Here is a 72,089-nt window from a genome sequence, read left to right on the forward strand (position 1 = left end):
AACCAACAAAAAAACCAGCAGAGGTCTTTATTTGTTAGTAAAGGAATACACAAGTGCAAAAGAAACATCTCTAAAAGCAGAGGGTGGATTTTAAAAGATTGCAGATGTCTGTTGTCAGAACTGTGAAAACACAGAGATGCTTTTTTCCTTGTGCAATTGCTACTATTGTGTAAGTGGTTCCCAGCATGGTATACAGCAAAGGTGAGAGGGTGAGATAGATAGCATGGAGAAACATGTATTTATTTGTCAGTGCCATTTTGGCGACTGTAGCTACAAATAGATTTGATGTTGTACATGCAGTGTTGGATATCATTAACATTTATGAGCAAATCCAATAGCGTGTAGAACCATCAGTCCTTTTATCAAAGACAATTTTAATAAACTGTATTTGACTAAACATTGTCCGTGTAACATTCAATTTTACTGGAAAGAGCACTGGTTTTGGCAGGGCTAGAGTTAACTTTCTTCTGGGCATGGGGCTATGTTTGTAATTGTGCTGGAAACAGTTTTGATAACGGGTGTTTTTGTTGCTGCTGAGCAGCACTTACATAGAGCAAAGTCCTTTTCGTCTCCTCACCCCACCCCAGCCATGAGTGGTCTGGGGGTGCACAAGGAGTTGGAAGACGTCACAGCCAGGACAGCTGACCCCACCTTTGGTCAGGTTCCATACCATGTGACATCATGCTCTGTATATAGAGCTGAGGGAAGATGAATAAAAGGGGGAATGTTCAGAGTTACGGTGTTTGTCTTCCCAAGGAGCTGTTGCACAGCCCTGCTTTCCTGCGGATGGCTGAGCACCTGCCTGCCAATGGATGAAGCAGTGAATGAATTCCTTGTTCTGTTTTGCTTGTGTGTGCAGCTTTTGCTTTACCTATTAAACCATCTTTATTGCAACTGATGAGTTTTCTCATTTTTCCCAGTGAGGGGGAGTAAGCAAGGGACTAGACAGAGTACAAGACAGGTAAATGATGTTAAAATCAAAGTAGGGAAAAGAAACTGACCCCATTCGAGGACACAATTTAAAAGACTTGGTAGTCTGCTTCTAATGTAATTTGGAAAGCTGCTGATTTTGGAGTTTCTTTTCAGATGTCCCTTGGATCTTCCCTACTGTAAAAATATTAAATGGTGTTTGCTGATTCAATATTAAAACCTGAAACTCCTACTAGATGTTTTCTCTTTTCCAAATTACAGAATAATTGGATTTGACCTGAATTCTAACTCATCAGCTTAATTCTGCTGAATGTTGCTCTCAATTCTTCTGAATTGTTTACCGGATAGGTTTGGCATCTTTCCACTGCTGTGTTGAATACTCTTGCAGAAGTACTCTGCAATCATTAGCCTGAGATCCATTCATTGCAAAACAATCAGACTGGTTAATGGCTCACATTTGCCTTCTTATCTTTGCAGTCTTGTTTCCTAAGAAATTTTGTGTGTGTAAGTTCATGTGCATCTTTCCTGTCTGCCTCCTTGGATATTTTTCAGCTATTGGCCAGTTTTAACACTACCTAACACATGACTATGAGTCCCAAGGACACCACAGGTTCAATGGAAATGGCAAAATGAGGAATAAGAGAACCTTCGGGTTTGTTACTAAAAGACAACATCTAGTGTTGCAACACCCACTAGACAGGAGAGAATCCAGACAAGATATATCTATAGCTAACAGTGCTGCTATGGGAATTTCTGAGGCACAGCCCATATGGGATTTGGGAACTGTGCCAGAAGATCCAAATTTTCAGGTAACGAGGATTTCTTGGTCTCATTGATCCTTCTGACTTCCCTCTTTTCAAGAAATTCAGAGCTGTAACAAATGAAGATGGGGGATTCATCTGACTTCAGAGAGGTATAATGCCTAAAAATGTATAAAACCAGAGTCCCAAGGATGCATTTTTTTCAGAGAAAACACTGAATGTGTATGGGCTGGTATAGAATTGCAACAGGTTGAATCTAGAAAATTTGCAATTTTAGAAGTAAAGTAAAATTTTTTTTTAATGCATGTCATACCTAGATTTAATTCTGCTCAAGAATTTAAATCAAAATGATCCTAAAACTTCAAGTTTCCCCAGACTCACAGTTTTATCTTATGTGATGAGCTTCACAGATTACATACAGTGAGACAGATCTGATCTTCTGTGAAGAGTAAGTCAGGGGTTCCCAGAGTTGTGCAAAGTGAGTTAAAAACGATAGTAATTCCTTTATTGTTTGCCAGCTGATGATAAAGAAAAGATCAGGAGAATCAATGCTTTTAATTTTGACCTGTTTTCCACCAGATGGTGCTCCTTCCCTTGTCCTGAGGTTTTTCCTATCAAGTAATACCTGACTGTATCTCTATACCCAGCCCTCTGCCTCTCTTTTACTGTCTCTACCCACACTGTACACCTGGATGCTTTGCACTGGGTCACAGCCTCTGGCCAGCGCTGCTTTTGCAGGTCTGACCTGTGGTTATGTGTGGCTGCTTTATAGGATGTTTGGAGTCTGTTTGATTCTTCAAAACCTTATGTGTTACGAAACTGTGATATTGCAGCTGAGTCCAATCACAATGTGTCAGTACAGCCCAGCGCTTTGTTACCATTACACATATCCACCTTTATGGCACCGTCTGAGACAGGCAAATCAAGAAATTAGTTATCCTCTGTGCAATTCCACACACCAGCATGACTCTTAGAGGCCATGATGTATCCATCAAGCGTGGGATTATGACCCATGATGGAATGTGTTAGCTCTTTGGAAATCACATATTGGTTTCTCCAGACTAGGTCTGTGTCACTGTAAACAAGTGGATGACATATCAAATTAAAAACAAAGGGTGAGTCAAAGCAGGAAACAACACTGCTTTTACACTGTCTACATCTCATGTTTTCAAGAGCACTTGCTGCACTTACCTTGACACTGGGTCGTTCGTTCCCCACTGTGGGCCGATCTTGCATCAGGCAGAGAGCCAAGGCAGTTTGGGTCACCCAGGGCAGGCCACCAAAGAGCTCTTTTTACTTCCACTTTATCTAGTAGCAGGAAGACAGCAGGAAAGGATATTGTAAAGGCATCTTTATCTCTTCTAAAAGCTCTGAAAAGTATAAAAAGTTAACACAGTGTCCCACGACTTTGTCATTTTAGATGTATGGAGTGATACTGCACAGAATAGTAAAGGCCCTGACCCACAAATAATGTTACTGGGACCTTAAAAGCATCCAGCCACTGGATACTTAGTGGACACCACAGATTCAGCTTCAGTCCTATCCTTCAGCCATCAGAATTCTCCACCTGCTCACAGCCCTCCACAGCCCTCACCTCTGCCTTTTTCATGGATCTCCTATTAAAAACTCCTGAATAATTGAGCGTATATTTTGCTGTAAGGTTTTCCTTTTATTTCTTTTTCCCTCTCCATATATTTAGCTTGCTGTCAGTCCCCACCCTACCTCCCACTCCACAGTGATGGTGCATTATTGGTCTTGTAGATGAGATACACTTACTAGATATCTCAATAATTAAATCAGTGTCGGGAAGAGATGGGTGGGGGTTCCAACACCTGATATAAATACATGGTGAGTAGTAGGAGTTGTTTTTCTGCAGGACTTTTGTGCTTTGCTGTTACTATGGGCTAGGAAGGAGGCAGGTAAGGGACTGTAGTGGCAGAGCTATGTCGTTTTCATAGGAAGTTCTTGAAGGGTTTTACGAGACTGAGAACTGTCACTCCCCCATTCACCTCTTCACAAAATAAGACAGACACTTGCTCAAGCTGCACAGTGAGTCACTGCTGAATAGGTATGCCTGGGCTTTATCTTGCAACTCTATAATGCATTTTGCAGACTCTGTAACAACAGAAGATTCAAAAGTGAATTAAAAAGACTAAAGAAAACCCTGGTGAGACTATAACAAACCTAAGAGTTGTAACTGTTGAGTTCTATTCTCTCCTGTTGAAGGTTGCTAATTCATGTACCTCCTTCCATTCACAGATCAAGAATCATCTTAAAAACAGTTAGGACTTCTGCTAAAAAGGTGAATTAAAATTCCTTTCTGCTTGCTTCCCTTTTTCCTCACCTTTTCATGGAAGAATAAAATTTTGAACTGTGAATAATTTTAATTTCCTTTTTTTTTTTAATTACATGCTTTTCCATTACCTGTGTGCCTTATTTATGTGCAAGTGAAGATATTTAATTTTAATATCAAAAAACATTATATTTTGCTCACTGTCAAGCACCTCAATCCTAGAAATAGCTTCTTCACAGACTGTCCATGTGCAGGAATGGTGACCAATTGCACAGACTCATCCTGAGCTTAATTTTCCTTGATGTTTCAGTGATGCATTGGATCATGTGATCTGTTGTAAGGTCTATGTGCCCTGTTTTTTCAAATGCCTAAATGCTATAACCTTCACAGACAGATCCACTCTTAAAGCGAAAAGGGGCAAAAATATACTCCCACGGTTGTGATTATAGTGGTAGAGCCATTGCATGTGTTTGTGCCAAATACTTCAAGGATTAATTACAGTAAATGTTATGGTTCGAGATATGTTTGTTAGTATGGATTGGAAAGCCTACTTTAGTTTGGTCTTTTTCTACCTAGAAGTTTGCCCTCATTTTAGAAACAATTCATAGGATTCTTTGTCTCATCTTCACTCTCCAGCTACCATAATAGTAGGATGCATTTACAGGAGAAGGAAAATTATTAGAAGAATTTAAGCTCTCATCTGATCCACTACCCAAAAGAAAAAAACTTCATAATATTTGTGGCTTAATGTATTTCTTCTTCTCCATCTAAAGCTGCTTGATTCACATGTCTCTGGGAATGATTTTTGTCAGAGGACAAGCTGATATTGACTGGTCATTGTGAACATTGATTTAGAAACAGTCACAATTCTGATGGGACAATAGGGCTGCAGGAAATAGTTGTTTGTGATAAAAGAATGCAAATCACACAGTATGCATGCAGAAGAGTTGATCCAACAAAAAGTGTTTTTATCTCAAGACAGGTATGCAGTTTAAGAATATGCTGCCCTTCCTTAGACATTTTAATTACAGCTTGAGAGAGATAAGCTAGCACTCAAAGTGACAGCTAGCTTTGTATTGAGACCAAAGGAATGAATATCATTCTCATTACCAGTCTCAGGCACGGGCAGGCAGAAGAAAAGGTAATGTTAAGATTTTGGACAGGTCTAGAGATCCTGCCTCCTCCCTACACGAGCCAACTGGGGGCAGTGGAAGCATAGCTCCATTACTGGGCTGGAGTAATTTGGACTCATGATGTTCAGCAGTAGCACTAGTGATTTAACTAGTAGCACTAGTTAAAGGGCTAAAAGTTAAGGAGAGAAACTGCTTTTGGTGTTTCATAGACTCATATAATATAGTGAAGGTAGTCTTGCACTGACACAGAGAGTGGTAGATTAATCTAACATTTTAGTTCTGTCTCAGTTCTGAAATTAGCAGGCTACAAAAGCTGGAGTGAGGAAGGAGAGGACTCTGCCTCCCAAAGTTTACCAAGGAAATGATGATTCAGAATTTATCAGAGCTGAAGTGACAAAAGAAGAATGTGCTTTCCAGAAAGCCTGCAGCTATGCAGGTCAGATGGGCACTGCTCCTGGCATGGAGCCGTGGGTGGTATCGATTGCTGGGCTAGCACTATCTGGTGTCCTTGAAGCTGATGGCACAAGTCTTCTGACTTTGCCCCCTGCATTTAGATTTGGATGTTCGGTGTCAGAAGGCTCCTTTTTCGCTCCCCCTTTTCTTTTTTCCTTCATAGATACTATAGTAAACACTGTTTGTTTACCAAAAAGAGCTCAATGTCTAGACCAAGGTCTCATTCACCTCTAAAATCCTCTTGAAAGACTTTTAGAGACAGAGTATGAGGCGCTCTGCAGCACTGGTACTGGCAATGGCAGTGCCCCTCGGCACTCACTGCAACATTTAGCTCCTATGGCTGACGTATCCTTTTCAGAGGCTGTGAGCATTTCCTGGGGAAGCACATCTAGTTGAAGGTCTCTTGGCCACATCCCTTTTTCTCTCTAGGACATAAGAAGAGCCAGCAAAACCATACTGTATAGATCCCACATATTAGCGAAGCAATGATGAGTTTCTCCGTGTCTTTCTCAAGGAAACTTTGAAGTCATTCAAAGAGCTTTGGGAATGTATATTTTAATAACAACCTGGGACTGTACTTGCTGGTCTTTGCATTTGGCTTGCCATTTTGTTTACTATAGTGTTTGTGAAATAGGGACAAACCATAAACAACTATATAGCTGCACCTCTGCAATGACATGCTCTGACATGCACAAGGATTTTCAGTGGAAGTGTTCCTGCAGCCTTCTTAGTTCTTTGTGGGTTCTCAAGTCATCCAGTTAGGGAGAAAAACAACCATAACACGTTACTGAGGTCACAGGATGAATAAGACATTATGAATAGTCATACTGGAAACAAAAGCTTTGGTGAATACTTGGTGAGAACTGTGGGGGTTGACAAAAGTTTGCAGAGTAATTCAAATTAATGAAGCACATGGAAAAATGTTACCTTGTGGATAATTTCCAGGCAAAAAGAGCTTTTGAATAAACTGTTCGATGTTGGGATTTCACTCACCCTTATTTTCATCTGAGTTGTGAATCATCGAGACATCATCTTGAAGGTAAATCATTAAGTAAAAAAATTTAGGGGGTGGGAGGGGGGGATGGATGGCAATCAATGTGTCAGGTTTACCCTATGTCCCAGAGCAGTGAATAATTGCTTTCTGTTGCTGTAGCAACTGGATGGCTTAGTGCCTAAGCTTAAACTTCTCCCCAGCAGTGTCAGATCTTAGTGGGTCATAAATAAAAGTGAATATATCTTTTTTGCATGAGAAAATTTGCCAACAGATAAAATACCTTTCTTTCTTATGCCATTTTAAAAGAGCATATACTAACATGCCCACATAATAACTTGTCCATTTGTGACAAGGCTTTTCTCTATATCATGTTTTACTGCCAACAGTAACAGTCAACAACTTCCTTCATGAACTGCTGTGATTTTATCTGGAAGTTTCAATCAGATGTGTATTTGTAAGTTTCTCTGACTATAGACTGTGAAGCTTTATACATTTATTCTTCCAGCAGCTGTGTAAAGTGATACAATGCTTTATAGCTCTGGACCTGAAAGATAAATATCATATAACCTGCCTATGGTGTTGCAGAAAGTCTACAGTAGTAAGAGAAATACACTCCAGATTTCTTAAGATCAACCCCTAAATACATAATCGTCCAAGCTAAACATCAACTCTGCGATCATGGATCCAGGCATATCTGTCCCTAATATGATAAATGACAGAAACACATTGGCACAAAAAAGATGGTGGGAGGTTGAGTGCTAGAATATTTATTTTTCTCAATCTTACGTAATCTTAGCATGTTGGTCTGTTTTTCCTACCTGTGAGGTAGATTTTTCAGATTTTTCTTAAGTGATGGAACATACTTCAAGTCCGCTTTGGTCATTCGGTCACTTTTTTCCCCTCTCTTCCACAAAATAAGAAAAGGTTTGCCACCTGTCAGTAAATTTCCAGTGGAAGGATAGAATTGGTAGCAGCAATCAGCTGAAAGTAAGAATGTGCTTATTACATGAAAGTGCATGCTTAGCAATTAAAATTTTCTAAAATAACATTGTAGTTGTTTTTGTGCTTTATATACAGTATTAAAAATAAAATAGTCTACCACATGTAATTTATGAAAGCAGCAAATAATGAGTTCATTATTGCATAGCAAGACAATGTTGCAGTCGTGGTTATACGCCTAGCCAAAGTCTTTGATCTTCTGGTTCATTAATGTATAAATGAAAAGACTTTAGCTAATTATCCCCGTAACTGGTCTCACTCAGGTCTCAGTCAGTTCTTATTCAAGGGCTTACCCTTTCATTTTCCATCCTCTATGCAGGGAGTGAGTCACCTGAGCCATTGTCCTTTCGTATAAGATATTTGTTATTTTCATAGCTCTCTGCAAGGGAGTCATCTGTCTATAAAATTTGCAATTGAAACAATTTGAAAAATGCCTGGTGATGTAGCTATTTGCACTGACACCATTGGATATTAGTTCAGAGGAGCTGACTTTAAATAGGCAAATGAAACCCTTAAAAGTTCAGCTGCCGCAGGGCTGAACCGAGTATCATCAGAGCATTACTTTACTCTTTGGGCTTTTTCCTCTGCTCCCAGTCCATCAGGCTGTGAAACCCATGACTGTGAGTGAGAGTCGATGGCAACAGGGCATTTAAAAAATCCAGTGAAGGTGAATTCTTGAATCTGCTTGTCTGGCTGTTAGAGTGCGCTCTTTCAGAAGTGAACAGCAAATATTTCCCACTAGAAAAACCTGGTATAACTTTAAAGCCTCCTATCAGCTCTATGCTCTCTACTCAAGAACGTGGTATAATTTATAGCTTTCATTCACCTCCAAATATTGAAAATGGCCCCTTCTATTCTGACAAATATCAGTCAAAATTATATATATAATATTAATTCTCAATTCTAAGTGAAGGAAATCTGATCTGGATGGTGATTTTAAAACATGGTCTTTATTTTATACACAGATCACAAGGTTTTCACCTTGCATCTCAAACCATATTAATAGTTACCAAAGTGTGCTTAGTAAATCATTACCAGTCTCTCTTCCCTTACCTCATTTTTTCATTATTTTAATAATAACAAATAACAGTGCATAGGAAGACTATGTTCCTGACTTAAAACTTGCACATGAAAATATTTTAGGATAGGATACTAACACACATATCCTGTGTTTCTTTACTGTAAACAAAACACATTTTTTTAAGAATTATGTCAGTAGAAATTCACATGAAGTTCACATGTTACAGTGTTAGTATGATGAATGTTTGGAATGGTAAGACTGCTGATATGTCTGCAAGTTCTAGTATAATTTCTTTCTCGTTGTACCTTGCAACGAGTGATGAATCTATGTAAAAATGTATTATGGCTTACCTGCCTTGACTACTATTGATTTTCCAGAGATTAGACCTGATGCTGGGAATGGAGTTTGTTTTATGCAACTGTGCTATGCAGAGAAAAATGCTGAAGGTAATATTTAACAATTGTTGGACTCACATATAATTAACCATCATTTTCAGGGGAATTTGCTTCTGTTATTTTTTTTACTACACACAATCGTACATAAGCAGGTGGCTGCTTTCTTTTTACTTGTACCCTTATGGACAATGCATTTCATGGTGCCTCAGTGCCCCTACATACAGCATTATTGGAGATGTGGAAATGAGATATGATGTACAGTTTAGAAGATGAAGTGACACGGTGAGAGGAATATGACAGTGGATTATAACTGGAGTATATGGCTGAACATGAGCAGGGTAAAACTGAGCCAGATGACTAGGATAAGCTTCTTGCCGGAACGTCATGTATCACTGAATAGTCTTGTGAAGGAAGAGGTACAAGTACCATTCTGAGTAACACTTAAAACTAGTCTAGATGATAGACCAGTTATAATGGTAGTTATAATAGTTTCAATTCACCTGATTGATCAAGGAACTGATTTGGAGGGACCAAAAAGCCCTAAAGCCTGTAGCAACCTGGTCTGATCACTTACCTGGCTGTGGTTCTAACAGGAGGTTGAACTAGACACCTGGTGAGGTCTCTTCTACCCTGAACTGTCCTATGAAATTACAAAATGGTTAAGGTCTGAAAGGACCACTGGAGGTCATAGATGAATATAAAAATCAGATAAATACATCCAAGTGTATGGTGAAGAAAAAAAATACAGAAAGTGACTTTACCATTTCCTATACAGTCCAGAAATTGAAACTCCTCTATCCCCTTGCTTTTCCTTTGCCTCCCCCTTTCCTTTTCTTCTCCTCTCCTTTTCTTATTTTGTAAGTTCTGGCCATATTAACACACTTTCCTGTGCATCTGTCTTGGAGTCCAAGACCATGCTTTTGTTCACTTTCTGTCCATCCACAAGAATGATCAGATCTACACATCTCGTGCCTGTCACCATTTAGATTAGATTGTCAAGACCTGTAACTAAACTGTGTAACTGGCAGTAATGACAGAATATCCAATTCGCTTTGGTAGCAGTGGTGCAATCTCCTAGTACAGACATTGACTTAAAGGCTGTGTCCATTCTTTCCTCCAGATTTGGCAGCTCCGTAGATGTTTCTTTCAGGTATGCACTTGAGGGACATTTCTGCAATGTGCATACGTGTGTGGAGGTGCATGGTAAAGCCATCTGTCTTCTTAATCAGTGGTTTACCTAACTATTTGGGGGGCTCATTCCCACCAGAAGGATGATTGCAAGAGGCATTGCTGCCTGTTGATATGTCTGCATGTAATAGAAAAGATTTCCTGCAGGCCATGAGACCAGTGGTGAAGTTTCCTGAAGATCACTACTCCAGCTCCAAGGCTTTCGCTGTGTTAGGGAGCGGTTCAAGGAGAGACTCACTCCTTTGAAATTCAGGGCTGTGTTGCTGTGGGTCACTGAGCCCAGTTTGCAAGCCACAGAATAAATCCTAGTAAAGTCACTACAATTCTTCTCATTCTTTCCTCCCACAGATGCACCATGCCAGTTTCCTAAAAGCCATTTCAAAAAGCACATGGGAGAAACTTGGGAGAAGGTTTTTCTTTCTAAATAAATCAAGTAATTAATTCTGACTAATGCAATGTTGCATAGTAACCCTGTACAGGGGTGATGAAGTGCCAGCTTCATGCCAGTGTGCCTCACTGCATTGCCTGTGATGTTCATATGGTGCCTTTCCACGATTTTGCAGCCTGTTTTGTAAGAGGCAGATGCAACTCCTCTGCACAAACGGCTACAGAGCTGAATTAAATTGTCCCCTTGTCCTGGCAAAAATGATGTATACATAATTTAATCTGGGAACAACATGCCAGATAAAAGGATTAGAAAAATGAAACCTCTGCAGAGTGAAAGGTATCTGGATAATATTGTGGCTATCAGATGGGACAGCCCCTCTCAAAGACTAATGCAGCAGAGCTCTAAGGACAAAGACTGAATTTCTGTTCCCCTCAAACTCAGTTAGCATCGTAAGCATTGTAAGTGTTAGTACAATAGTCTGGTATATCCAAGACCTTCCTTTATGAGGTCCCTAGTTAACTCTGTAGAGTCCTCATATCTAGACATATCCATTGAAACTTGAAATGTCTCACAAACAGGAATGCATTCATCTTTGTAGTGTTATATGTTTCAAGAAGAGCAGCCTCATTAGCATCATAGACTAGAAAGACCTCGAGAGGCAAATTGCTGAAAGAATGTGACAGAACCCAGAGGAATAACCCAGGCCACTGTCTTATTTCTGTCCTGCTTAGCAAAAGTCTCTGCTCCATGGTGCAAGATCTGTAGTGGGAACCAGCTGGCTTTCTCTGAGGTCAGTGTTAAATACTTGTTGAGTCTATCCCCTATCTCCTTTAGAACAATATTTCCCCTGGTCATGCATGCATGGAATATGCATATTCCCTGGCAGATGGTGTACTGGTATGTCCCAATAAGGGATGTGAGAAAACTCTTGGGACATATAAGGATATGGGACATACATCTACTGAAAGATTTCCTTTTAACTGCTAGCAAAGTGAAAGTATAGTAAGGAAAGGGTGCATTGTTTCAATTTCATTATACAAACAAATAAAAGTGTTTGCAGTTCCATGGAATTTTAACACAGTTAATCATAAACTTGATATTTGCATCTCACAGGCACTGAACATTGTGTAGTTACTGGATCTGGGATAAACTGGTTTGGAAAGATTTGCCTGCTATAGCTATGTTCAAGGGTTAACCCTCACTCCCCTACTCAGATGTTGGCAAAGGAAATCCTCTCATAATCACAAAGATTGGAAGTTAGCCTATGAATTGTTCACACCTCATGCTATCTTGCAGGTAGCTGCTTGCTTCGAGATGCCCTTAAAAAAATCAGTTCTGGTATGATTCCTAAGGCTAACTCAAACCATCAAGGGTTGGGTTTTTATTGTCCTTTGTACCTATGCAGTTCTTAGACCTCCCTTCCTTCATTTTTGTGAAGCTATTCCAACTCTTCCTTATGGCAGATGTCTCCATTCCTTGACTCTAAATGCTGAAATCTTGGAGTCTTCTTTAATAACCTTTGCCAAATACATGAATATACTCTTTTGAATGCACTTGGCTCACATTTATGCAGCAAGACATATGTATGCATAAGAAGTTTCTCAGTTTATCCCCTCTCCAGTCATTCAGTCCTGCAATAGTTACCCACATGCACACAGACATGCATGAAACTGCACTCATACAGAATTTTACTACTCTTCAATGTTGTGGAGGGCGAGAAGCTCACACTGAAGATCTTGGTCACCCACATATCTGTGCTGCCCTGTGTTTCTGTTGGGTGTATTCTTACTTGAGCAATCCAGGGCAGTAGCACTGCTACCATAGATTCCTCATAACTAATCAAATCCATAATCTCTCAGTCAGACACTCTGCACCTTAACTTGTCTGTCTCTGTATTCTCAGTTAGGACGTATGTTGTGCCATCCTGCCCTTCAACTGCTTTTGATCTGAATCTGGACATGGGTATTTGTGTCCAAGGTTGCCCTTGACTCCTCATGTCTATTTCATTTTCCCATCCTGTATAGATTACAAGGGTGACTGCCTTGAAAGTAGCTGATTACAGTGTGTGGGATTTCCATTTTTTCACATAACTGGCCCTGCCATTCCTTTTCATTCCAATTTTATTGGCTCCTCGATCTCTTCTTTTAGCATCCTGTTGTCCTTACTTTTTAATTTTCTGCTTTCCCAGCAGATAACAGAAACTATGCATGCTCCTTGTAAGTCTCTTCTGAAGATTAGTTCAATCCAAATTCTCTTCTTTGAACGGCCTTTAAATTTGGGAATTTAAAAACCATTTCAAACCATTTAGATTTACAAAGACCCCAGAGGGCTCTTTGAGAATCCAACACCCTTAAACTGGAAAAAGTTTAATTTGGTAAGACACATTGCTTCATAAAAATCAGCATTCAGCACCTGGGAGCCATTTACACATATGTAGGTTTCCTAAAATGTTTCATATGTGCTGTATACCAAATGCAATAGGGAAATACAGTCACTAGTAAGGACCTAAGTGCAGGAATGAATTTGAACTCTTGTCCAACCAATCTGTAGTGCTTATCCCCACTTTTCTTATGTTTGTAGTACAAGATTAAGATATTCACATGACACAAGACCTCTTCTAGGTCCTATAGCTGTGCTCCAGTTCCTGTCTCTGTGGTCCTAGCACAAACCTATTTCTATATTCATCAAATCTGGGGAGTGGGAAGTGCAACACTCAGCAATGGTTGTGCCTCTCTTGGCTCTTTTGGTTTTATCATGTCCTGGTTTATGAATGTAACAGGAAAAGTATTTGAGCCCCACTAAAATTTTATCTCACCATATCTGTGCTCCTCTTTTTCATTTTTGCGCATTACTTTGTGTTTGCATTCATTATGTTTTCATGATTTTGCTTTGGTTCTGGCAGGATCAAAGTGCTAAGAGATTCAAACCACAACAGATAGAAAAGACCCATTAGGTCATTTTGCCCTGTTTGCTGTTTAACACCCATTATTGCATAGTTGTGAAGCTTTTCCTCTGACAGATCATTGCACAGTCAGTACAGTCTCATAATAAATTAAACTTTATGGAGTCCTGAAAAGACAATATACACAAATATATTAAAAAGTGCTACTAGATAAACATTATCAAAACCTCACAGAAATCCATGGAACTCAGTTCATATGCACAAAAAATAGTCTTATAAATAGTTTCTTGCCCACTGGTAGTGTTGACTCTTTACGAACTTTTTAACATTTTTCCTTCAAATGAGAAGCAAAACTGAAAAACTGTACTGGATTTGATGGTCTTCTTATTGCTCCATATCTTCTTATTTACCACAGACATTATTTATTACTATTAATCTTTCTCTCCCCATTTCTCAGACAAGTTTATTCCCACCAGTTTGTGCAACACTGTTACATTGAGTTGGTTTGACCTACACACTGAGGAGATTAAAACAAATAAATAATTAATTATAAGCCTCTATTGTCTCTAGGATTTGCACTTCTTTCTTTCAGTGTTTGTGTAAGCAATTCATATTTGCTCTGTCAGTTCATTTTAGCCATTTGTCACCCTTATCTTTTCCGTGGAAAACTTAACATGTTATTTTTTTTATTTTTGTTTTGCTTTCTGCCCTATCCCCACTCTACTTCCTAGTGCAAACATCTATGGGATTTTTTTCCCATGAATCTCTCTCAGGAGAGAGACAGTTTTGCAGTGATCCCTCCAAAGATTCTTACATAATTTTTTTCCCCTTACAAGTCCTTAAATTAACATATTTGCACTTGATTTTGCCTTTTCTTTACCTTTATACTGCCATGATGAGAGAACCCACTGCGATATTTTCAAGAAAACATCCAACTCTTGAGCTGTGTGGAAAGGAGACCAAAGGGTCAAGATGGAGGGCTCCTCTCCAGGAACAGAAGTGGTGTTTACCACTTCTGCTACTGCTACTTTCTGGTTGGCAGATGGCTTTCTGGGAAAGGAATTTGAGGGAGTTTGCTTTTATTCCTTTGTTCATCAGGTTGTTCAATACATCTTTTGAGGAATATCTGGATTTTCAGGACATCTCATTTTCCTAAGGAGAGCATGAAGAACCAAAGAACTTTGTTATTCAACTAGTTTCAGTTTATTGGATCCAATTTACAGGAAGATAGGGTCTGTTTGATGACTGGGATGGGATGTGTGTGAAGAAATGCTAACATACACAGCTGTATTGGTTTAAAAATTGAATCTTCATAGATTATCTGCAAAGCTCATATCCTCCTGTGACCATTGCCAAGCTCCTCATCATTACTATCTTTACTTATAATTTGTCCAGATGGTGATCAGCAGAACTATAATGGACTTTTGCTTGAGATTGAGTATGTTTGGAAAAATGCAGACAAAATGTTTATGCTGTTTTCTAGACTAGTACCACCATTTGTTCATGTTTTATAAAAATAATCAACTTTTTCCTTCTTTTCTGGGAGAAAAGGAGTCTGATTTACAGAACTGCTAAGTGCTAGGATCTGAAATGAGAATGAATGATAGCTGTGCTTTCAGTACTTTACATAAGTATAGAATACTAAGTGCTCTAAATACATGGTGTTTAGGCATCTCAGAATAGATACCTTGAATTAATAAACATATTTGTCTTGATCTTTTTAGGATTCCCCATTAAAAGAGGGACAATAAATTATTACCTTCTTACCCCACTAGGGAAGCATAAAGATCAATAAATGCTTTTGTGCTAATGCTGTAATATTAGTGCTAATGCATTACTATAATGTAACACACTAATGCACATATATTAAATGTTTATTTACATTATAAGTACATGTGTTACTATAATACCTTAAATGCCATGAGGATGAATACCATAAGAAAACTCATGAGGAAATGAACAGAAGTTTTCAGCTCAAGTTTGATTCATGTGCAGCAAATACAGCTCAGGGCCACTCCCAGTATGCATAGTATTGGCTAGCTTCTCTTTGAATGAGTACCCTCCTGTCTGCGTCTTAAGTACTGTACCTCCTAACCTGTCACAATGTTAATAATGTTCTTTTAGTTCTGTTTTCTGTGTAGTTTTGAAGTTTTGAATGAATGATGTTCAAAGGTAGGTGTTTCAGCACTGGGTATCCTGTGGGGTGAGCCTGTGAATAAAACCTCTGCAGACCTCTGCCAGTTGTACTGAGAGTAGCTGCTAGACCAAGTAGGGAACTCACTTGAAACTTTGCTTCTTCAGGTTGGTGAAGGCACAGGAATAGCCTTTGTTAGCTGCTAGGAAAATCATGTGAAGCCAGGAAATGGAGGTCACTCACTGCATAAGAAAGCTCTTCATCATGGAATCCATTATGTGGACTATGATTTGATGGGAGAACAGTGGATATCGTCTACCTGGACTTCAGCAAGGCTTTCAACACCATCTCTCATGATATCCTCATAGACCAATTCAGGAAGTGCAGACTGGGAGAGTGGACAGTGAAGTGGATTGAGAACTGGGTGAATGGCAGGTCCCAGAGGGTTGTGATCAGTGACACAGGGTCTAGTTGGAGGCCTCTCACTAGTGGTGTCCCCCAGGGTTCAATACTGGGCCCAGCATTGTTTATCTTATTCATCATTGATTTAGATGAAGGGCCAGGTGCCTGTTCAGCAAATTCACTGATGACACAAAGCTGTGAGGAGTGGCTGATACCCCAGAGTTCTGTGCAGTCCTTCAGGAGGACCTTGACAGGCTGGAGAGATGGGCAGAGAACTGAAATTCAACAAGGGCAAATGCGGGGTCCTTCACGTGGGGAGGAATAATCCCATGTACCAGTACAAGCTGGGGGCTGACCTTCTGAAAGGTAGTTCTGCGGAGAAGGACCTGGGGGTCCTGGTGGAAAAGAAGCTGTCCATGAGACAGGAGGATGCCCTTGTGGCCAAGAAGGCCAATGGGATCCTGGAGTGCATTAGGAAGAGCATTGGCAGCAGGTCGAAAGAGACAATCCTACCCCTCTACTCAGCCTGGAGTGTTGTGTCCAGTTCTGGGCTCCTCAGTACAAGAGAGACATGGAGCTCCTGGAGCGAGTCCTGCATATGGATACAAAGATGATTGGGGGATTGGAGCATCTCTCTTATGAGGAAAGGCTGAGGGAGTTGGGCCTGTTCAAGCTGAAGAAGAGACTGAGAGGGGATCTTATCAATGTCTATAAGTATCTGAAGGAAGGGTGTCAAGGGGATGGAGGCAGTTTCTTCTCAGTGATACCAAGCAAGAGGGTTAAGAGGCAAAGGGCAGAAACTGATACACAGGAAGTTCCACCTGAACATGAGGAAGAACTTCTTTACTGTGGGGGTGACAGAGCACTGGAACAGATTGGCCAGAGAGGTTGTGGAGTCTCATTTACTGGAGTTATTCAAGAACTGTCATGACACAATCTTGTGCAATGTGCTCAAGGATGACCCTGTTTGAGCAGAGAGGTTGAACCAGATGACCCACTGTGGTCCCTTCCAACCTGACTGATTCTGTGATTCTGTGGTTTGCAAATGAGCTTTAAACTGGTTAATTTTGGTTGGATTTTATTTGTAATAGTACGTAGTACACCCTTAACTTGACAACCCATTGTAATCAGTCCTTCTTTAAAATAGATCTTCCTGAGCTTTCCAAAGAAAAGGCAGTAACATTTCTTACTATGAATACAAGGAACAGCATTTTGTCCTTGTCTTTTTGAATTTATTGGAAAAACTTATACTATTATGGATGACAATTATTCAAAATTTTGTTGCAAAGCAAATGTTCATGATGGAAAATTTTAATTTGGCCCAACAGCTAAGGGCAAAAATACAGCAAACTGTGAAGAAAAAATTACAAGGTTCTGCAAGCCTTTGTAAGGGGCAGCCTTAGTAATAGGTGGCGCTTGCCTATAACACAGAAAACAGATTGGGAATAGCATCTGTCCTACTCCTTCTGGCTTCTCTAGTGATGTTTTACAGAAAGTGTACTATTTTACATCAAAGTTTATGAATCACTTCTGATTTTGTTGCAGAATGAAGGCATACATTCATACACTGAATTCTCAAATTGCTTGACATGTCTAATTACATATCAGCTTCTTATAGTCACCTTTTGGTATTCCACTGGAATTTAACAAATGAAACAGAGATTAATATTAATGAAAAAGTAGAAATTACCATACATTTGTTCTCTGTTTTCATCAGGTGTAAGACATTATAGTAACAGACGCCAATTTAAGAATCTAGACAGATTTTGGTAATTTCCTTGATGCTTCATGGCTATAATTAAATTAATTCTGGGAATCTGCACTGACTCTTCTGCCATACTGTGAATATGGCCTTCTAGTTCCTAGTTACAACGTTTTTAATGTTTTCTCTGCTACCTGGAATTGTGTGGGGACTAAATTCATGTTAATTTTGTGGCTGCAGTGCTGAAGAAGGATATGCAGAGGGAAAGGTCTCCCTGTCTCCGAAAGCCATCTGTAATCCTCTCTGTGCTGAACCACATGTAAGTATCAATAAGCATACTTGGGAGGATGGGGGCAGCATAGTTGGCCAGGTAGGACAGTAAATTTAGGGAGCCACCACCCTGTGTGGCACCCAGCCTTTGAAAGTAGCACAGTAATAAATAATGCATGCTGGTGTGCCGACCAAGCTAGCTTCACCTTGTCCCAACCTGTTGGTACAATGTGCTTTTTTGTCTGTCTGGGAGTATCCTGCGTCTTAGCAACCAGAGCTGTCTCTGCCCTTAGGAGCTGAAACAGAAAGGGCCCAACAGTCACACAAACAGAAAGTAACATACCAGTCTCAGTACCATATTTGAACCGTTTTTCTTCTGCTTTTGCTAATGTCCTTTTTAGCAGTAGGAAAATTCTGATTTCCCTGTCTATGTTGGGATCTAGTGGTCACATCTTCCTGTGGCACTTCTGCAGCATATGAACGAGATTCATTTCAGTGTGACTCGTTAATTCCCCATGTTTTGCTCAGTTGGAGAATGTAAGATGTGGGTTTCTTGTTAAAGATATCCTTACTAGGAAGGGAAGTGCTCTTCATTGCTTTCTAGTTCTTTGCTTACTTCTTAGCTTTTTCCTGTTCTGCTCTGGACTGATCATTTATACTGATATGATGCTAAGACATAATTTTGATGATAAAAGCTTTAGTATAAATACTCACCAAGACATGAACTAGTATGCAAATACTTAGACTCAGTGACATGAATGCTTAGAGAGATCTTATAGGTGCTAGGCCTACTTATCAAAACTCCACAAAGGTGTTTGCAGTGACAACCTTAACCCTACAAGAGAATACTGCTCTCCAAGATGTACATTTACATCTTACAACTTTTTTTGATAGGTAGGAACCAATGTGAGAAGCTATGGAACTTGACTCTAGCCTGGGTGAAAAATAAGTGAATCTTCCCAAGCAACATTTGTGCACAGGTGCACCTTATCTATGTGAACACAAGCAACTTAGTTTTTAATTGGTGTTAGTGTGGATGATAGGAACAAAGGTGACATTCCTCGAGTCTGAGATCCATTATTTATCTTGAAATCAGGTTCAGCATAAATAATATTTGTGGAATATTTCCCCTACATCGACAGTGAGCCTTGATTAATAATTAATAGTATCTCTGGATGCTGAAGGACAATTCATTCCCTGTGCTTGGTAAATCTAGCACTGAGAACACTTGTCAGGGGGAAGATTTATGATGAAACTTGGGACCAAAACTGAGCAAAGACTAAAAAATTCACTTCACACAGACAACTGAACAGTCACTGTATAATAATATTTTACACTTCTTGTGTTTTATGCATACAAGTTAATGGAACCTCAGAACCTTCCTATGTTACTGCATTTTTAACTGTTTCTATGTTAGGTGCCTTTTCTGACCAGTGAAACAATGAGAAAGAGATGAGGCTTCGTATTTTCATTTTTCCTCATTTTCTGCTCAAGTTCATGGTTACAGTATGGTGGGATAAGTCACATGTGGTCAAGGAAACTTTGGACTGCGCACATCTGCTGATTCTCTGCCCTGCTAACCTGCATGTAGATGAATTTTTGTACTCAACCCCATATACACACGCTCATGATTTTTTCATCTTTTGTTTTTCACTTTCTCTCAAATACCCAGGGAAGCTGAAAGACCAATAAACTCTCCTCTCTGCAGAATCACGCATTTTGCAGAATTCTCAAGGTATAAAAGAAAGAATTGAGGCCATCATACAGGCTCACTTAGTCCACCTCCCTGCCAGCACACGGTTATTCCATGCCATGCATCTCCTAATGCTATTTCCAGACTAATTTTAATTTAGGACATTCCTGCTTTTCGTTTCTCCCCATCCTAATTATGGTCTCCCTATCTACCTGAAATAACCTCCATTACAAAAAAAAAAAAAAAAAAAAAAAAAAAAAGGGATGGTCTTAAAAAAACAACTACAAAGAAATCAATCTCTCATCCATTACCAGGTTTTTCTTTTGTTCTGGAGCCACGCGTGTAACCCGGTTAGACCTGTTCTCTTTGAATGCCTAGGACTGAGCTGGCCTTATGCAAACGCTCTCAACCTCATCTTGGTTGTTGTCGTTGCAGCTCCAATCAAATGAACAGGAAGTGACCTAAGGAATTCCCCTATTGGCTGCCTGAGTGTTCAGCAAAATGTTTTAAAATTAGTATCACATCCATTTATCTTCACTCCTGGGAGTCTTTAGTTGACATAAGCTAGTACCTGTGCTTACCCAACCTACTGTTCTGTAGACAGTTTTCCCATTGCCTCAGTTAAGGATTTCCAGTCCAGAATCTGCAGCTAAATGAGGTAAGGTGTTTGAGGTATTTTTTTTTTAAATTTACTTCCTTTAAAATAATGCCAGCGAAAATGAAAAAAAAAAAAAAAAAAGAGAAGAATTGTCTGCTGGACTCATGGCCACCATACTGAGCCTCTCCCTTTCCACTTGGGAAGAGCAGCTAAGCTCATTTGATCAAAAGGCTTTTTAACGTTACAATAAAGTTTTCTGGTTTCTTAGTCAGAACTTGTAATTTCTGTTTAAATATTTCTGTTATGCTTATGTTTGAGTGGGGCTAGATATTGAGGATCTTTTCTATTATAATGTAGCTAATAATATTTCAGGTCCTGAATCTGCTACTTTTGTCAACAGTGATCATCTGTTGAGTAAGACAAGGGGCAAAAAAGTGGACTATTTCAATCCTGTTGAAAGTGCTTGTGTTGCAGAAGTGGGAGATGCTTTACAACTATGGTATTTTTGTTGCTTTTGGTGATGAGGATGTTGATGGTGACTGTGTTTGTAACAAAAAATCCTAAAGTACATTTATAATTTGGCTTGGTTTCAGCCTCAAGGCAGTTTCTTGGCAGTTCTGTGGTGAGGGGGGTTCTACTGAGCTTAGTCCCTTCTAAGTAAGCTAAAGCACCACAAAGAACCCGGCTCAGGCATTGGATAGGTAAATATAGTGTGAGGCCCGCAGTGTCTTTGCTTGTTTAATTTGTTTCTGTTCCAATGGTAATTTTATTTTAATAGAACCAGAACTGGCCCCTTAAGGTATAGACACAGTTGTTTAAGTAATTGTAGAAGTGAATGTAAAGGAAAAGCTACTGCAAATGTATGTTGATTTTGTAAAATATATATGATGGACTTAGTGATAAATGTTTGCATTTCACCACATGAGACATTTTAAGCACATAACTCTTGTGTATATGATTATAAAGTTATTGAATTATATCAGTAATGTGCTTTTGGATTACTTCATCTAAAAATATATGTCATATTTGCCTCTAAAGTACATCTAACTATCCTGTCTTTCCTATCTTTCCTATTCTTTAGACAATTAAACAAGTTCATAATGACAGAAATGAACCTTGAAGTAAAAGTTTCATTTAGTGGTTTTATTTGTACTTCTCTCACCTGACACTTTGTTAGACATATCTAACTTGCACCAGTGTTTCCTGTAATTTGTGAAAATTACAGTGAAATTAAAAAAATGCACTCCTTTAAGTTTTGTTTTGATAACAAATTTGTAGGTAGCAGTTTAAGCCAGTTTCCTGACATCTGTTTTTCACTGTAGCAAATACCAGAACTGGAAAATATAGCAGTTTTATATTTAGTGCAAATGCAGAAACTAAAGAAAACAGTTGCAATCAAAACTCGAAAAACAACAGGATTAAGGTGTTTCTCTTGTAAATATCCCAATGACAGTTTAATTCCTGGCCCTTGCAATTTTCAAAACCAAGTGATTGTTGCAATAACAACATCGAACTTGCCAGATTTTTTCAGAGATAATTACATGACTTGAAGTAGAGCTTATCTTGTAGAAAACTTCCAATCTTGAAAAAAAAATGTAGTAGTCCAACGGTGGGAAATTCACCAGAACTTTTTTAAGTGTCCTGGAAATTAAATACGATTCCTCTAAAAATATTTTACCTCCTTTTCAGTCTGACATGGGCTAGCTTTAACATTCAGCCATCTGATTTTGTTGTCTTTTCATGGTTAGTGTGAAATACCCCTGGCTGACAAATTTCTGTTCCTTGTACAGATAGCTGGGGACAAGTCTTTTCTTAGCCTAGTCTTTGATAGCTGTGGTAGCCTAAGCTCCAAAGGCTTCTCTCATGAGAAACTCACAGTACGGTAAAACCCTCTAGGATCTCGACCTGGTTCATTGTAAGCTTTTCCATCCTTTAATCACTTCAATGTTCTCCTCTAGTTTTTCAACATCTGCTGTGAAATTTGGATGTCAGGACCGGATGGAGTCTGTAGGAACAGCAGTGTTAAACAGAGATATTATGAATCAATATACTGGGAATTCCAGTCCAGGGTTTATGAAGTGTGCTCAAGGCTTTATTAGAGCCACAATCCTCCAAACACCCTTCTCCTCTTTGAGCACTGGTCCTACATGCAGAGGTGAGGTTATCATTAGTGGAGTTGATGTTTCCTTGTCACAAACTTAGTTTTTCTATTATTTTCCACTCAAAGTGTAATTTGTAAAGGATGGTAAAAAAGTATATTTTTCCCAAGTCATACTGCTAAATGCTCTTGTATCAGAGCAGAATAATGCTTTGTTTGCCCCGGCACAAACTGGGTAGCTTTTCACAGCAATGTATGGAGTGACAACCATATATTACCCCAGTTGTGGCAAGATCAGGTAATAGAATGTGGTCTGTTTAACATGGGTTATTATTACACTCCTGTCACCTGAGAGAATATGCTGTGGTATTGCCATAGTAATTTCATATTACTCAGGGTGTTGTGGATTTTCAGCAGTGGTGGAAACAGACAATAGGAAAGTTGGACAAAGAAAAAATTAATTTGGCTCCCATTGAACTTCCTCAATTTTTTGTCATTCCCGGTGAATTTTATTAACATCCGTACTTGTTCTGTCTGGGAGGTGCAAGGTAGCAAATTGCAATGGAGAGAGATCAAACTAAAAAAGAAAAATCATCCAGAAACATAGATGAAGAGAGATTAGAGAGGAAAAAAGGAAGGATTTCTGTAGGTGCGTCTATGTTCAGACAGGATTGACATGCTAGCAGGTTGCTTGTCCCACAGCAATTTGCACCAAAATCCCCTTTGAGGTTGGAATTCTACACCTGCTGAAGAAGTGTGTATTTATGTACAATTCCCACAGAAGAGGATTAAAGATTTTATTGATTCAGTGAACTCAGAGAACTGCCCATGAGCCATGACACCTTTCCAGAATGAGTGCTTACCTTTCCTTCCTTGTTCACCCCTTACACGCTCTTTATAAATATGGAAACTTTTCACTGACTGCAACGTAGCCTGGATCTATTCTGTGGAGTCTACAATCACATGCTTTCTATTGCTATTTACTTGTTCAGATTCAATCCCCACAAAAGTGCCCGAGCTCTTTCTGCAATACTATGAACACCATCTCCATGAACTGGAGATGTGACCTAGTCTACGGAGAGATAGGTTGGAAAGTGGGTGCTACAGGACATACCTGTCTGACTTAAAAATTGGTCAGTGTGCTGAGAACAAGATACAGATAGAGATGAATGCCCCCTTCTTATTCTGAGGGGAATGTGCCCATTCTTTATAGGGTTTTCTGTGGTATTTCAAGGCTCTCTTTCTCATCAGTTTCTTCGTAAGTTGTAAAGTAGGTATTCTGGTTGAGGTCTGGGCATTCCTGCAGCAAACAGCATGTAAAAAGAAAAGGGTCACAAACTTAGTTGTCATTTGTCATTGCTAATGACACACAGTGTTAGGATATGGTAGAACCAAATATAAAGGCTTTGCCATACATGAGGAAATGAACAGAAACACTATTTTTGCTGCTTGCCTAATTTGTGATGTTTAGTGAAGTCTCTGTCCAATCTCACAGCTTCATTACTATTGAATTTCAACCATAAACTCATGAATTTTTCTTCCTAATAAGCGCCTTGTGAACAATGGTGAAGCTTAACACCATTTTCAGAAAAGTGCTCTGGCTTCAGCTGCTCAGCCAGCCCAATGTTCAAGGGCGCTTCCAGATCTCAAACCACAAACATCTGCTTCTCTCTCTCTGTCCCTGCCTTCAGCACACTTGCAGCTTTACATGTATTTTGGCCCCTGATGAACCAAGGAAGTATTTCAGCAAGTTTTCAAGGAAAGGTAACATTGGAAACTCGGCAATGATGAAATTAATGAGTAACGCTCCTGATCGAAAGGCTAAGCAAAGAGGGATTTGTTCTCACAGCTGTTACATGAAAAAGTAAGAATTAATTTTGTTTCTGTGGAAGTCATCAGCAGTCTTAGTATGAGAGCTCCTTTAAGCTCTACTGGGGATGTAGTTTGCACCAAATCCCTCACAGAATGCCTAAAATACTTGGGACATTTGTTGGTCATTGGTCTACAGATGGGCAAGAATGAGTAAACATGGAGTCATGTAGCCAGTGGAGCAATCAACTGCCACTTGGCATTTTGCATGTCTCCCTCTGACGAAGAACCCTCAAAGGCTCCCTTTCCAAAAGCTGACATTGCACATGGTTATCATTACCTATTCCTCTGCTGATCTTGTGAAATGTGCTTCACAGGAAAGAGTATGGGAACTAGTTGACAAAACAGCTAGTTGGAGCTGAGTAATCACTGGTTATATATCAATAAGATGGGGTAATAAAAGAGAATTGCTATGTGGTGGTGCAAAGAAAGTAATTCTACTTAAACACATAGAACAAAAGTTCCTACCTATTAGGGAGGAAGGATACAGACATAAACGTTTGAAGTATTTTCTCAGCTCACAATTAGATGTAGCCAGAACCCCTACAAGTCTGTAAAGACTAAGTAACTATGTGTAAAAATATGTTCTATTTCCCAAATTACTGGTGCCATCATAAGAAGAATTGTTTTGTTTTTTTTTTTTTAAAACTGTTCTGGAATTTCTTTCATTTAGCAGTGAGAAGGGAACTAATTTTTATTGCTATATAATTAAACAATCCGTGTAAAATTGCCCAAGATGTTATGGTCAGGAATCAGACTAAGTTCGTGATATGATGATTACCCCCAAACTTTCTTAATGATTTTTACTGTAACATATAATTATTATTACACAACAGTTTAGAAGCCTGCATCTTGATGATGTACTTTTAAAGTATGTTTGGTTAAGCAATTATCTCACAGATTGGAGGGGCTTTATCAAGGACTCAAATTCTGACACATTCAGGGTGCTGTTCTCATCCCTTTTCCAGTGAGATCTAACATAGCACTTACATAAAAGACTCTTAATATTCCCAGGCACCTGCCCTGATAGAGGAAGATGAAAAAGTTCTAGAAGACTGAATTAATAGGTGATGAGTAAGATATCTGTACAGACTTATCAAAAGTGGAATGAACAAAATGAAAAAGATATAGTTTTTCCTCCATTTAGTGACATATCCTTACCTTCTCTAAGACTTTTAACAATGGAGCTGTAATCCTTTGAAACAACAGGTAGAAACTTCTTTGCCTTCTTTAAAATCTCAAATGATTAAATGTTTTTGGATAAGAGTCAATCCAGTAAATTTTCTTAGTCTGCCTGTAGCCGACTCCAATATGCAACACTCACACAAGCAGCCTCCACTAAGTAGAATCATAGAATCATTTAGGCTGGAAAAGATCACTAAGATCATTGAGTTCCAGCCATTAGCCCAGCACTGCTGAGTCCAACATTAAACCAAGTCCTTAAGTGCCATATCTACGTGTCTTTTAAATACCTCCAGGCATGGAGACCCCGCCACTTCTCTCGTCAGCCTATTTCCTAATATCCAATTTAAACCTTCCTGGTGCAATTTGAGGCCATTTCCTCTCATCCTGTCACTTGCCACCTGAGAAAAGAGTGACCCCTGCCTTGCTGCAAATTCCTTTCATGGAGGTGTAGAGAGTGATAAGGTCTCTCATAAGCCTCCTTTTCTCCCGCCTAAACAACCCCAATTTCCTCAGATGCTCCTCATAAGACTTGCACATCCCTTATCTCCTGTACAGGCTTTCTTACCATACTTTTTAAAATAGGAGTTCAAATATTTTCTCCAGTTTCAGCCAATTTTGTTTACTAATCTGCATAGCTCCTGATTTAATCCTTTAAAATGCAAAGCTAATGGAATTTGGCATCTATGTGTATTTTGTCAGTAGGTATGAATGAGTGACTACGATTGTCTTGCATTGAGTGAGGGGCTGTTCATGCCAAGAGTCCTACACTGAGCTGCCTGCGACTTCCATGCCTGCAGCTTTTGCCCTGTGCCACAGTAGGAGAGCTGGTGTGCCTGGGCTGCCCTTCCCCAAACCCCGGACTATAAGGAGCAGGACCAAGGCATCAGCCTTCCTTATGCTAAGACACGTGTTCAATATTAAAAATCTAATGAAGATTTAATCATTAAAGGTAAAAAGAAAAGAAAAAAAAAATCCCCAGTACCAGAAAATAGCTGTTATAAGGATCTTTGCTAACACTCCCTTCCGAGAACATTGTTAAAATAGGTATAATTCCATGGTAATAAATCTCTTTTTGAGGAAAATAGCTGCTTGAAATAGTCCCAAACCATTTTTATTGGTTTCGTTCTTGAAATCTGTTCCAGTTATTTTAAAGACTGAATACGTACCTGTACGAGGGAACTGAAGAATAAAACTGAAGGAAGCAAGGTTTTTTTTCCTATTTCTGACTCCTCCAGCCCCCATCCTGGAGATCAGTCACAAACTCTGCAGTTTCTGTAAGACCTGGCACTCCTGTGCCGAAGATAGATAATTGGAGATGATATTTTTGTCTGGTTTACTGATTACAGGCTTGTGATTGTATTGAGAGAAACTTCTTTGTCCAGGTCAGCCAGTCTGACTAAATAAAAGGCAAAAACAAAAGAGAGAGAAAAAAAAAAGAAAAATAATTGAAAAAGGAGAAATAAAAGAAATAAGGGGGAAGAAAAGGAATACCAGCGTTCAGTGAAAGAGGAGCAACAGGATTGCCAACTTCACATCCAAGGTGTTTGAGGCAGTCAGACCTGGTAGTCTGCAGAGCCTGCCTGCATTTCAGGATTACCATGGCTGGGCTCTACAGAGGGTTCCCTGGTGACCCTGGTACACAACAGCCACGTTAGGCAAGTTTATTGCTTCCAACGCAGCTGCTCTGTGGTAACATTACTGCCTTTTTGCAGCAACACTGTAGCTTGATGTTTCACATTTTCTGTCTTTTAAAAATAACTCTACATAACAGGCTGAGCTGCACTTTTGATCCTTGGACAACCTGAACATAGGTTTTTACATGTCAGTTGATTCCCAGTTGCCGGGGAACTTTCTTTTTAAAATTCCTTTCGTTGTGATTGAAAGAGAAGAAAAAAAAAAAAAGGAAGGAAAAACCTCTTGGAATACCTACAGTTCCACAGAACAGACATTTTGAATTTCAGCCAGCTCTACTTAGGAGTTTCTAGCTCATTTTCAGGGTCATACATAGGTCAAGGGCAGCTTTTTTGATTTCATAAGTCAAGTGCAGATTTAATTGTATGGCTAACTTATCATTCAAATCTCTACTAGTCACATAATAGCCATGATGCATAGAAGAATCTTGGTTTCAGTCTGAACAGGTCTCTTTTTTTGTAGAGAATTCTTTCCCTTACTTAATACCTTCTACCTGTCCTCAAAAAAACCACATTCAACCTAACTCATCTGCATGTTGAAAGATTTGCTGGAAACATGATGCAATGGATAGCAATGGAGCTTGAGCTGGAAGATATGAGCTGGACTGACTTCTCTGTTGACTTGTTATATGACTTAAGTGAATAATTTCAGCTCTGTGCCTCAATTTTACTATATGGACATACTTCCTTAATTTCTATGCTTTGTGCTATTTACTGCCTTTTCTGTCTATGTGGACTCTTCCTTCTCTGCTCTATGGCTGTCAGTATTTTAGGGGTTTGTCCATCATCATAGGTGCTCTTACAGCAGTTTCAGAAGAACTTAAAAGCAGCTCAGTTCCCAGCTGAGTACGCACTTCTCATAGACTCAATTTTTTTTTCTCGTAAAATAGTAGAGTGAGAGTTGGAGTGATTTCCCTTACGGGAAAGAAAACCTTCCCAATCCTTCAGGTTTTTTTTTCTCTCTCAAGAAAGTTCCTTTATGATTTACACTTAATTTGCAGCTTTTTCCTGGTAATTTTGGAACCACTGTGTCTGATTTTTCATTATGTGTTTTGTAGAACTTTTCTGACTTCAGTCTTAGAACAGTGTGTTGCTTTGACCGGTTGAGGTTTCTGTCGATGGCAAAGCTGGGCTCTTTTCTGACATCAGGCTATCCTGTAGCAAAGGACTATTTATGAAGCAGGAGAGAGTTCACATAAGAATTGAAAGAGCACATTTGTGCAAAACCCAATGGGAAAAGCTCTATCGTCAAACCGGCCCCGGCTGTTGAGGCAGATGCCAGGCTCTGCTTTTTTTGTTTATATTCCAACAAATCAAAGCTGACCTGTGCTGTTATCAGAGTAGAGCAGCAGGTGCAAAAAAATAACTCTGCTGCCAACTCAAACGAAAGGGTAAGACTAATACCCTCTGGGAGGTATTGAGAAGATAACAGAGAGCCATGCCAGCAACTGAATTAACGGCTCTATTTACGGTGGGTTTTACTTAATAACCTGCTCCTAACACTGACACATAAATACTCCATTGTGTTGTTTAATGCAACCACTGGAGAAATCAATGGAAACAGGATGGGCAGCTCTTGCTGTGCCAGGTGAGAAGGAGCAACACCACGGAAGTGTTGCTCCTCTAACCACAGGCCAGAGGGAGACAAGGAAGGTATTCTTGGCTTTTACAGAAGTGGGGAGACATCATTTCCCATAACTTCTTGACTTACCTGTAGAAGGTGGCTACAGAGCAAGGAAAATTCATTCCCCCGTTTTCTGGTTGAAGTCAGGGAGCATAAATGAGCCACAGCATATATGTTAAGTACTGCCTCAGTGCCATGTGGCTCTGGGAGGTACTGGGCTTCCTCAAAAGTCCTGTGCATGCGGGGCAAGTGAGCCTGCTGCTGTAAAGCAGACAGCTCTTATTCTTTTCATAACAAACACAATATAAAGAAACCACATGGATACTGCTGGGCTCCACGTAAATGTTTACTAACACCACACAAACACACAAAGCTCAATGGCAGTCGAAGTAATGGTTTCACAGCAGCTTTCTGAAACAGGCTCAGTGAGCTCCATTGAGCTATTTCACTAACAGCTTTCCTAGGGACACCTTCCTTTGCAAGCAGATGCCCACCTTGGGATTTGGTAGTTTGGAGAGGAATGCAGGGCAAGCAAGAATCCTGGATGGAGCACTGTGCTACATCTCCTCTTTGAAATATGTTTTTGCTATCGTGTCAGCAAAAGAATGTGATCGGATTGTGGTTGGTCAGTCACTGGGTTGTAATAAGATATAAACACTGCTATTGACTGGGTTAGATTCCCGGGAAGCTACCTAATTTAGGATAAAATGCTTTATGCTTAATTTCCAGCTTCTCTGTCCCAGTTAATTTGTGCTGTGACCCTCATGTTAATAAAAGAACACAATTGGTTTGTTGATTGAGTGAATCAATTCATGTAAAAAGTGGTAATTCCAATGGGAAAATTTGCACATTCCCCAAGACACTTCCCTATTTTGGGTCTCCATCCTATGTTCTCACTCAGAAACCAGCCCCAAAAAGGAACTCTGCAGTTTCCAGGCAGATGCCCTTTATTAAAACAACATATATGAAACAGAGTTTACAAAAAGTAAAAGAGAAAAAAAAACAACCCTTTTTTTATTTTTAAAGTGGCAAATTAGTGGTTGTTACTGATGAAAACCAGACCAGCCCCATAACAAAAGGGAAGTGCTAGTGGTGATAGTGGTTAAAATAAACTTCCACATGAAATACTGGCTGCTGCAGCAGCACGTATCTGAGTAGCTGTTATGTCAGCAACGATTCAGCATCTAATGAGAGCCAAACATGAATACAAGCACAATTATTATTGTTATTATTGTCATTATTCACTAACAACTGAACAGTCACACAGGCTATATTAGCAGTATGGAAAACAGTTCCCTCAATATGCTGTTAGTCTTTAAAGCAATGCAAAGAGAAGCTGTCGTGGAAAGTAGAGGGAAGTGGTGGGGGAACCAGAGCCAAGGGAAAAGGAGAAGGTGTTAGAACATGATGGTAATATTTTGTTAGCTGATGAGGTTCATGCCTAATTATAGACGTGTGGCTCGTCAAGTTAAAGGGCCATCTAGAGTGCTTTTTGGCCATTTGTATATTTAGTGTATTATAAGCAAAAGAGAGATGTTTAGCAAAAGGAGATTAGGGAGATGAGCTGGCTCCTGCTTAGAGGAAGGATGTACCAGAGAGATAGGAAGGACATGAAAGGAGGTGTGGAGTTGTTCCATGAGGTGTGGTGTTAAGTGCTGAAAGAAGAATAAAGAGCAAAGGGAGCTTTTCCCATTATTGTGTTTCCAAGACTCTGTATCCCTGAGGCTAGCCTGATGAATCTATGACAAATGACTTCTAAATATTCAGGAAAAAATGGTTGACCCAAATTATCGTGAACTTACTGAGATGGTACAGACAGTAATGACAGCAGTGCCAACTCTGACAAATATAAAAAGAAAACAGCCTGCTTTTTTTTCGGCCAGTTTTTAGTGAATCTATCTACTTGTTCCAAAAATTCCGATAATACATTATTGCAAGTATGACTGAACATCTATCACGAGAAATAAAACCTTTTCTTGACACACTTTTACCTTAACTCTATGGCTAGCAATTTTATTAATATTGTACAGATCTGTACACAGAACTGCTGCAAAAGGAGAATGAGGTTTTTGACAATAAAATAAATTATGATCCTGCTTTTTTCATATTCAAAAACTAGTGGCATGGCAAGAAGACACACATCTAGCCTGTGGTGTGATGAGAAAGCATGGATCTGCAACACTGGATCCTTGTTAAGTGACAGGTTCCATTTCACTGTTTTCTGTGCCAAGGTAACATGACTATGGGTAAAATTTGCAAAAGTACAAACCTTTGGTAGTTAGCACTGTCAGACACATCTATGCCTTGAGTCTGTTTGCTTTTGGTTTAGAAAAACAAACAAACAAACCCCCTCTCTTTTAAAAGTCTCCCTTTTATTTTCATTTGACTAATGAATGCCTTGAAAATTGAAGTCAGTTCATATGAAGATTATTGGGGAAAAAAGGGTCAGCGAAAAAAACAACCTATGAGACTTTGTATATCATCAAGTAATTTTTTTTTTTGCATTCATAAAGTGAACTTTGTTCTCTCTCAAAAAGGAAGCTGAACTACGGTTTTGTCTTTAAATTACATCGTTAAAGGAGAGATAAGAACCAAACCCAAACCCTGGAGCAGAGGGATAGCTCAGATACAGATCTAGATCCTAACTTTTCTACCCAAGGTTCTCTTTAGTTAAAATATATATGCAAGATTTTGAAGCTTCCATATGAACATGTTAAAACAACCACCACATATCTCTTACAACAGTTGCCTTGTAGTGCATCATGAAAATAATATCTTCAGTAATAAAATATTCCAATCAAGCTTTATTTGATTTTGTTTATCATGATCCTATCTGTAATGTAGGTAAATGTTAAACACTCCTTTTCTATTCATCTTCCTTTTTCTGGTCTTTCAGTTTACCTTCTTGTATACATTTAATATACAAGGTTCAAAGAAAACAAAAGAATAAACCAAACTCTTCCTTTCCAAAAGCCCACAACACTAAATGATCTAGGTCTCAATGTAGTCTCTGAAAGCTCACCAAGAGTCAGTTTTGCACATGCAGAGGTGGGTTTATGCATATGAACCACAGTTGTATACACCAAAAATACAGAAGCATAGGAATGTGCACTTCAGAGAGGTGTAGAAGTGAAAAAGATTGGCCCCAAAGCCCCAAAACGGAATCCTGAATAAAAACAATATTGGAGATTATTTAGAAAATTTTCTTATAATTCCTTGAATTTCACACTCATAGTGGGATTCAGTAAACACATTTCAGTACTATGGCCCAAAGGTACATGAGATGGACTAAAAATGAAATGCATCAAATGCTTGGCATGTTTTACAACAAATATTGAATGTGATCAGAGTGTTTCTTTGTATGAACTTTCTTCAAAGCTCTCTAAGCTTTTGCAATTCTATTAGTGGTGAGTCTTGAGGTTATCATCAAATAGGGCAAACTGTATGTGCTGTCATCTGAATGGTACTTTGAAGGTCATAGCAAAGTGGTTCAAAGTTGAGCTTTTTGTTGTGAAGCGAATCCCTGCGAGTAATCTGCCTGCAGATAAATTGTTTCTTTTGAGCTTCTCTCTGCTTTATAGCCACTAAACCAAAGGTATGGAAACAAAGCAGTATGTAATGGCTACATGTGGATCTATGTGGCCAGAAGAGATGCTAGCACACTGCAGAAAAGTTTCATATCTGAAACTCAGCTGTGGCAAGGATGATATCTTATCTGGGAGTTTGGCACAGACACCAAGGATGAACCTGAGACCTTTGCAAATCAGACAGATAAAGATCATAGGGCAATTTTTTGGGTCAGCCATAACTGTATGTATAGGCACAGTGGCTCAGACTAAGGCCTCGAAGCCTTGGCAGTAATACACATTAAGTGAAAGGGAAAAAGAAAACCCATAACAGTAGATAACAGAAGACCCACTACAGAAGCTCACACTAAAATGCAAACAGGCTTTCAACATTCATATATTCATTTTGCCCTTACCACCACCAGAGATGTAAAATAGGTGGTTGGAATGCAAAGCAGCTAATTGATCATATACGTTAAAAGTACAATGCATTTATGTTTCCAAAGTAGCCGCATGTGTAAAACAAGTCCACGTGCTGTGTTTTACACGTCCTTTGTTTCCGATGTCTTGAAAATTCTGCCCACTTAGCTATCTTTTCATTTTTCAAGAGAAGTATTAAAAATCCAGATTTTGTTACTCTGCAGTTGCAATTATCACTTGGTATTATTTATTTTAGATTACTGTTTAAGTCTTTGACTGTAATCCAAGGTGTAGTAATGATCTAAAATATTTAACATACTCTGTAGATACTTGTTCCATAAACTCCAAACCCTGAAAAGCAGGGATTGTGTCTTCACTGTGTACATAACACACTTCAAAGAAAACAGGCCCAGGTGAAATCTACATTTGAAGTTCAGCCATGATGGTAAAAGGGTAAAAATGGGGAAGAATCCCATAGGTAAATACGCCAAAAGAGATCCACCCTTTTGGACACGCCAGGAGGAGCTGCACTGAGCTTGTCTCAGCTAGAAGTCACTCTCAGACTTTGCATAGCTTACAGGTGGAGTCATGGCTTAGCAGTTTCAGTCAATTTTGCCCTAGACATAATTTTTATGTTTTGCATAGAGTGCATGGCTTTAGAAATGAGAGGACTTCAGGCCACTTCCTCTATGGGCTCCCCCCTCCTCGCTCCCTTAATTCATTTCAGAGTCATGACATAAGCAACTATACAAATCGATATTAGAACAATCACTCTGGTTTTACTACTTTAGGATTAATTCACCTTCTCTGTACTGCTTATTTACTTTTCATTCTGTGTTCAGAATTTTCCTGTCATTTAATAGGAGTTGTTCTTGATAGATTCTGGTTCAAAGAAAGGAGAAACCCATTATATGGATGTTAAGACTTATTGGGTTGAATGTGGAAATGGCTATCAGAGTCACTTATTTTCAGAGCACACCTGTAGTGCAATAAAATAATTTGCATAGGGCACACTATACAGTGTTCAAGGTTCAAGGATCTGTAAATATGTTTTTCTGCAATGCTGGATTTGCTCCATGGGCAGACCATGGCTCCTTGCTCTTTCCATTACTGCTATTTACTCAGCGTGGTCAGGTGGTCAAGGAAGGCAAGAAGAGCAGAGCAAATGACCTCCTGTTACTGCCAAGTTGCTGGTTGTGCCTTGGCCAACACTTCTTCAGACTCCAGTGAGAGCTTTCACTAAGAGAAGCCTTCAGGGTTTAGCCTTTGAGTACCACCTGATATATTGAATACAGGTGAAAGATTATTTTTTTAAAATGGATTCATCCCTTCGAATAGGAATGACTCTAGAAAGAATTTTGCTGAAAGCCAATGCAGAACTGTATTTAACTGTGCTGTTTGAGTAGAGTGTTATTTGCTTCCTCTCGTATCTGTGCAGTGTTTCTAGTGGCATTATAAGATTATACTCCAGAGACAGCTCCTCTTCAGTGCAGCAGAATGGAGATGTGTGTACAGTCACCTGAAATGCACAGACATAGAGGAGTATGTGTGTATGTATGTGTATAAAAATACATGTGAGTATATACATGTATATACATGTGCTTTCATTTGTAATGTACCATGTCTTAGCAGAGGGACATACCTCAAGATCTTCATATTGTTTTCCAAAATCTCAGCTCAGCTAGAACCCCTTTTTAGCATGGTTTCCTGAGGAAATGAGGCTTCTGTGGTTATTCGGTCTGTGTTTTGGCTTTTGCATTTGGCCTGTAACAATCTTTGAGTTTCATTGCCAATCTTAATTAAATTTGGTATGGGGGTAGAAGTCCCAGAGATACGAAGTTTTTACAGGATTAATGAAAACTGTCTGCCAAGTACAGAAGGAAAATCCACTAATACTTGATCTGAAAGAAAGAGTGACGCTGGAGCTCACTCCTTTGAGACAATGAGATATTATGAATGCCCCAACCGTGGGAAAAACTTCAATCAGCACTCACATCTTACTAGACACTAGAGACTCCAACCACAAGATACACATTCATAGGAAACAAGGCTTCATTAGTTCCACCATTCACTTTGATACATGGAATATAATTAAAAGAAAACTGAACATCTTATATGTCCTTCCCCTTGAGGTTTCACACCCTTTAACCAGGTTTGTCTGTACACCAGGGAGAATTGAGCATTTGACCCTAAAGTAATGAAGAACACAGTTTCCAATATCCTGACTCAAAATCTTTCCAAGTATGGGATGTGACACTGATATAAGCAAAAATCTTCCATGAACTTTTAGCAAATAAAGTCATATACATGAAGAGAATCACAGTTTAGTTTTGATACATATTTTTGAGCATAATGCTGTATGGTTCCAAGCAAAGGCGTGGAAGTTATATTAGTAGGACTTTATACACCTCCTGACTTCCAAATAAGCAACACCCTTGCATTAAGATAAAGGAGGTGACTTGACAGTTTTCAAGACACTAAAACACCTGTTCTTTGAGTAATACACAGAAAAAAGTTTGGGTTAAAGCTAAATCCAGTCCTGTTTCTATGATTAATGTCATATTCCAAATTCTCTCTCTCATACATAATTGTTCCTACAGGTGATACCGAAAGTTATTCTGATTGAGATAACTTATATAGCTTCCAAAGATGGGATGTGTTGATTGATTAAATTTTAGGGAAAGTTCCATACACATTATCTGATAATACTACTAATGATGTTTATGATACTGTGAAAAGCAACTGTCTGCTAGACTGTGACAGAGAGAGAACTTTTTAAAGAAAAATAACTGAAACACAAATCTAGGAGAAAAGCTATCAGAGTGATTCTATTCAGATCTCTAATGTGCATTGGTTTTAGTTACTGCTGTGGTGAAAAAACTATGCAAGACACATGATTTAATTTATTTAACTATCCATAGCTTCAGTTGCCAAGTCAAACTGTCATAGGATCTTTTGGTTTGGAAATTCACCTGATTAGTTATGAAGAAGGAAAAATGAGAGTTTACCTGAAATGAATTTTCAGGGCAAAATTGCACAGGAGCTTGAACACAGAAATAACTTCATTTCATATGCACACATTTTCCCAGACACATTTGTGTTAGCAAAAGTAACACTTATGAAAACTCTGTAGAATTCCAGAAACTGCGGAAGTTGCAGAATACAAAACCACATAACACAATACTTGAAATTCTGAGATGGCTTCTGTAAATATGACTTCAGATTAATAGATTTAAACTGAACATTAAGTGCAAATTATAATTTTTTAAAAAGAAAGGAATTTACCAAACTGGGTTCCTAAGTGTGTTTTGCTAATCTTCAAGTATTATAGTTTTCCCAGAATAGCTGGTATTTTAGCTTACCTCTATTTGATACTGTAATATGGTCTTGTTCATTAATACTTCATTCATTCATACCTAATAATCTTTAATGATTAAAACCAAAGTTAAAGAAATAACCTGATACATCATCAATCTGTACAACCTCAGAAGTGTATGTATTGGCTGTCAAACATGCATTATTTCCTAAAAGTTCTTACACATCAAGTATATAATTTATATACATGTTTTATGCTGAACATCTTTATAATCGCTATATTAAATTAAAATCCTTCCTTACAGCTTCCTCTTCACAAACTAAGTGAGGTCTTTACACAGGGCTAAAAAATGTCTTCTAATTTGCATAAATGTACTGACTGATATGATAGTCATCTTTTATTTGGCCACAGTGGGACAATATGTGTCATACATATCTAAACAGTTAATATTTTATAACCCCGTATACCTACCATGAGAAATTAAATTCTCCTTGCTAGTGATCAATGAATTACACGTTGGCTAGAATAAAAAGTGGAAAACAACTGTTAAATCACCCCAGGTTTGATCTTGCCATTCTGCTTAGCTACCAAAAAAAAAAAAGCCCCTGAAATAGTTTATACAGTAAAGCACCATTCCCTGTGATAAACTTCCTAAGGCTTTTGCTTTTTAAGCAGTTGTCAGTAACCTCTCTCTCTCCCTCTCCTGTTCTAAATATATAGAGGGGTAGAGAAATGGGAGGGAAGAAAGAGATACTTGTAACTTTTAAGTTACATGATTTATTTTAAATGACAGAGCAAAATACCAACCCAGGTTGTTTTCAGGCTGTTCCCTTAAAACCAAGGCTGTAAGTGTTTTTATTGTCTCCTTTTTTTCTACCAAAAAGCTGGCATGATCTCGTAGGGGGTCAGGCTGCGCTCTCAATGGAAGCTTTTTCATTAGCCTCAGTGGATAAACAGCCATGACTAGTGACTTTAACCTTCACAAGTCCATTTTGTATTTCATAAGCTTTTTAATTCCAAGGTGAAATCTAGTTGCGTGCACATGCCATCCTGATGTCTAATGTTTTGTTTTTATGGACTTTGTGGCTTTCGACCTAGAATATTTTTGAACAATGGTTTGGTTTTGTTGTTTGTGTGTGTGCGAGTGTTTTTATTCATATAACAATAACAATCTAAAGCCTTTATAATCTTTAACAAATTACTATCTCCATCTCAAATAATGTCTATGGTTATAATGTATATTTTTAAAATTTACAACTTTAAAACCACTGAAAGATCACATTAAATACCCGTTATTGGGGAATTTTGTATACTTTCACCGGAATGATTAAACATGCGATAAGTACGTGACATTTTCTGAAATATCATACAAGTAGGGGGTTTTCAAGTATAAAAAAATAAAGGACAATTTTTCTCATGGTGCTAATGCTAAGATACATGGTAAAGACAGTTTGTGTCTCTTAAAAGAAGGAATGATATCTCGGGGGTGGTGTCACTCCAAAATATCAATTCTGTTATAACAATGGCTGTCTCTTTTCTAAGAGCTCTGACTGTCTAATTTTTTTTGGTGATCTGAAATATATGATCTGGAATATTTGTTACGAAGAAGTGTTATAGACGCTGCTGAGACAGATCAGATAAGAAGCTGACAAGATATTCCCTATAATGCTACCTCCCTATAGCATTATTATGTGTATCCTTCTGTGTGAAGGATTTTCTGAGCATGGCTTGTAGTTGACTGTAGGAATCTGAAGTTATTGAAAAGTCTTTTCTCTCTCCTAAAAAAAAAAAAAAATAAGAAAAGAAAAAAGAAAAGCATGTTTAAATCACATTTCTCTTTGAAAATGAAAAAAAAGTAGAACAATTTGGTATTTCATATCTCAAAGCTTGGCAGTTTTCATGTATTGCTCTGTCAGGAGCCTTGTCTTTTCATTCGGCTTCTTTTCTGATTACAGATTATTCATTTATGGATGGGCAGCTGTAGAAACTTGCTTCTTGCATATGCAAATTAATCATGGTAATGTTTATCATAAGAAGATTTTGTGGCAGTAGAAAAGGGGTTGTGTCAACATGTTCTTGATTTCAGTTGTATCTTCTACAAATGGAATTGGCCTCTTTACTTCACCTTCAGAGGATTTTTTTTTTTTTTTTTGCCATTTACCTCTTGGATTAGACACCGCTCACTAAGCAAGCTGTTCGGTTCACTTACAGATCATGATTTTGGAAGGAGCTGGCAGAATGAGTATCAATTCCAGCAGTAATCTACTCCACCAGCAGCCTTCCTGGACAGACGGATATTCCACATGCAATGGTAGGAGCAATTCAGCCACTCTGAGCCATGTTCTTTATGGGGAGCCAGGGGAAAGGGACTGCTACACCTTTAAGCATGTACAAGTACTATATTCAGTAGTACTAATCCACTGGAGTTTCACTCCTGGTAACAAAAATTTCCATTTGTTATTTTTTTAGTAAAAAACTGAACTTGCAAACCAGACCAGTTTATTGTTAATTTCCTTACTATTTTTTTTTTCTTAAAATTAAATTGTGTTGAAAGTGCCAGAAGTTCTCTTTTCTCAGTTCAGAATTCTTTCTCTCTTACTTTACCCCTTCCACCTCCTCTGAACCTGCATTACTCTTCAATGCTAATCACCTCTCTGGCTTTCCAGGAGAATATTCGTTTTGCTGATTTACTGTATTTGCTTTTTTCCACTCAAAGTACTAGATAGCTTTCTAATTAGACTGGCATTAGAGCGCTAGATAGCTTGTGACTTGAGATATTTTTTTTCCTCTTACTGTTTTCTGATTATATGTCTGTGTCTATAAAAATGTATTCATATGTATTCTCTCAATATAAAAATATATATATAAACCTCTCTCTATATATATGTATAGTACTTGGTATAATTTTAAAATTCTTTTAATTATTCAGTGGACAGGTAAACCTTAAAATCTAAGCAGAAAAACACACAATGCTGTTGTCCTTCTAATCCAAATAATGCTGCAACAGAACTTACAATGAAAGTTCCCACTCAATTAAAGTCTTATTCTTTTTTGTGTGCAATTTCTAGATACACAGGAATACATCAACGTGTACTTAATAAATGTACTGATATGTCTGTAACAGAGTCATGCAGAAAAAAAAGTCCTGGCTGACTTTCACTTTGCACAGGATTTTGTGAAGGGAAATGGTGGGGGTCTATTTTCAAATTTCCAGCATGAAACTTCTCAGGATTCACTTAAGTTTTGGAGGGACAGGGACATCTAATCTCAGACCAGACTGCACAATAATTCACGACTTCACTTACTTTTACCTAGCTGCTTTTTTCCTCTCACTAAAACATCTTCATTTACATTAGGATTCTAGTGGCCTCAGAAATTACTTTACCCTTCTGAAGTGATAAGAATACACATCAACCTCCTTTTTAGGGGATATTTGACAGCTTCATCAAAGCTGTCTCTGACATACCACGCTCTTATCATTTCCACACTCATTCCTCAAAGCCTTCAACAGGAGGATGAGAAACAGTCCTGCAAATTCTCTAAGTTACTGACACAGGCCTTGTTGGCTAATATTGATAAAGAAACCTAAGTAACTATGCTTCTTTTGTGTTTACCTGAAAACTAGCATTGTGTCCTGTATCTCAACTGAAGAGACCTGTGGTCTAGTGGCACCTGGGGGAAGGCGATTTCCTAAAATGTGCCAACTCTGTTGCTTGTGGTCCTCTAACAATATCTACAGTGTTGTTAATATTTCTCACAGCTGTGTGGTTAATCTTCTTCTAGGGCAGACTGGTAAAGACTGGTGCCATATCCTGAAATGGGACTACTGCAGAGCTAGGCCATGGCAGTCTTTCCTCCTTCTGTAATCTCTCATTCCCTCAATCTTAAACTGTTTGTCCACTTGTGAACATTTTATCACACCATTACCTCTGCCTGGCATACTCCATTGCCCTCCTTTCCCAAGAAATAAATTGCACTGAACTCTGTGAGGTCAGACCAAAGCAGTCCTGCCTTTGCTCTTATCTTACGTAATTATCCTATCCCGATTACAATTTCTTTCATTTGCACATGTAAATTATTGTCGTGCAATGACATATGACTGAGAACAGTTTGAAAGATCAACAAGAAAAGATTCATTATAACAAGAAAATTAGGCAGCTTCCATAACTAAAAATGAGTTTTATAACTACGTTCAGAAACCACCTTACCTTACTACAGCAATAACATGCATTCATCTGAATGCCAAGTCAGTCATGAAGCTGTGGCCCACACTGACAGGCTTTTACTGTGGAGTAAGATGAGAGAGCCTTAGCTTTTAACCTTCTTTGATTGAATCCCACAATTCGTATTCAATCCCTACAAAGTTCTTATTCAAAGAAAGTCTCCATGTCACATTATGAGAATTTTGCAAGGCTTTTCCATCATTTTCTCATGCACTAAAATTACTGGCTCACACATCCCTTTTCAACAGTACTTCTGTAAGGTGTCTCCCATCAAAGAATTTTGGTGTATTTAGCCAACACTACTAAATTCATTCCTGAAAATTAAGTCGGTGAAGAAATATGTAATGAAATAATTATCAGTTTTCAATTGGAAAACTGAGGCAAAACCCCCCCACAACATCTTCTCCATCAGTAGCTACTGAGTCAGTGTTAAGGACTGAGAAAAGTGTCTATATCTGCGGACTTCCAAGGCAATTGGCCATAGATCTTTGTTGCTGATGACATATTGTTGATGACTATTATGCTGACAGAGACTGTAAATATCTATTCTCTTTTCCAGTATCCAGTAGCTTCTATGGAACCCAGTGGCATGAAATACACCCTCAGTACTGGACTAAGTTTCAAGTCTGGGAGTGGCTGCAGCATCTCCTTGATACCAACCAACTGGATGCCAACTGCATACCTTTCCAGGAGTTTGATATCAACGGGGAACATCTGTGTAGTATGAGCCTGCAGGAATTCACTCAGGCAGCTGGGACAGCAGGACAACTGCTTTACAGCAACCTTCAACACCTAAAATGGAATGGTAAATAGATATTAGACAGAGACACATGTACAGTGCTCTGAATTCTGAGATCTTCAGAAGCCACTCACATTCCCCAGAGACCTACCTGGCAAATCATAGTTGCTGTGTTTGCTGTTCTGCTTATAGCTCTATATTTACTATAATGTTAAATTTTAAGATAGGACTTAAGCCAGAATTCTGATGGACCAAGAGGAAAGGGTATGTTTCCTGCTCCAAAACTAGCCCTCTGGCTAGTTGTGGAAGTTGCTGCTTGTAGCTAACACCTTTGATTCTTCTGTGCTCATTCTCATAGGTTTTATCTGCCATATGCTTTCTTGCAGGCCAGTGTGGTAGTGATATGTACCAATCTCATAATGTCATTGTGAAGACAGAGCAAACAGGTGAGTGGCAGTTGAGTAACTTGTCTTTTGATGGTGACAAAAAGGGGAAACTGTTCATTCCAAGAGAGAGATATCAAAACGGCATTAAATAAAATGGAAAGTGTATCATGCAGAATTAAAGAAGTAACACAAATGTTAGTCAATATCTGCTTCTGAAGTTTTGGGTAACACCACATGCACATGGTCACTTTTCCTGCAGTATCAGCAGTCTACACTAATGGTCAGAGTTGAAATCATTAGCGGTGCTCAATGAATGCAGCTTTGTAGAGGACTTCATTCACCAGATTTCAAGACAACTATTTTAACAATATGTCCAGTTAAATAAAAAGGAGAGAAAAAATATTTTGTTATTAAGTTCCTTTAATGTCTGAAACGCTAGGAAATTTCCCAACCTAACAACTTGGAGAGAAAAAACCCATTACATTTCAATTTCTTCATATGTTTCAAGGAAACTGAAGTCTCTTTTTCTGGTGTCTTCATTGCTAGATCCCTTTGCTCACAGGACATTGTTTCACTGAAGAAAGAACTTCAGCTTGGTTCAACTGTCCTCTTCAGGCACAATTATTTTCCTGGTTCCTTTGCCAGAGCACTGTCTTTCCTTGCCTGTCCATATCCAAACGCTCTCTATCCCTCTAGTCCCAGCCTCTCTGTATGTGGGTGCATTCAGGAGCCACGTTTTAATATCTCCTGGCAGAACAAGTACAGATCTGTTGCATGTGGCGTCTCTGACAAATACTGTCAGCCAGTTTATTCAACTAACCTGTAGGAGCCCAGCCTCCCCAGCCAGGGACACCATTCACCTTCTTGCAGCAGGCAAGCTTTGTAATCTGCAATCCACTCCTTGCCTGTGCCTGCATAGTATGGGTGATGCTCATGCAGCAGCCTTGCTGCTTGCCATAGAGGTAACTCCAGTAATCCTTTAAGACCTGATTTATGAGATCTTACTATAATATTACTTCCTCCTACTACTAGAGGTACATAGTGCAGGGCAAAGTACCTCAGCTGCACATCCTGGAAAGGACCAACTGATATATGGTTCTCCTAGATATGCCGAATCAGGAGTGGCACGGTGGGGCTCTGGTGATGCTGATCACAGGTGGTGGGAGTGGGTTTAGTTTCTGCATGGGGAGGAGCAGGAATTCTGGATCGGGCTGCTGGGAAACATACTCCTTTTGATCCAGTAGGGACGGGGCTGGTGATTTTGAGGAGAAGCCTTCCTCATTCTAATAAACCATCACAGCTGCAAAGATATGGGCACTGAAAGAGTCCAAAATGGGAAGGAAAGCTGTCTCCCAGTGTTCTGGCTAGGTAAGGACTGTTTTCAGAGGCAACATTAGGCAGATCAGGTGTCTAAGCAAGCAAAGGGTGTGTGCTATTGTAGGAACGCAAGCCCTGGGTGCCCAAACATGCAGCTATTAGTTAGCATGCCTGCAAAATTCCTATGTCATAAGTGGTAACTCAGCCAAACACAATGATTTAGCTGTAACTCATTTTTGTTTTTTTGATTTCATTTATATGAACATGAGAAAAATTAGGTGTAACCTAGATCTGAACTTTATATCTCATCCTTTCTGACCTGGTTTCAAAAGAAAAGGAGATTTTTAAGACTTCTGACCTCAAAAATGCACTGTGAAGAGAGTAATTTCCAGATCAACATACAGATCATAAAGACAATATTTTTGCTTATATCGATCCATATGACCAGAAGGTCACTAAAGACTATTCCTCTTTAATCATGAAGGTGGTTTTTAGGTTAAGGAAGGGACTTGATGTGCCTGGAATAAAATGGTCCTTCATCTAGGATGAGGCTTTGATGTTTCTCACTATGTGCTTAAGCATGAAGCTCTGTTTCAGAGACGACTTTCGAGTTCTACCATTACAGAAATAAATGCTCATCATAAGCATCCTTCTGTTTTAGTAGATATTTGAGAACACTTTCATCTCTATGGCACCAACGCATTGTCATAATTATGAGGGACTGAGAATTCAGGACTGGATTGGGTAGAATTAAAGTTGATCTGGCACAGGAAATGTCCTTCAAGGCCAGGCATAAATCAGTCAGGAAAAGGAAGAGGATATTACATTATTTCTAAAAGTCGGTGCTTTGTGTAAATACATTTGCCTAAATATGCAAAATCCCATCCATAATTTGAGCGAAAGGAAATGATTTTGTGCATAGCCCCTTCACTTCTTAGTTCCCTTGACAGCTCTTTTTTTTTTTTTAAATTCCTAATTCCCTCAATGCTTAATATTTACCTCTGTGTTAAAAAATGTCCTTTTAGTGATCTGATTTTCCTTTTGGTCCTTTACTTTCAGATCCGTCATTAATGGTGTCCTGGAAAGAAGAGAATTATCTGTATGACAGTGGCTATGGTAGCACAGTAGGTAACTAACATCACTTCATGCGTTTCTGAGATGGTTTTGTAGTTGTCTGAGGCTATTAGTTTAAATGTCTTCTTTTTAATTCCCAGAGTTATTGGACAGTAAAACATTCTGTCGTGCTCAGATTTCCATGATGACACCTAGTCACCAATCTTCTGGTAAGGAACTTGTAATTATATTTTTAATTGTTTGTCACTTGTCTCAGAGCTACCGACATGTAATAGTCTCTGTGGTCTTCTGTTGCAGGATTGAGTCTGAGCCTCCAGTGATTTTAAACCAAGCAATGCTGATTCTGACAGATTTATTAGCTGTCATTATTACAATAGCTTGCTTTAAAGAAATGTTTCTCTCTTCTCTATGTCAAGACAAAGATGATAAAATAGTCTGTAATCTTCACATATCTTTTAAAGTGTCTGAGTCAAAGGGGCAGATATTGCTGTCAGAGAGACGAGATATTCCAGCTACACCACACTTTTCCGTGGTATAGTAGGGTACGGGCAAACAAGGGCCGTATTCCTCCCCAGAAGTGGCTGTGTTTCTCTAGTGAGCCAGTGACTCATGCTGAGTAGGTAGCTGGGTTTGGGGCCAAGCTTTGGGTTGGCCCAGGGAAGCCATAGGGCAGGCACCAAGCCCTCTGCCCAACTGCACCAGCACAAGGGCCTCCCACTGGAGCCTGTCTCAGCTGATGGCAGGATGGTCACCGAACACCTCCTCACTTCCATGAGGGAGAGTTGCACTCTGCTTGCTAAAGAGCAAGAAAGAGCAAACCCATTTGCTGTAGTGCCTGGTGAAAGTCCACTCTGGTCACATGTGTTGGGGCACTCTGTGGGCCCTGTGCTGGGGGCAGGCACCAGGGATGGAGGTGAGAGAGTAAGGCAGTGGGGAAAGAGTAGAGCAGAGATAACAGGGGAGCGAGAAAGTGGGGGGGGGAAAGGCAGGTTCTTCTTAGGAGGCTGTTAAGCAAAGAGATCTGAGGGAGAAAGCAGTAGAAGTCCCAGGAGGATATGAAAGAAAAGCAAAAGAGAGAAGAGAGAAAACTTGACCAGAAGAAAAAAGACACCAAACCTTAAAAAAAACCCCAACCAAACACTCTGTTTGCTTTCTCTGTCGTCTCCACCCACTCTCATAAGATGGTTACTAGGATGTCAGAGCTCTCTGACATGGCTGGGGACTTGCCCAGATCCTGGCATGGTGTGTTTATCCGCTGACTGCTTAAGCCTAGAGCTAGGGTGGCACGCCAAGGGCACAGCCTCCTGTAAAAACTAAATTTGTATATCCCGTAAAAAAATAGCTCATTCCCGAATCATATGCAAATAATGTGTAACCTTTTGTCAAAAGTTTTGCAAGACAGCTTTGTTGAAACTGCATCATAACTCTTTTCATCTGTCAGGCCCCAGTCTCCTAACATGGCATGATTGAAACCATGTAGGAGCTGTGGCAAAGCAGGTGGCTATTTACACAGCTGAAATCCAGAATAAATCACCGGGTAGGCAGAAGGCAACTGAACTTCCAAGAATAAATCTCCAGCTAAGTAGAGCATAACAAACATTTGCACGCGAATTGTGAGATTTTAAAATGAGAAGGATTTATATGAGGGCAAATAAAGAACTGGGTTCTGCAGTCCTTACCTGGAATTCCCACAGGCTTTTAATAACATCAGGGGAATCATAATCTGAGGAAAGGCGGTGAAATAAGCTTCATTTTACTTCCCCCACACCACACCCCCCTCCAAGCTGAGTGAGGTTCAGGCTAGTTCCTGCTCTTTGAGAATGGAAAGGCAAAATGACTCAGAGCACGTTTGCTGCTTGGGGGTCAAGGACAGTAATTTATCAGGCTTAGAATAGCAGAGGTTAGGCTTATCCCCACGGACTTGTTCAGTTGATGTTTCCAGTTATGTATGAATAAAGCAAGTGTGTGAATAACTTTGCATCTACCTTTTCACATGCAGTTATTGCAGTAGCTTGTGCAGATCTGACAAGTTTCTATGCAAATAAATATTTCCTGTGAGTCATTTTCCCATGCAAATGCCTGGTTTCCATGAAAAGTATGATAATTGTGCATTCATAGAAGCTGGGAAAACATGCGTGGGACCTTAAGCTTTGCTTTATGGGATTCAGGGACAAAGTATTCTGAAAACCAAACACAGAAGGGGCTCCCTCTCAGGCCTATCCCACAGATTTTGTGAGACTTAGAGCAATCAGATGAAAGCTATTCATTAAGAACAAGAGCAGAGCCAGGCTGTGGTGGTTTGAGGGCGGGAGGGTTGAACGTGCAGACTGTGAGGTAGGTTACAGTCATGAACAGGCGGAACTCTTTTTTTCATTTCTGAAGAAACACTTGTGCCAGAAACCCTACTCCTCCTCTGGCTGGCTGCAGGTGATAAAGTACCATTGATGAGAAATGGCTTGTTTCTATGGCTCTGAGCCACAGAAAAATATATGCACGTCCAGCTGCCAAAAACTCCTACTAGCGCAGCCCCTTTCCCCCACCCTGCCCCCCCAAACAACAATGCTTTGCCAGTTCATTATGTTTTAGTCAGGTAGGTGTTCTGTGCATTGGTACCAGCACATACATTTCACATTAGATCATCTCTTCAGAAGCAAATAAGCCCCCAAAGATACGTGCTTCTGCAAAGTCTAAGACATAATGGGACAATTCAGGATTCCTTTTATAGATGTGATCATCTTATTTTTCTCTCTCTCACACATAACATGAGGTGAGGTATTTGTTAATCAAATTTAGGTTTCAAAAGCCAAATGTTTACCTCTGCATTCATTCTTTATTCATCAATGGTCTCTTTGAGAAGTGTGCTGATTAACATATAGTAAAGAAAACAAAACTCTCCCTCCTCACTTAGATTACCTTCCGAAAAGTGATTATCTTTAAAAGAGATATTTGTTCTTTTTTGTGGTTTTATTTCTTTCAACCTGCTAGTCAATGGAAAGCCTTTAATCAAATTTACAAATAGACTTCATTTTCCTTCTCTGCAGACTCTTCAGATGCAAAAAAACTGCAAGATCATACCCCAAAGTCCCACACCAAGAAGCACAGTAAGTCAACATCTATGTTTATAATGATTGGTTAGTTGATTGAAGGAAAAAGAAACACATGAAAAGCAAATCTTTTTTAGAAGGGAAGAGGAATCATTTTGAAAGCAAAACTGGCTGGATTATTATTGTGATTGAATTCTCCAAGGATCTGACTTTCTAGTACTGTTTGTTTACATTATATGTGACTCAATATTGTTAAATTTTTCAAACTGTTTTTATCAGTGAGGGCTTATGGGGAAGCAACCAGAAACCAGCCACCTCTGCCCTATGTTGAGCTGGGCTGGTGGAATGAAGTAAAGGAATGATGAGGAAGACCTGGGATTAAATCTGGAAGGTCTGTGCGTGGACACCGTCATGCTCGTGCCTGTGCCTGCCAGGTGCAGCATCCACCACAGACCCTGCTCAGCATCTCCTTGCAGAACTTCTCATGCATGACATCCCAAGCAAGCACCTGCTCCTCAATCTTGCCACCTTCTTCTCCTCTGATATGACTTTCTTTCCACTCCTCTCACCTGTGTTTTCTGTAGTGTTTATTCAACCTGACTCTGAAGACAGGTTAGCATAATTGTGATTTCTGTACCTAGTTCCATTAATGTACTTTACTGACATTTTTATGGGTCCTGTGTAATTCCCTCTTTATAACAGAAAAGCTTAATATTAGTCCATCACTGCATTTCATGGTATTCAGTTTCATCTTGTTTTGATATGGCCTCTAGATTATGTCTCTTCCTGACTCTTCTTCTTACACTGTTCTGTCATTTTGCCGAAACAGAACTCTAGAACTTTATATCTGCACACAGATATCTCGTTTCTTTATTTGTGTGTATCATAAAGTTGTTAATGAAAGGATTAGAGAGGACTGATCTGAAGACAGACCTGTGAAGAACTGAAGTCTCCTGACTTGTTCAGCTTGGAGAAGAGAGGGCTGAGGGGTTCCCTCCTCGTAGTCTACATCTTTCTCAAAAGGGCTGATCTCTTCTCTCTGATGACCAGCTGTAGAACATGAGGAAATGGAATGAAGCTGTGACAGGGAAAGTTCAGATTGGACAATAAAGAAAGGTTCTTCATCCAGAGGGTGGTCAGTCATCAGAACAGGCTCTCCAAGGACGTGGTCAGAGCAGCAAGCTTGATAGAGCTCAGGGAGTATCTGGAAAATGCTCTTAGTCATATGGCTCAGTTTTAGAAGTCCTGCAAAGAGCAGGGAGTAGGACTTGATCTTTATAGGTGCCTTCAAACTAGAGATATTCTACTGTTCTAAGAACTCAATCACAGCCTTGGCATACAGAACAGGTTACATTGGCAGTCTGGGCTAACCCCCTACATTTCCAGTTTCTTCAGTACTGCTCTGTATCATGACCATTAAGTATGTTTCTGATGTCCAGATAGGCTAGTTACTGGTTCTAGAAAACAATTACAAGAACAAGGAAAAATATTGTATTAGTTGACTGAAATCCATTTCTACTTATGTTGCACTGTATACCATTTTTGAGTTATCTTCACATCTTTGACTAGCTTCTTTCCTTCTTAATTTGGTCTAATTGCATACTTTTGAAGTCAGACCAAAGGACTGCTGTCTTTCTGGCTAACCTTGTCAGTTTGTTTGTTATTCTTCATTCATAAACTACTTCATCTGAATTGTTGCATTTTTTTAATCTTTTTTTTTTTTTTTTGACCTGGGCTTTCTGATGCCATCTCTATAGTAACTGTGGGATGTATTTGTGTTTAAACTGGGAGGTCTATCTGCTGAACTTGCAAATCTGTTTTTGCCTTTTCTATACCGTTGTCAAGCTTTTTAATATGCTTTTCACATACAATTTTGGCTGGCCAGTTTTGTTACTGTCCCCCTATCCACTCTACACCTTCTTACTTACTCATTCTTGTGGAATGGCATTTCACCTCCTGTGCCTTCTGTCTGTCTTTTAAGTGCTCGGAGGTTCAGTGCCTGCTTCACAGTAATGTACCACACAATAATATCAGGTTAGATGTTGTGCTGTAGAAGAGTATCAGGAAAAATGGGTAAATGAGATGAGGGGAAGGCTTAAACATGTTCTCTTCAAGGCAGAAAGAGTGCCAAAGGCAGAAGGAAGCAGTGGGTGGTTTGGACTCTGTTTCCTCTGCTTGCCAGGGCTCCTACCTGCCTGCCAAAGGGCTCAGACTGCCTGAGGCTGACACTTACCTCCAGCCTCAGTGTAAGGCCTGCCAGTGCTTTTTGTCTTTATATCTCTGAGACAGGGGTCCTGCACTCCAGAACTATGGCCTGTCCCTACTGAGTGTTCACCCTCTGCAGATGACAAAAAAATGGCAATTATAGCCCAGAAAGCTCCTGAGACACTCCTTCTTCCTGCCTCCTTTCCTCTTTCAGACCCTCGAGGAACTCATCTTTGGGAATTTATTCGAGATATTCTTCTCAATCCTGAGAAAAACCCAGGATTAATCAAGTGGGAAGACCGGTCAGAAGGTGTCTTCAGATTTTTAAAATCTGAAGCTGTGGCTCAGCTCTGGGGAAAGAAGAAAAACAACAGCAGCATGACTTACGAGAAACTCAGCCGGGCTATGAGGTGAGCTAAAATGTTGCTGAGGAAGACTGCAGCACATAAACACACTAGCTGAATGGAGAATCTGTTTGACGTTTAAAAGTGATTTGTCAACAGCATCAGTTCCTTTCTTTGACAGCTAAATCTCTCGCACTAATTCTGACATTGTAGGATTATATTCTTCTTTGTCTTTTCTTCCTCTCCTGTTTCTATATACTATAGTATATATAACATAAACAGTTGTTTATATATATTTATGTATATGTATATACATTCTATTGCTCTCCACCCAAACAACAGAAGTAGGAAGGAAACTTTGTTGCAGAAAGATAAAAGTTCACCTAGTACTGAACTGGAGAGGTTTAAATGGCCCAGTAATGGCCAGAGACCTTGTTATTTTCAGCAATGTTCAGAAACTAGTCATATCCCAGACCCATTATCCTAAAATAGGTTTACAAATTCTATGTTAGGACTTTCTTTCCTGTTTGATTTAACATTTTAAGCATTTTTCCATAATCTCTGGAAGTTGAAAATGTACTTTTAAATGGAAGCTGAGGTTTTTTCCTGGTCTGATTTCAGATCCTGGCTTATCTGGAAACAAATCCCCATGGAATAAGAGTGTGTGATAAATACAGCAATATGCTTTTACCTTATATATGGTAAACTTTGAACTCAGAAGCTAATCAATATAAAGTAAAAAGAAGACTTCCATTTTTCCTTCTCTGTCATTCAGTGATAATGATCTTAGGTATTATATATATGTCGCAACAGAAAATAAAGACTTTTAAAGCCAGCCAAGGAATTGTCTAGTTGGCAGTGGCCTTTTAGCACCATAGGTGAATTTACTCTTAAATTTTTGTTGTATGTTTTTATTTTAACAGATACTACTATAAAAGAGAAATCCTGGAGCGTGTGGATGGTCGGAGATTAGTATATAAATTTGGAAAGAATGCCCGTGGTTGGAGAGAAAATGAGAATTAAATATATCAAGAAATAACATTTAAAACACGTGGATGTAAATATTCAAAGACTATTTTCTTATATTTATGTACCAAACTGGGGTGAAAAAACAATTCTACTTCTGTCGGGAAGAAAGAACATTATCATTATTGGTGTTAAAATTATTGTATTTGAAGTAAGTCCTGTATGGGGAAAAAATGTACACAGTTTTCTGTGATATAAGTTAACATTATAGAATTACGATTATTTTTCCCTTCTTGTGAAGTTTTCCTCTTTTTTTTTTTAAATCATACAGGCATAATGTGATTTATGAGTCACGAAAAGAAAGGGAAGGAGCTAAATACTAGGGCATTTAGGGAGTATGATAATCCACTTTGGAAGGCAACTACAAGTGGAGGAAACAGTAAAGCATCTCTGAGCCAAGTAGCCTTCTTCCATAGCCAGCTGGTTTATAGCTTTCATTGGCCAATACTACTTGTTCCTTCCCTTCTCTGATTTCTGAGTGTTTTATGCTTTGCTGGCTTTCAGCTGCTTGTTGAATTAGACAGTGGGTTCCTCTTCAGTTGGTTTATTGCAGCCACAGAAAGCAGTGGCTCAGCAAGGTGGCTGTCAGCATTTATGTGGAGAACCCATACTACCTCCAGCACTGTGACCTTCTTTTGCAGGCTGAAGTTTAGGACCAGACCTTATCTGATATGGAGTATCCTAATCTCCAAAGAGCATCCAGCTCATCCCAGGAAAAGGGCTATTTGTTTTAACTAATATCTTGAAGGTGAACTGCAGGAAGGGAGTCAGTCTTGGGGACCAAAAGATATGGAAGGAAGATGATTGTTTTCTGACTATGCAAACCTACCAAAAGGCACTGGTTTCCCAGTAGGAATATTTATAGTCCTCTTGTGCTCTTGCACTCCTAATTAAAGCATTCAAATCCATGCCATGTAGAACTGTGAGGAGATGGGCAAGCAGAACATATGTTAGTCCCATGACATGAGGAAGTGGTCTGCAGATTCTTCAAGTTGTATGATCCTCCTGGCAGGTCAAGTCTCACTTGGACAGATACTTTCAAGAAACCTTTGAGAAATGCAAAAAAACCCTTCGTGTAAAATATTAGTTTTCCTTTTGCTTTTCTCAAGTCTAACTCTGTATTGTATTTGTATTTGTCAGTTGTACTTGGAATTCTTGGCTAGAGAAAAACCCGTCAACTTAAAGACATTGAGATTTTGGGGACATTCAGATCTGGGTCGGTATTTTGGGCTCATTTCTAGCAGTGCTGTGCAGATACTGTATGTTCATTGGCAGCTTTTTCTTTCTCTCTCCACAAATGCTTCCTGCTGACACCAACCACATCCAGGACATGGGGAAATAAAAACTAGAGGAGGCAGCTCTTCACCAGGTCACTGAGTACATGAGATGTGGGTGTTGAGAAACAGGATTTTCTTGGTGATGTTAACAGAGGTGAAACCAAGATCAATACCAACTCACTTTTTCAGGGATGGGGACTTTGGAAAACAATAACAAGGGCTGAGAAGTCCCAGATAAAAAACGAAAGAAAAAAAATTGAGATTAAGAACATTAAATCCATCCAATATCCGTTTTCTCAGGAGTCCCTTGGGTTTGAATCTGTATTAGCTTGAAATTCAGCAGGGTACAGCTGGAGGTTGCAGGATATTCAATTTTTTGTTTGTCTTGAAAGGAAATAGAGATGAAACCAAGAGACAACAGAAGTATCAATATAAAGGTTATAAAATGTGCTTAGCAACAATTTGTAGGCAAACATGAGAGCCTAACTTGTTATCTACACATGTAGGGCATGTTAAACAGTAACACTGCCTCCTACACTGTGTATGCCAGAGCCGTCACCATCAATTACCCGTACATGACAATTTTTACTTTTCATAACCTGGGTGGAGAGAGGTTCATCTTATTTACAAATCAAATAATAAGCCTGTGTACTTCAAAGCATTTTTTTCTTTCAGTCTATTTTTTTTTTTTGACTGACTGTGCCAGCCTTGCTTGCTTTCACGCAACTCAATTAATTTCCTTTTTTAGCTTAAATTGCTACATTCCACTTCCTTTACCATAATTTTGTAGTTCATATAACAAGAATCAGGCCTCCAGACGAGGAGAGCACTTTGCTCCTAAGATCATTTCTTCCCCCCACCTGATTATTTGTAGCCCTTTGCTCCATGCTCTTCACACCACATCCCAGTCCAAACCTTGGGTTAAAATCTGAAATCAGTGGTACCATCACAGATCTGCAATATAGTTGTACCTTTTAGGTTAACATATATCCTACAGCAACTGACTATAATACCTTCACAAACCTGCTTTTTACCTGATCTCTCATGAAATTTCTTGGGAGATAAAATGAACCAGTGATACATGAGTGTCACCATTTGTTTGCTGAGCTGTAGCTAAACCTGCTTTTAAAGGTTTTGAAATATTAAGCTTTATTTAGAAGCATACTGTACAAATGTAGAGAGTGATTTATTCTGGGGTGCAGTATAAATGTGTCTTCCACTGTCCCATCTTTCAGCACGTGGAAATCATGCAAGTTTCTGTTTCCACTCTGCAGAACTTTTCAGACTAGGTACTTGTCATTCAGCATTACAATAGCACAAAGTTGGAATAGAAGACAGCCAACATTTACTCTGTTTTACAAATATATTAGCCTTTGCCTAAGACAAACACAAAGGACTGTTTAAAATTACAGTTCTTGCCAAGGACAGATGCAACCAGCCAAACAGATTCTTTTTATCAGACCTAAGCAAACGGAGAAAATGAAGAGATGAATTTTAATGTAAATTGCTATTTAGACAAAAAGCATTTCTGATTGCTCTTATATTTTATATTTCAGAGGCTGAGCAATCATATTTTCAGATGTCTCCTTTAAGTTAGCTGCTGCTGAACTGGTAGCATCATGTGTATAGATTTTTATTGTACCATAATTTTTCATATGTATAAAGCTCTAGATAGGAAAATTTATTGTATTTATACAGTTACATGCAAATCACAATGTCAAAGGTGTTGGCATGAGCACTCTCAATATTTTCTGCACAAAAAACATCCTGATAAACTGTATGTAGGTTGTTGAACTACATAGACATTAAAATGTTTAGTTAAATTTTCGTCTTTCTGCAGCACATTGCATAATTCCTGCTTTCTTCTCACAGTATCATCTTCAATGTCTACGTGTGGCAACAAACCCAAGCTAGATATTTCACTATTGCCATTGTAAATCTCGGCTTGGAGATTATATATTCACAAAATGGTTCTAGAGACTGTTTCTATTTTTGTGGATATTATATAAATTCAAATAAAACACTCATGAAAGAAATGTTTTGATTAATGTTTATCTTTCCTTTTTTGTGTCTTGAGATTGGAAGCGACCAGAATGAATTCTTTCAGTATTGAAGAATATTTCAATATTGACAAAAGGACTGATGTAACTACCACAAAATCCAATAGCTTAAATTTACTAATATGTTAAATAGCTCATCTATTGTGAAGATACTGGATTTCCAAACCTGTTTTATGTCTCACAGCCCTCACTGAAATAATGGATTATGTCAACACAGCTAGATTGCCTTTCTTGTTTGGCTGCTAAACTTGACAAAGGCCTTACTTCATCACTGATTTTACTTCAAGGTATTTTGAACTGAGTGCAAGGGCTGGGCTGATTAAGGATGCTGTTACTCACATTAAGCATTTCCTTTACTGAATCAAAGCAGCTAAAGCTATGAAATCCTGTCCTTTGTGTTATTTTTCCATCTAAGTGGTGGCTACAGAAAGGGAACATCTATCCTGATTTGGTCTGCAGCTTGAGGTACAAGAAGTGAAAATCTTTAAAAGAAAGTCAAAGTAGATCCATGCAGATTGTATTTGCACTCTGTGTGAGACCGTGGCTGCATCAGTAGGCTGTGAGAGTGTAGAGTGTAGTTCTGCAATGAGCCAGCCTGTAGCCCCTGTGGTTGCTGCGTTTGGTATCCCGGGCTGGCAGCATGATGTGGTGGAGTGTGGCATGCCTGCCCCAGTGACCTTGTTGCTGTGCCAGCAGATCTGGAGTTGGGCTTGAACCTCAAATCAAGAGCTTCACTGCAATGGGGCAAATCACACCATCGTGCTCTTTAATCTGCAAATGTGCTTAATTTTAAGCGAGTGATTCTGCTGCATTTGAAGTTATGTATATGGATGTTTGAGGATGGCTGTTCTAAAAGTGCTCAGTCTATACTGAATTAGCCTGTGTTTGAACGCAGAATTTCAAGGGGCTCCAACATTATGCCCACATTAATAGGAGAATAGGTTTGAATTTTAAACACAGGCACAAACCCCATGTTTATAATGCAAAATGAGGCCCATGCTCTGAAAGGGTGGTCATATTTTGAGAACTTCAGAGTCCCAAGCCAGGTTTCAAAAGGAATTGGAACTGGATTTCAGGCAAGTTCAGATTGAGCTTTGAATAAGCACACAGCTGGTTTTCCAGTAAACACTGGAGCTTTTGTTTCAAGGAAGCTGAGGCCAATATTTGAGGCAAATGAGAATATTGTTTGGAAACAGGCAAACAAATGCACACTTAATAAATAAATTAAAACAAACAAACGAAAAACAACAAACCAAAAAAACACAAAAATCCCCAAGCAAACCAAAATGCTTCTTTGGTTGTCACTTAAAATCAAGGAAAACTTCATCTTTCAGCTGCAATCTAAGGCCATGTGAAATAAAAATTCAAGGCAAAATTCAGAGTTTGCAAATCATATGTAAATTGAGAATAAGTAATAGGAGTACTGTAAATAGAGTCAACCTACATCTAAACATGATACAAATTTGTGTGCAGGTCTGCATCAAGGAAAAGTGAGAATTGATTCAGGTAAGTGAAATCTGGTACTGCAGAGAGATGAGCAATTAAGAGTTACCAATACTAATAGCTTCCAAGAAGTATAAGTGGGTTAATTATAATAACCTGAAAGACGGATTATCTCTCTAGATTTTCAGCATATGCTCCCTTGCTGATGGAGCTTTGCACAGTGTAGTCTAAGTCCTAAAATTCGTGCAAGCCAAGAATTTCCCTCAACCACCACCCTTTCCTCAGATATTTAGCTCCTTCAATTCACCTAAATGTTAGAGAAAACAATGGGGAAAATAAAAAATAAAGTAGGAGGAAGAGACTGAGTAGATGGCCAGGTCTTAATGCGCCCAACAGTTCTGTGTGGAAATACAAAGGCTGTATGTGCAAAAAAAGCTAGTGACATCCAAGTCACTCTATTTCTAGTCTTTCCATCAGAGGCTGGTTGCAAAAATTAAACATAAATTAGTGTTTACAAGTCTAATTATAACTTTAAGAAGAAACTATAGCAATATATCTATGTACACTGTACCATCTTGTGTGCCTCAAAAAATTAATTATGAAAAATGACTGAAATACTATTTCTGCTGAAGAATTTCCTCCCTCTGTATTCAATATGGTGTGATATTCTCTTTGCTTTCATCTTGGTTTGAAATTCAAAAATAAAATTCAGTCTCAACACAGGGAATGAAGAGGGAAATGGATGACCTGTAATGTTGAAGCAGGTATTGCAAAACAAATAGGCAAACTGTAGCTTCTTCCTAAGCTTTTTGTTCCTTATTTTGGCATTTTTACTGTCCCTGGGAACAAGATGTGAAGCTGGGGATAAATTTCATTATCAGTGACACATCTTGCGAATTTTGCAGAGGAGCCTCCCCGTCTCGCTCTAAGAGTGGTGAAGAGACCTTCAGAGGATGAACACTGAAAGCCTCCTTCTTATAACTGAGGATGTTAAGAGGATGAACACAATGCCTTGCACCCTGCTTTCTAAAGCTTCTTTCTGAATCTTGAAAGCTTTGGACAATAATGCAACCTTCAGCATTGTGTGGCAAGGAGATTATTGTTCTTCACAGCTCACTAGGAAAGGCTGCAGGATGGCTCCATAGCAACCTGTGGGTGAGGAGAAGTGCTGTGTTTATTCAGGTTGCAGTCCCTGGAGACTGTAGGATTCACTGTGTACAAAGGTCTAATTCCAGTGTACATCTTCATCTCCTGCATTTCTCAGATGTGCCAAGCAGATGTAGGGTGAAGATTTTTAAGAATGCATCCCAAATGCTTCTATGAGTGCTGCAGAAAGGTCAGAAGATCATCGGGATATTTGAATCTCCTTGAAGTGATGCTGCCATGAGGATGCTGAAACACAGCTGTCCGCTGGATATCATGAAGCCCTCTGGGAGAAGGGACTGCACCTTCTTTAAGTCTTGTCAGTTTTTCACACTATTTGTCAGATTCTGCCTCCAATTTTTTCTCACATCCACTTTTCCCAAGTTTTGTGGTTATAACATTGATGGCTCTACCCACAGAACATGCTCTATCCTTGGAACAGAATGTAAAGAGTTTGTCTGTCTATCTTTTGAATCAGCTTTCATTGGCTAAGACTAAACCAGCCCTCTATAGGCTGTGAATTTGCCAAGCAGGGGAAATTTAAAAGTGCAACCCGAATCTGTAACTAGGGGCTCTCTCAGTGACTCACTGAAGTTTCAGAGAATGGAGGATCACACCACAGGTCTGATCTTGCCCAGTTTCCTGTGAACTATGATACTTCTCAACACAGCCATCCCATGAAGCCTGTGCCTGAACATGGACAGAAGGAGAAACAACATTCACCACCAAAGACTCACAGACTGGAATCTTATGCTATCTAAGATTCCTGTATTTTCAAAGAAAGTTTAAATAGACAGACAAGTAATTAAAAAAAAAAAAAAAGGGAGAGGGGAACACCTTGAATTTCATCCTTCTCATGGCAGATAGAATCATAATGTCTCAGGTAATTAGCTTTGCCTGAGATGATGATCACTCATTTTTGGAGTATATAAAATCTATGAGTTGTGATGTGAGGCAACCTGCAACTCTCTGTGCATCCTTCTAGAATTCCTTCTGTACTCTTATATCTCTCTCTAAATCATACCTCCTCTCCTGCAGAAAGGCTCACCAGAGCTTATCAGATTCAATTACTGCTGTTTCATATCAATGTTCTCATGTGAAACCAGAATACAAATAAGCCAAGCTCCATACCCCCAAACAATTACAAATGCTGATGATTCACCAGTTATTCATGCCAAACCAATATTTTTCAGTATTTTATAGTTCATGAGTGAAACATTTCAGCATGTTCAGACTGAAATCACTGGCATGCCAGAAGGCATCTAATGGAGAAGGGCACTCTGCATGGGGACTCATTGAGTTTCAGCAGCTGTCGTGCAATCACATGTCTTATGGACCCTTTTTACTTTTCCCGTAGGTATGGAGGTGAGGGGATAGTAGAAGTTATATTTACTTTCAAGAAACTTTAGAGTTAGATGATAAAGCTAATCCAATTATTACTTTGCTACCACTGTAAGATGGACACACTGTGCCCTCCTACCACCCCAGACTTTTCTCTCAACTAGACTCCCACTGTGACCCTGACCAAGCTGGTACAGGTGAGCAAGGAAATCACCCTAGTGTATCAGCCCCTTTCATACATGCCATTGTCAGCAGCTGCAGACGAGTGGTAGCATGTCACATGGAGCAGTTCTTTAATTTTGCTATAAAACCTGGGATCAGGGTTGACAGTGCTGAAAATGTGGAGGACTGCAACAAATTTTGAGGCAGACAATCACCCTTTAGCTCTCCAAAGCCTGAGCTCACTACTTTGGTGAAGAAAAGTCATTTGCATGCTGGGCTGTGTGTTTCTACTGGTGAGGAGCAACCCAGTGCTAACGAATTCAGGGAGCAGAATACGAAAACCCATTTTCAGTGCCTCATGGTCAGAGCAAGAACTGCCTCATCTCAGGTATGTTCTGTTGCCATAAAATTTGGTCTCTGAAAAGTTCTAATGAGACCTGCCTTTTATCTTGATTTCCATCAAATGTAATTTTTCAATACACATACAATGAAAAGTTATGTGCTGGTGTTTAAACTTTTTTTCTGGTGTGTAGAAAGAATTTAATTCACTATGCATGGGTAACCCATTTGTTTATACTCAAGTAAAGATCAAAGTCAGCTAATAAGCTTTGCTGTCACCTTTAATAAATGGTTTCACAAGATAATAACTCCATGCAGCTACGCCCAAGGGTCATCAGCATTTTTAGACTCTTTACGTTTCAGAAAAAAGTCACACTGTAACAGCCAGCAACACTGTGGGAGAGCTATCAAAACCAGATATTTTGATTGGATATTAAGGTTATGAGTTACTGGGGACCTGTAGCCACAGAGCCTTTAAGCAGATCCCCCATCCCAGAAAGGGTTTACGCCAGCAAGCCTTTCCTCAGCTTGGACAAGGGTAAGCTGGAAACCAAGCCTAATCAGAAGCATATGTCCCATCTTAGCCACCATGTGAAACACCTTGAGCTTGATTGTAGATAAATTTAGTCATAGCCAGTTCAAGCTGACTTGGAATCCCTGCTGAAAGGACAGCTGTGGCTTCCTTGTCTTGTTTCTCTGTGCCTGTTTGTTGCCTGATGTTGGCACCAGCACTGCTACATGGGCTGCCTCCGCTCACTGACAGATCCAAAAATTACTCTGAAATGAAAAAGGGTAAGACTTTTTGCTAGATCTCCATATCCTAAGGCCTCAGGATCATCAGTCACAACACAGGGTAGGAGTTAGAAACCTGCAATCAGAGGAACAGGAGAGGGATATGACTTCCTACCCCCTTAGCAACCATTTGCAGTTAGATTAGTGTAAAACAATTCGTGAAATCTCAAGTGATCACCTGCTTCATAGAGAGGAACAGGGAGAGGGAGTGTGTGTGGGGAATCTAGCATGTGTATAAATATATAAATTAGCAACACCTTTCCTTGAATTTTGTATTTTAATGAGGTAGTTTTGTGTTTTACTTTTGCTATGATGATTCTCTGGCCTTAAGAGTGTTTTTGTATGCTTTAGCAAAGCAGAGATCTCCAGAGACAAGTGAGAATGGGGCATGAAACTGGGGACCCCTCTTAACACAAAATGTGGCAACCCGGGGGAACTGTAAACCTCCTCTGCCAAGTAGCAAGGTCGAGTTTGCTGGGGAGCTAGTAACACAGGGTGCTAGTTTGAGAAAGATGCCTCCCATCAGTGAGTGTCCTCACAGGATCATGAGGAGGTCATATGAGTCACAGGAATCTCTGAAACTCTGACATCCAGGCTGCTCAAGGAGTATGGGAAGAAAGGGAATAAAAACAACTGATAATTGGGTTTGGGAGTTCGGGGTTGGTTTGGGGTTTTTTTGTGCATGTGTGTGTGTGTATCACAATGATAAAGAGATGTGTTATAAGTGGTGGAAAATAATTTAAAAAAGGGGAAACTGCAAAGATTAATTTTGGGATTAACTTCTTGACTGTGCAACTTGTCCTTCTGAAGGGCTGGTTGTGTAACTGGAGGTGTTGGGGCAGCAAAGCTGCTCTGTGCTCAACATGCTGCTGTGCACAATTAGAATTAGAAACTATTATAACTGTTACGACTGAAATTGCAGTGTGATGCATCTAGTCCTTTTGAACTCTGGATTCTGCATTTGCTTATATTAATATCTGAGAACAATTACCTCATCTCTCCTTAGGGAAGTGGTTGAGGCCCCATCACTGAGCACTAGTAGGGCCTGATTTACAGAGGCAGTGAGCAATCACCTATCCCATGAAAAACCAAGATGGAAAATAAACTGCAGAAAACAATCTGGTACTAGCAGAGGGACAGGATAGCTGTGACCCTATAGTTAGGGTCAAAACATAGGTATGTTTTTTTCCATCTCAGACTTTTGGAATTTGGCTCTTTGTGTTCACCAGATAAGCTAGTAAAAATAACAAATCTAAAAAACCCTCTGAACGACACACACAACTCAGTTCCTCAGTCAATCTCCACACCTTCCTTCCTCAGCCCATGAAAAGGGCTTGGTTGAAAAAAAAAAGCAAACAAAGAAACCACAAGTGAAGTGGATTATCACAACCCTGAAAAGGCTTGGTTATAGACAACTAATTTCTTTTGAATAGATTATTCCCAGGGCTTACCCATCTCTCCAAAGGAGCAAAGCAGAAAATTACGTCTCCCATTTGATGCTGAGAAGCGACTACGCATTTGGATTCGGATGTGGTGTCCAGGTCAGACATCTGTTCTCCACATGTCTTCCCAAGAGCATGGGCACAGAGGTGATGTGGAGTTATAGCTTTGCTTCTCTGGCTCAGGTGGTAGAAAAGGGGAGGTAGAAACTGCTCTGTGAGGAGTGGATGCTGCTACTTCCTTCCAGGAAAGATTAGGAAAGAAAATATGACTCTGAGTAAATGCATGGGTTTCTTTGAAGCAAGATAGCTACAAATATCCTTTCATATCCTACATAAAGAGCTCGAGGTAGTAAGGAGATAGTAAGAGGTCTATGGTCCAAGAAGCCTATGGGTAGCAAAAGGCAGATCTCTTTATAGCTAGGGAGGTCAACATACTGCAGTAACAGTGCCCATCCTCCCATGCCTGCCATGTTCTGGTGAAAAGGCAGGCAAGTGCACTGAGAGTGCCTTGCAATGGAAAGGGATAGCAGTAAAAGAGTTGAGGTTTTACTGTCTTAAGATGTTCTCAAGTGTGTTCTTTTTGATCTACCAAATGCAATAAAGCGTAAATCATAACTATGACCTGTATGTGAAAATGTACCCATGTGATTATACATGAGTGGCTTCCCAGAGAAAGCCCATTATCCTAACTATGAAGTCCAAACTTGTTAATCACTCCAGCATGTGTCCTCTCATTTTTTCACTGGCAATGTCTGATTTTTTTCTCCAGCTATTGGTTTAAGATAATAGAGCTTCAGGCTTCATTCTTTTTTCCTTGAGTGTAATTGTAAATGTATTTCTCCTAAATTCTGCTTTGGGTAAACAAGGTGGTGTGCTCATACCTCTGTGGAGTTCTATGTGCTTACTTATTAGTGGAATTTGTTATGTGTACAGCAATATAAAATGTGCTGTATTATGTTTGGTCACTTGGAAGGATCTTGTAATGGATGATATCAACCATTTCAGACACTCTCCAGTTTATCAGCGTGCCATGTTGTATTCCAGACACAAATCTTTCTCAACGCCTTAAGTAATTGCGGCACAAAGCTGGCTTATGACAACTGTGTATGGGTAAGATGTGAGATATGTGGCTGCAATAGGTGTATTCTCATTGAATTATTTCTGGAATGTGATACATTTGAAAACACTATTTCTGCAATGCCTTCTGTTTTATTATACATCCCTGTTTTCTGAACTAATATGGAGAAAGCAACAGTTTGCCAAAGGGAACCAGTATAATCCACAGGTGAGACAGTTCAGGTGGTGGTCTCTGGAGTCGTTTGTTCATAAACCTTTAACTCTACTTTGGGCCTGTTGGTTTTATTTCACCATCTGGAAACAATAGCCTAGGCACTGGGTACCAAAGGTAAATAACACAGCTTTTAAATCTTGATACATGTAGTATGGTATGGAAGTAGAAAATTGCTGCTACTAGGTTTTCCTTGATGTGTGTCTCAGGGAAAAATGGCAAAGAAATAAAAGCTTCTTAAATTAATCACAATGTTTTTAATGTTGGGTTGTTTGTTGCTGGGTTTTTTTGAAGGTATGCTGCAAATAAGTAAAAGCAGTCATGACTTCTAATTTCTAAATTGTTAACATATTATATTTTTTTAAATATCATGAAAATGTTTGGGGTTTTTTTGTAATATAACACAATGTAAAAAAAAGGTTATTTTTCAGTTTGGAATAGATCTCTTTTATTTTTCCTTTTTTCACAGTCCCCATCTGATTAGTGAGGGCATTTTGAACTTTTGAAACTTTCCCACTGGAAACTTGGTTGGGCTTCTGATCAGCATGCCCACACAAATAAACATCAGAAGAAAAAGAAATGAGACCTCAGACTGGAAAGGTAAAGGAATATGAGTTGAATGTTTCACATCAGTTGGTCTTTTCAAAATACATTCAAAATGATTTAGGAAGGTGACTGAGGCAATCTTGCAAATGTAGGTCAGGAGATGTAACTTCAGCTTCTCCAAAACTATTGCTACAAATAATCTATCTGTAACACGCCTATGAAAGCCACAGTGGATTTCCAAGCACAAATCCAACCAATTTTATTCTGTGTTAGTGTGACAGGCTAACATTTCTTTATAAATAGGAGAAGGAACATGTTAGGTTCAATGTGCTAACCTTTCATACGATGCCTTCATAAACGAAGTATGGAAACGTGATCTTAATGAAATGACTCTAAACTCTGCCCAAATTAGTTCCAAAATTGCACTCCAAGAGTGGCTATTAGTGATTCACAGTCAAACTAAGTTGAATTAAATGTGGCTCCACTGTAATCTTTCATGGGCCGAGTACTATTCGATATTTTCATTAATGACTTTGCTTATGAAAAAAGAGACACAGTTTACTGAGTTTGTGGGTCATGCCAGCCAGGAGACGCAGCCAGCCCTTTGAAAGAAGGGATGAAAATTCCAAACAATGATGACACAGTACAGAAGTGATAAGTAAATAAGTAAAAGGCCATTCCAGACAGACAAAAGCAAGATCAATGGCTCAATATGTTGCACAAATATGCAAGTTGCACAAATATGAGATGGTAAATGATTTATTGGATGGTTGTTTTGTAGAAAAAAAAGAATGTAACATTGCAGTGGATCACAGGCTAAAAACGAGTTGGCAGTGTAATGCTGTTGTGAAAAAATAGATGAGAACATATAAATAGGTGTGACACCTGTGAGATAACAACACTGCCCTTCCAGCCTACTCAGCAGAAGTAAGACTAGCTTTAGATACAGTAACATGTTCAACTTTGGACACTGTGCTAATTAAAAAAAAAAAAACAACAAAAAAAACCAAACGAAAAAACCCCAAACCAAACCCAACCACGACCACCAAGAACAACAAAAGACAAAAAAAAGCCAAACAAAACCTGGTAGTGCAGCAGGAAGGGCTAGAGGTCTAGTAAAGATGTTTCATGAAGAAAGGCTAGAAAATCAGGGTTATTTTGCAGAAAGACAGTAGGTAACAGTCTTCAAACATGTAAACATTGCCAGAAAAAAAGACAAAGCTTTCCCCCTTTCCAGTGAGACAAAAGGAGGAATAGCAAGCTTAAACCATAGCAAGTGAAATTGAGGTTACATGTACGCAAGAGAGTTGTGATGTGTGGATCAGAATCCCAACAGCAGACATCTGTAAGAACACGTCAGACCAACATCTTAGGGAATTACATAAGTGCAGGTGCTCTTTCCTTCGGGTGAGGGATGAACCAGCATGATCTTACATCTCTTTCAGCTTGGCTTTTTCTGATTCTGCAATATGTCTTCATGAATCATGTAGGCATTGATGAAACAAGAACGTCTCTATGGAAGAAATATTTTTTCAAAATATTTTGACTAAGCTGCATGCATTGACAATTCATAAAGTTACTTTTTGCTAGGATTTCACTGTAGTATTTGGTTACTTTTTTCTATATTTTTCAAGATATTGTAGGCATTTCTGGGACAGAAGAGCAGCGCACAGACAAACCTTTTAAATTCGAATATGTGCAAAATCAAACTGGCTGCAGAGGACAAGTGGGAGAACAGTTCACAGTGACCTGCTCTGAGTCATGTTTGAGCCTCACCTCTAACCTGTTAGGTAATTGTTTACTGTGTGCTGTTTCCCTGCAGGTGAGTGATAAAGCAAGTTAAAATTTTAAAAGGAATTAAGAGAGGTTGTTCTCATTAGATTGTAGGTAGCATTAACCTAGATTGGCCTATACTTCTACAGTGCAGCATCATGTGCTGCAGATAACTGCTCTTCTATCTACAAAAAGATGCAACAAAAATTTCCTGTATGCACATAACACTTTTATAGCTCATTCTGGTGTAGTATAGTAAAATACCTTTCAATCCTGTCTTCAAAATCTTTCTGTCAGAGACAGAAGTATAATTTTCCTTACACTGTTTATACATAGAAAATAAAGTCAATCTCTATTTGGTGTTTTTCAGAGGCTTATGTGTGTACATGTGTGGATTTGAGCTGAAGCAACTTTGTCAAAGACATACAAATAGATGCTGAATGCAAGTGCATCTACCAGATACAGGTAGCTGTCCTATGCAGAGGTTCTTTCCTTTCATTTAGCTGTCATGAAGCACTAAACTACCTCATGAAGCACTCTCATTTCTAGTGAAATGCTTTTGCTTTTGCTGGGAGTGTTAGAAAATAAGGTTTGATGGGTTTTGTTTGTTCACTAAAAAAAAATACTTATGAAAAGTTACCCATCTGTGGAAAATGGACTGTGGCAAATGAATAGTGCAAGATTTTAGCAAAATAACCACCACCACCACAACAATAATAGATAAATGTTTCTGGTTTGTCAGAAAAGCTCATTGATCCAATTATCAACCTGCCAAGTTGGCTTTTTTTAATCAAAATTAGAACTTTTAGCCAATCTCATTCTTCTTGTTGACCAGTGGGAGAGTACCAGTGAAAGGTTAATATGTGGAATAAGTAGTTTCAAAAGAAACAGAAAAAGTTAAAGGAGTTTAGGCTATTTTTTTTTCTTCTTTCATGTACCATGTGTAGATCATATCTTTTGCAACACTTTAATGCTCTGGTTTCATTCTCCACTTCTAGTCTTCAGTTGAGTTCTCAGTAAGAAGATTAAGAGAAAAGAAGCTGAGAACTCTTGCTCACCATTGAACTTCCATATCCCTATCAACATAGCAACAAGAAAGGGAGATCTAGTCATCCAAAATACAGCTGATACAAACAAAATACATTAACATAGTTCTTCTAAGCTGAGTAATACTTGGTATTTAGGAAGATAGTAACAAAAGGCTGCCTGCAGCCCAGTAAGACTGAGAATCTGAGGACCACCTGTAGCGAATGAAAGCTTTTTGTGCTTGCATTTGGGTTTGGGCCATGCAGGATATGCAATGCCTGTGTTGGGAGAGTCAGCAGACAAACATGGCAGGTACGTAGCGTGCTCTGCATGGCACTCCAGGAAGAGTAGAAAACCTATGCAAAAAATGAAAGGAAACCTATGCTGGCTGTGCTGTCATATCCGATCAGTTTGTAGCAACTATAGATAAGTGCTAACCACTAATTTACTTAGTACTACTACGTTAATTCTATTACTTAGAACAAGCCTCTCTTCAGCTTGGTGTTTGGAGAATTTTTTTGCAAAATCAAAAGAGAGACAATGACCCAAGAGTTAAGAAGATGCAAACATCTTACTGAACTTGCCAGGCCACAGCAAAAAGATTTGGGATATCTAAAATAACTTGGCACCTGGTGCTATCATCCTCAGTTACATAAAATTATGTGGGACTCAGATATATCAGGAAGAAAGGACTGAGCCTCATGCTGCTATCTTCTAAAGATAACTTGCTCTCTTCCTGATGCCTAGTAGGAATTGGGATATGCCTAATCAGACCAAACAAAAGATGTAGAGATTAAACTGCACCATTGGTATGCAGTAGTGAGATGACTGGAGAAGATCTCTCACATTCAACAGCTTCATTTCCATGCTTAAATTATTTACTTCTTTATTAAGTCCACTTGAATCAGCATTTCATCCAGGAAAATTAAATGTATGTGAAAGAACAGTTGGCATCTTGACCACAAGCTATGTTATAGATGCAGATTTAAATACACAAGCCTGCAGAATTAGATATTACTAATGAAGGAAATAGAGCAGAATCCATTTGCATATGCTTACTCTTGAAAAAAAAAATGTTACAGAAATCCTAAAAGGTCAATGAAAAATATTTAAAAGATAAAAGAAAGCAGAGCTACCACAAATATAATTTCTCAGAGCACTGCCGTTTCACTTCATGGGTAGACTATTGATTTCAGCAATGTAGGAAAAGTGGCAGAATTATCTGCTTGTAATTATGACACAGATTTAAGACTCTGTTACTTGTTTTCCAACATTCTGGGAAAAAAAAATCTATAGCTTGTGAATAACTCTGTCCTCCCCTGCTCTAGACCAGAGCAGTCATGATATTTTGGCATGAAATGTTTTATTTCTAGAAACTGCTAAGATAAAATTTTGCTTATGGTTTGTCTGTAGATTTCATTATCATTTTAAAATCAGTTCCTGCCTTACCCCTCCTCAACTGCAGGATACAGGAGGAGGCCTGGAGAGATGGTTCTGGAAATGACAGTCCTCTTAGACCCCACTTTTGTGCATCAGGGATGATGGTACTGCACTGGCAGCATCCAGCAAGAAGTTTTAGTCCTTCTTAACACTGGTTCTTGGATTTGAAGTTGACTGCTGCAGATGAAAGATTCCATATCCCAATTACTCACTGCTCAGTTATCCCACACCCCAAAGGTTTTCAATTTGTAATAAAAACACTTTGCTTTTGATTCTCTGGAAAGTGGGCAATTTGTTAACCATGATTTGATAGGTTTGCCTCTTGCCATACCAAGTAGTCCATCTGTGTTTTGAGAGCCTTGTAAATCCACTGTGGCACAGAAACTGGAAATCCTCCATTTAGAGTTTCCCCTTGCACTTACAGAATCTAAGACATGATGTAACTTTTCAGTACAGATTTCAGGTGAATTTGTCATTGAAATGAAGATGTCAGGAAAAACAAAAATTAAGAGGCATTCCAAGTTGCTTATGGAAGAAAACTTCACAAACGGCTATTTGCATTCATATGAGGTGCCCCAGATTAATATTTATTTAATTATGAACTGATAACAGATTTACTTTGTTGTAAAATGAAGTTGTAGAGGCACATGGAGAATCAGTCATCACAACTGACGGAAAAACATTAAACCCTTCCCAGAAACTGACAAGAAGGGGCGCACAGAAATGCCAAGCAATGCACTTTGATGCTTGAACTTCAAGAAAACATCCTGAATCAAGACTTATAGTTGGTAAATGAGCACCTGACGACCATTTTCACAGCAGCCATCACCCACTGAACCTTGACGGGTGAAGAATAATGTATTTTACTGGGGGCAGATCTGCACATTTGCATAGGGGAAGACAGGGGCTGTTCCAGGCCACACAGGCAGCACTAGGACAAGGACATTCCTGTGGCTTGTTTCCGATACATTTCTGTTCATTATATGGAAGAACATAGTCTCAACAAAAACCTGGCAGATAGGTGAAATTTTTGAGGTAATTGAAGCCATGGAAGAATTTTATAAGTAAGCATAGGTGATCAAGCATTTGAGAGGTTTTCACAAGAAAATATCAGCAAGACACTACTTTTTAAATGCCAGGAGGAAATATCTGGGAAAGCAAGTGCAGGTCACTGCAGAGCAGCCCAGCAATAACATGTATATCTCTGTGGCCTTTCGGATGCCTCTGAACAAAATCCCAGCAGTGAGTGAGGGCCTGGTGGAGGCTGGGCACTTGCTGGTACCACAGCATTTGCTGCAGAGTCTCTCTAGGTCATGCAACTTTGTTCCCCCTCTTCTAGTGCTTGTTCAGCAGTGCTATGATTGCTTTTAATCAGGTAGCCAAAAACAGCTGCAGTTTTCTCCTTAGGTGATTTTGTTTCTCTTGGCTCACAGGCTGTAGCCGTGCACGCTCCCAAAGGTGATAGGACTCGGCTTTGGGCAGATGGTATAGCTGGTGTTTTTACCTTCTGAGTCCCTTGTGTTTCTTCCATATGAGCTGCAAAATATTTGGCTGCTCTATTGGTGGCTGGTGGCATAACCCAATAGTTACCTTGAAAAGTGGATGATAAGAAAAATACTTGGAATGAAAACCTTTGTGTCATAGTAAGTATCCCCTTTAGTTTCTGTATATACAAAGGTAGTTTTCTTTATATCTGATATTTTCTTGTCTATGTTACATGTGGTGATGCTAGAGTAAACTTGGTGAATTTGCAAAAGGAGTCAGTTTATCTGATTGCATTTGTTTTCCTTCAGTGTTCTTTAAAAAATAATTATATGTGATTAGTAATATTTGCTTTAGCTTGGCAATACATATAGTGGCAACAGATGAGATTCAATCTCAGGTGAAACTATCATCCTCAGCTAATGTGTGTGGGAGAGGCATGCAGACAAGATTTTCAGCTCATTTATTCAGTTATGTAATGGCCTTTTAAACATTTTCCATTTATGGTCCCTATTTAGTTTACTATAACTCGCAATGGTTTCATGTCAATCCAAGCCATAACATATATCAGACAGCTCAGCCAAATAGAACCAGCCTATGGTGTTTGTGCATTTCTTCTTTAATGAAATAATCAAATGTTCGTTCCCTGTCCCTTAAAATGAGACTTCAGAAAAAAATTCATTTTGATTACTGCATGGAAAAAAACAGTTCAGGGAGACTAGGTCCTTGCCCATAGCAAATGCAATACAAGTTTAGAAGTTCTTCCTTTTAAAAAAAATTGAACCTACCTTTTATGTTATCTGCCTTCAATTCGTGATTGAAAGAAAAAACATGGTGGGGCAAATCACTCCTGTAGTATTATTTTCAAACTCCCCAAAGTCAGGAGCACTGACAGACTTTTTGCAATATTGAAGTTTGAATTGGCGCCTTATTTACTTAACTAAGGAAAACCCTTGGCTCTGCTGTAAATCAGTCATAACATGAGTTCCAGCAGTGTTTGCTTCCTTAATTACCTTCACTCCAGTGCTTCGCTCTCTGCTAAACTTTTTTAACCACCACATGTGTAACATACCAGCAGAGGATGTATCTTTTTTTGTTAAACATGTCAATGGTGAGTTATGTTATTTGGGCTTCAGCCTTGGGGGTCAATGCTTTTTTTTCCATACCTTCTCTCTATAGGCCCTGCACCAGAGGCATGAACCAGAATGCAACCACAAAGACAGGGCTTTAGGGAATGTAACCCAAACCCCATGGTATCCGCTAAAGAAAAGCATAGCCCAACATAGGCTGTGTTGGGGTATGCAGTGCTGTCAGGCCCCTCTACAACATGCATCTCCCCAAAAACGAGCAGAGAAAGTGAGTGAGGAACATGTTGATGGTGGTAAGAGCTGTGTTCTTAAGAAAATCATTGTGGTGTGCTAAGGCTTCCCCTGTGTCAGAACCAGCAGGTTCAGTTCAGGTGTGGCTCAGGGCAGGGTGCAGCGTTGGGGTGCCCTGTGTCATCGTGAGCAGCCAGGCTGGGTGCAGGCTTTTGTGGAAGCAGGCTAGCCACAAAATTAGCACGGCTCCTCTGCTGAACTGCCTGTGCACAGCGCCCAGTGCAGCAGAAATGCATCCCTGGTGATTTTTCACCTGTTGCCCAGGACTGATGTAGCTCCTTAATTAGCAGTGTTCATCTCTTACTTTGCTAGGTGGATCTCTGTTTTAAGAGTGATGTTGTTGATGTGTGTTGGACTGGCTTGCACAATTTTGCATGGTGCTGCTTGGCACCCTGCCAAACAAACTGAAACAACAGACCTGTTTTACTCTGTAATGCCCAGTGAAAGACACGTTGGTCCATTACCCACCTAAGTTGTCAATGTAGAAAACGCATGTTATAAGACAATTTGTCAGGTGGACATGCAGATGGACCCAAGGTAGCTTTCATTTAGCCTGTTCAAGTGCTGGTAGTATTTGAACTGTGTGCATGGCCAACAGCCAATCTTACCTGGGAATTGGGATAAATCCCTAGGCAGTTAGCCCATGTAGTGCTCAGGGTAAACACAGTTAGACCTGCAAGCTCTGGGTGAAAGCAGCTGGGGTCTGTCTCCACTGTACTGTTGCTGGACGCCCTTGAGACGCTTCCCTGGTGTCCTTGGTGCTCCTGGTGCTGACAGCCAGAGCAGGAAGGTGAGGGATGGCTGTGTTGCGGTTCTGGCGAGACACTTCGCTTCAACACCAGTGGCCAGTGCTCAGCCCAAGCCTCTCCTGCTCTCCACTTTTTCACTGTGGTGCACCCCACATTCCTTTTTAACATATTTCTTCCTCTTTACAAGGGATACATTAAACCACAGTAAGCCATACGACTTAAGCCTCTGCCAGCTAACTGATTATCTGTGTGGGTGCCTCCCTTTTAGCTTCAGGCAGAGATGGGGATAGAGGTCAATCCCTCGCGGAAGGTCTCCAGAGAGGCATTCCCAGGAAACCAAGATGCTGCACAGTCTTTCTGCCTGTGAGAGGGCAAATCCCTTCCATGGCATTTCTGAGGGACATGAGCTCTGATGAAAAACAACAGAACTTTAAATTCTGAACTCCCAATATTTTAGCCTAAGAGGCTGGTCCCCAGGTCTTTTGGGTTAAGAGCACACTGCAGAAAGAGAGTGGAACTGCTGTGCCTATTTCTGTGTTAATGAAGACAAACTGTACCCTATATTTCTTCTCTGTATTGACTTTATCAGATTGAAATCTGATGGGTCTGGTATATTTGTGAGAGCCTTGTGTGCATTGTTCTGCTGTTTGGTTTTGATAAAATGTGGTATTGTACTTGATGTTCTTTAGCTACGTCAAACCTTGCTTCATGGCTAATGCATGGCATTAGTCCATACCACAAATTGTGCAATGCTTTACAGCAAAAATATTGAAGCTTCTTGGGGATTAAGAGTATTATTTCAGTGTGAGTTCAATGAAAGAAGAAAAGACAGAATTGATGGAAGAATAATTGCATTGAAAAATTAATTTTGGCAAGTTGATTATATGGAAAATCCCCTTTCTTTACCTTTTCGATCATTATGCATTCGTCTGTTGCTAAAAGCAAACTTTTTTTTTTTAATTTTTTGGTTTTAATTTCAAGCTGAAACAAAGCAGTAATGATAAAAAAGCAAAAATTTTTGTCTGGAAGCCCTTCAGAAAGCACATCTAACCAGGGATAGGGGAGAGAATGATGAAAAATTTTACAATATCTGGTCTCTCTTTTTAGTAAAGTCTCAAGAACTGAGACAGTTCAAACCAGCATTGTTTCAGTGTTTCTTGTACCTGACCAAATTCTTATAATTCTGCTGAAATAATTGAGGTGGCAGCAGAGGTGGATATGATCCATTCTGCATAGAGCTGGCACTTGGATATATGGAAATCTCTGATGGGAACTAAATGCGTGTGGCCTCTGTGCTTATATCTGGGCTGCTAAATTAAACAATGAAGAAACATCCTTGCTTGATTGTTTATGCCATTGCGCTTTCACAACATCCCTGACACATTTTTTGTCACTTTCTCAAGCAGTTCCTAGCATGTTTTAGGACTAGCTACTCCCCCCTAGCAGCCTGCATGGGGAGAGAGAGTCCAATGGCCCTGGGACTGCAGGGTTTAGTTTGCCTGCAGGGACATAGTGGCAGGATCCGCAAACTGAGGGGGCTTTGTAGTCCTAGGGAAGCAGGGGTAACAAAACCATCTGGCACTTCAGCAGCCCAAGATGAAGGCTGCCTTTTCAGCCGAGCCCTTACTGAGCTTGCAGCACTGTGGTTTTGGCCTTTATTGTGAGAACATGAGACTCTTTTCCCCTGCCAGGTGAATAGCTCCTTGCCCTAGCAGTGCTGAATTTATTCTGCTCCCTGTATTTCCTATCCAAGGAGGCCCCTGCGTTCTGGAGGACAAAAATCACTGTGGACTAAATGCTCCTGCTTACAGGTGAAATGTTGCCTCCATTTCTCTGGGTAGCAGCAAGAGAATGCTCTCACATCCACCCTTTGGACTCTGGTTCATGAGCTGTACCCATTCATGCTGGGCTGATAGAAGAGATTAGCAGCATGATGGGCTGCCACACCTGTCTGGCTGTAACTGCCCTGAAACAGGGGCAACGAGTATCAGCTTCTTACGCTCTCTAGGTCATACACTGATAAA

The 72,089-nt window shown here is 39.4% G+C and overlaps 1 protein-coding gene across 1 annotated transcript; it reads left to right on the forward strand.

Moving 5' to 3' along the window:
* Positions 1-20,160: 20,160 nt before the first annotated feature.
* EHF (ETS homologous factor) lies at positions 20,161-53,696 on the forward strand. The gene is made up of 9 exons (XM_064657735.1): positions 20,161-20,316; positions 38,237-38,336; positions 40,808-41,053; positions 41,374-41,433; positions 43,750-43,818; positions 43,905-43,973; positions 46,806-46,865; positions 49,228-49,423; positions 50,281-53,696. Exons 2-9 carry the CDS (start codon positions 38,240-38,242, stop codon positions 50,378-50,380), a joined length of 897 nt encoding a protein of 298 aa, XP_064513805.1. The 5' UTR covers positions 20,161-20,316; positions 38,237-38,239; the 3' UTR covers positions 50,381-53,696.
* The last annotated feature ends 18,393 nt before the right edge of the window (positions 53,697-72,089 follow it).

This window comes from Pseudopipra pipra, chromosome 6 (assembly GCF_036250125.1).
Source record: "Pseudopipra pipra isolate bDixPip1 chromosome 6, bDixPip1.hap1, whole genome shotgun sequence".
Classification (NCBI taxonomy): Eukaryota; Metazoa; Chordata; class Aves; order Passeriformes; family Pipridae; genus Pseudopipra; species Pseudopipra pipra.

Bases quoted from the DNA above. Each gene is read 5' to 3' on its own strand.
- EHF (XM_064657735.1), top strand. From the start codon at position 38,240: ATGATTTTGGAAGGAGCTGGCAGAATGAGTATCAATTCCAGCAGTAAT. The intron at 41,054-41,373 runs GTAAATAGATAT...GCTTTCTTGCAG, and splicing joins TCAACACCTAAAATGGAATG to GCCAGTGTGGTAGTGATATG. The intron at 43,974-46,805 runs GTAAGGAACTTG...CCTTCTCTGCAG, and splicing joins ACCTAGTCACCAATCTTCTG to ACTCTTCAGATGCAAAAAAA.